The sequence below is a fragment of the Pinus tabuliformis genome, chromosome J (genome assembly GCF_031772625.1).
Source record: "Pinus tabuliformis cultivar Carrire ecotype Pingquan chromosome J, CPIR1, whole genome shotgun sequence".
NCBI classification, from domain to species: domain Eukaryota; kingdom Viridiplantae; phylum Streptophyta; class Pinopsida; order Pinales; family Pinaceae; genus Pinus; species Pinus tabuliformis.
In genome coordinates this window covers 319,170,096-319,242,184 of record NC_142295.1, presented here as the reverse complement: position 1 = coordinate 319,242,184, position 72,089 = coordinate 319,170,096, and the positions used below count along the sequence as shown (strand labels likewise).

General features: G+C 35.3%; 1 pseudogene; it reads left to right on the top strand.

Moving 5' to 3' along the window:
* Nucleotides 1–16,054: 16,054 nt before the first annotated feature.
* On the top strand, nt 16,055–61,943 carry LOC149227032 (protein ENHANCER OF LHP1 1-like; annotated as a pseudogene).
* Nucleotides 61,944–72,089: the final 10,146 nt, after the last annotated feature.

Here is a 72,089-nt window from a genome sequence, read left to right as displayed (position 1 = left end):
TATTTATGAAAATAAAGGGAAATAGGAAAAAAGGGAGATGAAAGGCCACATGTTTGTATGAGGGGAAAATTGAAGAGAAAATAGAGGAAAATGAAGCAATTATAGGTGTTAATGATAAAAAGGCTTCTGAGGATCAGTGCTTAGCTTTTGTCATTTTTTCTTTGGAATTGGTTTCTAAGAGGAGAAGGCAAGAAAGCAAGTAAAGGAAGGATAAGGAAAGAAAGGGAAGGAAAAGAATGAACAAAGGAAAGCAAAGGACAAGCAAGGAAGGTTGGATCAAGCAACTTCAGCAGGAGGGTTTTTAGGTAACAGGTTGCATGGGTGATTTCCTAGATTGTTTGCGAATGCATTGTACATGCATTTGTGTATTTGGTTCTTTGGTTCTTTGGTTGTCATTGACATGCATTTTTCCTAGTGTGGCAATGGATTTCACCTTGCATTTCCATTTCCGGATAGCCATAGTGTGATGGGGTTATTTTCTTTGTTGAGCTTTGGATTGCCATAATATTTTGGAATCAGGTGAGGTGGTCTTAGGAAAATTCCCATAGGGCCTAGGAATCCCTTGACCAGTTTTGGCGGGATTGCGGTAAACCCTTGAGGGTGGAGGTGTTTTAATCTTCGAGAAGCCCTTAATAGGTGGGTGGAGGTAGGCAAATTCCTCAAGGTAATGGTGAAGAAATTCTGAGGCATCCAAGCTTGTTTTGGGCCTAGTGATCCCTTGATTAGTTTTGGTAGGATTGTGGTAAAACTTGAGGGTGGAGGTGGTTTAATATCTGAGAAGCCCTGGTCGTTTATGTGCTTGTTTTGGGCCTAGTGATCCCTCGACCGGTTTTGGCGGGATTGTGGTAAACCCTGAAGGTGGAGGTGGTTTAATCTCCGGGAACCCTAGTTGTTTATGTCTTGTGATCCCACATTCATGCTTGGAATATGGCAGGGGGTTGATTACTTAAAATAAGGATTTGGTTCATCCCAATCTACGGTCAGATAGTACATGGAAGTCCTTCACTTGGTTGGATTTTGCATATGTTAATAAGATCTACTTTTACTATGGTAATCTATGAGCACTTGTACTTGTTATTATGGTGATTTGATGGTTGTTATGTCATGGTTAATATTCTGGTTATATGTCGATTATAAGCATGGATTTGTTATGTGCTCTAGTTATGGTTTATTCATGAATTGATAAGTATTGATGGTTGATGAATGCATGGGGTAACAAGTGTTATTAAAGCTATTAATAGATGCAATTATACCTTCTTGGTGATTCTCAGATAAGTTTCAGACTCTTATGCTCAGATATGCATTCATGACCTACAGATTACATGTTTACCATGTGTTTGACGAAATGAGTGTCATGGTTAGGTCTGGTTAGGTCAGGTCCTTAATCAAGTTTTGTATGAATGGATTTGTCTTGATGTTTTTTTATCATTTTGGAAAGTCTCATTAAGTTGTGGGTAGTGGTATGGAGACCAACTAGAAAAATGTGGCACTGATTCTAGAACTCCATGCTCATAATTGGTAGTTTTGGGCTATAGTCGCACCCTTGTAGCCTTGTGCATATGGTTGTATGGTCAGAACCACACACTTGAAATCATCTGCATGCGATTATGGGCCCAGGTTACTTAAAAATCATTTTAGCTCAAGGTTTGGGCACTTGGAGTGGTGGTCTAGCTCCTGGAAGTCTTGTAGCTCCTGAGGAAGGTTAGTAAAGTTTCAGTTTGTTGACTCTACTTCGTTAACTGGACTTAAGAGGTTGGGTCATATCATAGCAGCCCTCATCTCATGTTTACCCTAACATTCCAGTGAAATGTGGGTAAATGTGGGAGGAGTGTTTTACATGGTGGTATCAGAGCATGGTTCAAATACTTGGACTGTATGGGCTAGATGCATGTCATTATGTATGCATTTTCATGGTCTTAGTTATCATGCATGAGGTCATTGTATGCAGTTAGTGTTATCATGCATGATGTTGACATGTTCATATGATTATGTGTATATATGTATCATGCTAATCTAGATTGATTTTGCAGATGAGATAGCCTCCCCTGAAATTCACTTAGGTATGGCGATTATGCTTATATTTGGTTTTCTAACATGGTATGTTTGAAGGAGATAGAAGATCAAAGATGACTAGAAAAATAGTGGATTACAATTCATGATATTCTCATTATAGATCATGAGCAACCAAGAGATGAGTAATCTCCTTACATAGTAGATATCTTAAGAAGTTTGAAGGAAAAAATCGGAAGTTCCAAGGAAGATAATGACGGGAACATTCAGTCACAAGAAAGACCTTTCAAGGCACAGGAAAAACAAGCAGAGGTTAATTCAGTGATCCTTCAGAGTTTTCCAGACTTGCAGAGATAGGAACAACCACATATTAGTTATGACCAGGAGGAAAGTACTAATGGGGGATACTGTAGAAGGTATCATGGTCGGCACAGGTTTGACAGGGATGACACAATCAAAGATGGTAGGTTCTTGGATACACATGACAAGAGAGACAATGGCTACAAGTTCTATTCTGGTTCTGGTTCAGACAGGTATCATGGTCATCATCACTATCATCCTTATAGGAGGAGTGAGAGGGGATACTTGTCGGATGAGTTCAAGAAAGCCTAGCCACCTACACTTGATGGAGAGTTAAAGAAACTGGAGGATGTAGTGGCATGGTTTCTTGGAATAAAGAATTTATTTGAGTTGCATGACTAAAAAAAGAACATGAAGGCCAAGATAGTTATTTTCAGCCTCAAAGGGAAAGCAAACATCTGGTGGGAAGATGTGAAATGTGTCAGAGACATCGTGATAGAGGAGTTGAGTTGGCATGAATTCAAAAGACTCTTTGGAAAGAATTATTGGTCAGAGGTACTATGATGGTAAGGCCAAGGAGTTATATGAGTCGAAGATGGGATCTATGACAATTGAGGAGTACATGACTAAGTTCTTAGAGTTGTTGAGGTATGTGCCTTATCTTAAGGATGAGAAGACAAAATTTCAGAGATTTATCAATGGACTGCCATTAGCATTCAAGGATCAAATGGAGTATGATGAGCCTCAGTTGTTGGAGGAAGTCATTGAAAAGTTGAAGCATTGTTATGAGCAGTCGAAGCACAAGATTGAGTCTAAGCAAGGTTGGAAAGGGAATGACAAAGCTAAAGGAAAGTGCCCACCGAAGTGAGAAAGACCTCATGATGCAGGTGAGAAGGAAATTTTTACTCCTTAAACCAAGTTTAATGTAGTAGAGAAGGGACATGGACCTCAGCCTAGAGAGAAATCGAATAAAGGTGATGGTAGGGAATAGTTGTTGTTATGTGGAAAATTCTCTTCTGCGGACAAAAGGGAACTCTCTAGATCCAATGGTTTGATCTAGAAACAATAGGAGAAAAAAATATCTATGAATTCCTTAGAGAAATTAGCTTCTGGAATAAAATACCTACCTGGAATCTATAGTAATCCCTTCTCTTCTTCTTGCTTGTAAGCTCAAAATTTAGCTCCAATAATTTTAAATGGAACCTGCACAATGACTAAAACAGGTAAGAGAACTACAATATCCACATAGCATAATCTAATCACTCTAATCAATGGGTCAATTATGAATTGAAATACATATGCATTGAATTAGACACAAGTATAGGAAAGCATAGTACTTTTGTATTAATAGATAAAGGAGAGAGTTACAACCATCTATAGATTCTTGACCTTGTAGATATCTCCCCAATTGTCTTTTCCTTCCTTTTCATAAAGAAAAACTTCAACCTCAACCCTAATGCATCAATGAATGAAACCTTAAGCTCGAAGTAGTAGTATGAGGGCACCAGTAATCTCCAAAAGCCAACCCACACTCTATGGGAGGCAGTAGATTTATAGGGTAAAAGTGGTAGTTTAGGGTTTACCAATCTAGGACTTGGATCCACATATGGAGGAGGATAAGATCTAGGGTAGGAATTTGAGATCTCTATTTAAGGTAAATAGTTAAATCCACCTTAGAATCTTATGGAAGGAGAAGATTCAGAAATAATTTTTATTTTTCCTGCAATTCTAGGATCATCGCACCAACAAAGTAGAGAAACCTACACTGGTCAATGGAGGTGCTTAGTTATGCAACTTACAACCATTGAAGGTGGATTGAAGTGCACGGTGTGATGAGGACAAAAACATAATTTTTTAGCTGATTGACCCAAAAACTCAAACTTTTTAGATAGTGTTCAAGGCTTTGCAAGGGATGATGGAAAAGAGTCAAGGATGTTGATTGATCCAGTTTTGAGGTCATTTTATTGGATGCGAAAAAATGGCCTATGAAAGATTTCCCCCTAAAGTAAAAAGTCAGAAGTATTGGATAAGGATTGAAGTGCTTTACCCTGTGATAAGTCTAGATCAAGAATAGATTGGTTGATATTGTCATATGTTACAATACATATTATCATCATGATATAATTTTTGCGAGAGACATACCCATACTCAACATATAAGCCTAAAAATAAACAAGAATAAAAGGAACTTTTGCCATTGGAACCTGCAAAACAAGATCCACCTAGTAAAGCCACACAAGAAGATGTAGAAATGGAAGCAAATGCATGATGCAATAGAGCCCTAAAATCCAAAATACCCAAGGGACACATAGTTTTACAACATTAATCTTCAAACCCTAGTAGAAGAATAGAAAAGCAAAGATCAAATGACCATTCCAAAGGAGAAAGTCCAAATAATTACTCAAGCCTATCTCAAGCACCGATACCTAACCTTACACCATGTTTAGCACTTAGGTAATATCCCCTCCAAAGATTTTGTTTTTTCTTCTTATGGAGTCAAAAGAAATTCTCCCAAAGACAAACTAAGTCTTCTAAAGGAACTAGAAAGAAGAGGTGGACAATAGAATAGTTAATTATTGGAAGATCTGGGAGATTATTTGGTAAACACATGAAGGGTCTTGCCTATGAATGTAATCTTCACCCCTCTTCTCAATTCTCACCATGAAATTCATATCATGGAACCCAATGGGTCTCGATGGAAAATCAAAGCAAAGCCTCCTTAAAAATAAGTTGCTATAGGAAAATCTAGACATACTACTATTATAGGAAATAACATGTTCCTCAGAATCTCTCAAAAAAATATTAAAATTGATTTGGAAAAAAATGAACACATAGCTCAAGATGCTCATGGAACATCAAGAGGACCATTTATCATATGGAATTGCTTATTAGTCTTTGTACGAGACTGTTTCTCTTTTCCAAAATTTCTAATAGTTATTTTTCAACCGATAGGTTCAACAGAAATAGGTTTCATCTAAAATGTATATGGGCCCAACATCCCCATCAACAAGAATCTCTTTATCTAGAACCTCCATAAAGTCTCCAAGCTTACAAGGGCAAGCTTCTAGATTTTAGGAGGAGACTTCAACTTTATAAAAAATCTCCATGAATAGAAAGGTAGCATCAGAAGACTTGAGGAAGAAAGATCATTGCTTGTTGATTCTATCAATGCTTCCAATGTCATTGATCTTGACACCCGCTATGTTCTCTTAACTTGGAACAACTAATGAGGGGTCCCTTCACAGGTTGCTTCACGAAGCAATCACACATCACTTCTAATCCATTCTCACAAAAATACTGTAACAACCATTTTTCTAATTGTCTTGTAAATGTCCTTATGAATTGTAATTTATGTAATAATATGAAAAATGTAAGATATGGATGAGATGGATTAATGGACATGGACTCAAATATTTCTAAGGAGGAATTTCTTGTGCGGTGTTTTAAACCCAAACACAACCTACTTAATTTATTTACCTACCCAACTCCCTGGAAAATTAAATGATTTGTTGGCATAGATATTGAAGTTGAATGTGGGCATCCTACGACAAAGGACGTGCACATACTATCCTTAATCTTGTGGGATGTGTCCAGGAAGTCAATGCACAAGAGAGACAAGAGAGAGAGACATGAATAAGGTGGAGCAGGGAAGAGGTGGATGGCGATTACTAACAAAAAAAGGAAACATGTTAGTATGGGAGGGGAGAAATTGGGTAGGGGAAGTTGGGCCATTTCTTGAGGAACCCCGATGGAGAAAAGTGAAGATTATGTGTAGAAGTAGGAGGTTTAGAAGGAGCACATTGCGGAAAACATTTTCTTGCAGAATGGGACATTTCTCCCTCTATTCTTGTGATACCCTATCTTCCTACTAGTGTTAATATAACAAAGAGAGCTCGTGGAAATATTAATTCACTTGGGTGCTTGCCATGGGGATGACAACACACCCTATAGAGTGAGATTAGGTTCCTGGAATGAGAGAACCATCCCTAAATCTTGGTTGGGTTTTGTGATTGTTTCCCTTAGAGATAATCCACTATGGTATTTATTGCCTAGGAGTAGTGAATAAACCACCTGAGAAGTGGAATCCTCCTATAGGCTACTTGTTTAACTAATTAATGGTGTGAATACCCTTGAGCACTTACCTCCTCATACTCTGAATTTGGCTTGGGGGTGATTAGCTACAAGAAATATTGTTGCACAACTACCCTATGGTTGGATGGACAGTTGAAGCGCCTCCTCTAGTTGCAATCCATTTGAAAACTAATTAGATAAGTGTTTAATATTGTATATATTTGTAGCAGGGATGACTAATGAGTATTCTTATAATATCTAAGTAAGAATGTTTGGTTTATTATATAGCCATGGTTGAAAAACTATTTGGTGTATTAATGGTGAATATAAGTTGCCTGAGTTGTGTCATTGTAGCCTTATTAATTCATTACAAGAGATACGATGTGTTTATGCCTAGTGGCCTTAAGCCAACTAGAAACTCTCATTATTTTATGCACTTTAAGTCATCTCCCTTTGTTATGAGATTGGGCAACTACCTATTATAACCATTGTTATGTGGTGTCTCTTAAGTGGTCCAACTTATATGTTGTGTGAGTGGACTTGCTCCAATGAAATAAATGTTGATATCTGTAACACCCCACTCCCAATTTACCCACTTTCACCTAATTTCCAGGGTAAATATGAGTTGATAATTACTATGCATGACCCAACTTCCAAGATGAAACTAGGGTGTCCACTTGTCCAAAAATTATTTAAAAAACTCAGAGAAACATTATCACACAACCATCAGATTATATTTCCTTGGTAACCAGTTTCCCTGATTCTAGACCACTTCTTGACCCAAATTTAAATCTCAGGAGCATGCATGAAAACCTATGAGTATGCCCAGAGGCTTCCAACCTCACGCACAACCCATCCTCAGTGAGACTATGGCAGAAATTTCCCAGTTCAAACAATGTGGCCAGGGACTTTGTCCTGAAGATTTATGGCCAATCTTCAGGCCAACTAACCAGAACCATCCAAAACTTTGTCAACAAGACTCTTGAGTCTTCATTCTCTATTTCCAAGATTTGATCTTACTGACGCTTTCCTAGTACACATTATTCATTTTTACAAACATATTGTCATCAAGATGCCTACATGTTTGGATTCATAGCTTTTTCACTATTTCATTATTTTCACAAGACGATCATCAAGAAGGCATGTTTCCCTCTCATACTAGCTGTAATAACTCACAAGTTAGCACATGCATCCATATAAAATATCCATAAGCCTGTCAACCATGCGCAAGATCAATAACAAAATCACTTAATATAACAAGAAATATACCATGCTTGTATCATACACTTAACCAAAATGAAGTCATGAAAAACCAGACACATAATCAACATATTCAACCAAAACTTTTTCTTATAGATCTTTGTTAAGGAATGATGCATAATAGCATATGCATAGTATGAATCAAGTTATAGACTTCCACGTACCACCCAACGATAGATTGGGTTGAAACAATTTTTTTTTTGTTTTCAACCAATTACCCATGTGGCATAATCCAAGCCTTAATGTGGGATTACATGGGATAAACCAAAACATAACCAAATGGGGAGTCCAGAGGAAAATCACCTCCATCTTGAAGCCACAGTGATTTAACCTAAACTGGTCCATAAATCACCAAAACCAATAAGATCTAGGATGCCTAAGAATTTCTTCACCATACCCAAAGGAATTTTCTTGTCTCCACCAACCTGTCAATGGCTCACCTAGTGAAAACCATCTCCACCCTCAACCCTTGGAATTTCCCCGAGACCAACTCAACTAGGATCCAAAATCTATCGGCAATCCAAAGCTCAACCAAATAGGGAACCCACTACATCATGGCTATCCAAGAAATGGCAAAAGGCAAGGTTGTACATGACTGTCAATCTGGGAAAATCTCCATGCCAATGACAAAAAATTGACAATGTATGGACCATACATCCAAAACCAAAAATGTAAATCAAACATCCACATTGTTACCTACAAAATACTCCTACTAGCTACCCTATTTCTTTGTTCTTTTATGCCCTTGCTGACTATTGTTCAAGTCTTCTTCTTGGCTGCCACTTGATATCCTCTTCTAATGCTTTCCTTCCTTGCTTGGTCCTTGCTTCTGTCCAAGTGTTTTTGTGCTCTATATTGTTGCAATGTTCTCTTCTACTATAGTTTTCTCTCTCTCCTTCTTCCTTTCTTTTTCCCAAAGAGAGAATGCTACAATGTTGTCTCTCCAATTTTATTTTTTCTTCATTTTACTTGCATGCATATTCTTTTACTATTTTTATCCTTTTATTTTCTCTTCCTCTTCCCCACTTGCTGAAGTGGAATTTCTTTCATTTTCCTTTATATTTTTTGCACCTTGCCACATGTCCTTGCTAACCTGTAATAATTAATTTGCCATTTTCCTTTTCCTAATGTCAATTTCCGTAGCCAATAAATACTTAACTACAAGTGGATCCCAATGTAATGTTTTTCCCCTCATTCATCTTGGAATACGTGTCCCATGACCTTGGTTTTACTTTTTATTTTATAATGTCCATACTTATTTATTTACATGGAATTTAACTCAGGGTTATTATAGACCTCTCTCCCTTGGGGATACACCATCCTCAGTGTTCTACGACTCTTATGATAGGACAAAAATGTTGAAAACATGACAACATACTGCTTATTAGAGCTTTATAAATACAACTTGATACAATATTTAAACACACACGCACACAGGCACATCTAAGCACATTTGCTTCAACCAAGAAATAAATAAGGATATAATTCCTGCATCTTATCAACTGTCTCCCATGTAACTTCTTTTGGCCCAAAGTGCTTCCATTTCATTTTAACTTGCTCTATTGCTAGGTTCCAAAGCATGATCTTATTTCATAGTAATATGCATTAAGGCTCTGGCTGGAACTCTTCCTCTAGTTTCACTTATAATACAGACCAATCAATCACATGATCAACATCCTGTACATATATTTTAAGTAGAGAAACATGAAAAACATCACAGATTTTCACTGATGGAGGCAAAGCAAGCCTATATGCCACTAGTCCAATCCTTTCAAGGATTTCAAAGGGTCCACAATAGCGAGATGCCAACTTGGCACATGACCCAATATTCAGATAGCTCTTCTTGGGCTTGAGACACAAGGACACATGCTCTCCAACCTAAAACTCCTTGAATACTCTATGTCAATCCACATAGATTTTCTGCCTATCCCGAGCTACCTTCAAATTATTTTTGATAACCTACACCTCTCGCTCCATGTCTCTCAACACATCAGGTCCAATCAACACCCTTCTCACTCAATCACTCTAGGTGATAGGAGTATTACAACTCCTCCCATAGAGAGCTTCAAATGCACTCATCTTTAAGGATTCATGATACCCATTATTATAAGAAAACTCCACCAGTGGCAGATACCCCTCCCACTTCCTTTTTGGATGCATGAAATACATCCTCAACATATCCTCAAGGATTGTGTTAATATTATCTATCTTCCTATCTATCTATGGATTATAAGTTGTACTAAAGGCTAGTTCTGTCCCCAAGCCTACAAACAATTCCTTCCAAAACTTGGAAGTGAACCTGGCATATCTATATGATATAATCCTCTTGGGAACTCCATGCAACCTCACTATCTCCTTAATTAAGATTTGAGCCACTTCATTAGCTAAATTAATAGACTTTACCGCAATCAAGTGAGCTAGCTTACTTAACATGTTAACCAAAACCATGATGGAATCATGTTGCCTTGATGTCCTTGGAAATCTTGTAATGAAGTCCATGGAAATTACCTCCCATTTCCATTTTGGAATTGGAATAATCTACATCAAGCCAGTTAGATACTTGCATTCAAATTTCACTTGTTAACAATCCAAGCACTTAGCAATAAAATCAACCACCTCTTTCTTCAAATTAGGCCAATAGTAGAACTTCTTGATAGTTATCAAAGTCTTCTGGTATACTTAGTGGCATGAATATTACTTGACATGAAACTCTCTCAAAATAACCTTCTTCAATTCACTACCATTAGACACATAGATCTTGCTCCTGAATCTAACCAAGCCATCCGTTGTGAGGTGATAATCCTAATCCTTATCACCCTCACCTTGCTGTTGCAATCTCTCCTTTAGTCATTGGTGCCTCTCATCATCCTGCCCTGCATGTAAGATCTACTCTTTCAAATTTCCCCATAAGAGCTCACAACTGAAATATGGTTCACCTGCACTCTCCTACTGAGTGCATCCACAACCCAGTTGTCCTTGCCTTTGATGTACCTAGTTTCAAAGTCAAACTCATCAAATGTAGCCAAGAATCTAGCTTTCCTTATGTTCAAATTGGGTTGGTCAAACAAGTACCTCAGTCCACTATGTCATTCATCAAAATGAACTTCCTACCAAGGAGATAGCATCTCAACATATTCAATGCATGAATGGTACTTGCCAACTAAAGATCACGAGTCATATAATTATGTGCATGCTCATTCAACTTATGTGATTCATAGAAAAGCACCTTCCCTTCCTGCATCAGGGCTCCACCAAGTCCTTCCTTGCAAGCGTCTTTACAAACCAAAAAATTCTTATCAAGATTTGCAATCCTCAAAATTGGAACATTGGTAAGAAATTTCTTCAGTTGATCGAAGCTAGCTGCACACTTAGCATTCCATTCAAACTTCTTTCCTTTGCTCTACAAATATGTAATATGATAGCTATTCTTGGAGAAGTTCCTCATGAACCTTCTGTAATAACCTGCAAGTCAGATAAATGGTTTGACCTCATTCACATTCCTTGGATTTGGTCACTCCAAGATAGCCTTAATTTTTTTTGGATCCACTATTATCCCCTCCTTGAAACAACATATCCCAAGTAATGAATCTGAGACTGAAAGAAGCTACACTCTCTGAGCTTGGAATATAACTTATTCTATCTCAACAATCTCAAAACAATTGTCAAGTATTCTGCATGCTCTTCCTCATTCCTTGAATATACCAATATATCATCAACAAATACTATCATAAACTTGTCCAGGTAAGGGCACAACCCATTGTTCATCAAACACATGAATGTGGTTGGAGCATTGGTAAGACCAAAAAGATCCACCACAAACTCATAGTGCTCATACCTTGTATGAAATGTTGTCTTATAGATGTCCTCTTCTTTGATGTGTACCTGATGATATTTTGATCTTAGATCAATCTTTGAAAATATCGCAACTCGCTTCAATTGATCAAACAAATCATTAATTTGATGTAATGAATACATGTTCTTGATGGTCACCTTGTTCAACTGTCTGTAATCAATGCATAGTCTGAGAGTATTGCCCTTCTTCTATATAAACAACATTGGTGCTCCCTAATGAGATACGCTTGGACTTATTTATCCCCTATCGAGCATATATTTACGTTGAAACTCCAATTCCACGAACTAAGGAGTGTTCATTTTGTATGATGACTTAGATTTCCGTGTTGTTTTTTGTATTAACTCATCAAATAAATCCACCTCCTTATGATGGGGAAACTCTGGAATCTATGTAGGAAACACATCCTGAAACTCCTATAAGATGGGATACCTCGGTAAGACTTCACCATCCTCATCATCCAACCCTTTGTCACTAGAGATATGTACTACAAACAATAAACATCCTTTTCTATGGCTCCACTTAGCTTCCATGGTTGTAATCATCCTCAATAATGCAGGCTTTTTCTTTCCATGAAAGACTCTTTTCTCCAACCTCATCCAGGCACTCAATGTACTTCTCACAACAATCTACCTAGGCCCTATGAATAAACAACCAATCCATGCCTAAAATAATGTTATATGCACCCACAAGAAGAAAATTTAGGTAGGCATACCATTAAGCTCAAATGTACAATACTTCACCCACTAGTGAACTCTTCTCTTGGTCCCTATGGCCAACTACATCAACCAATATTCTGCATGCAATTCCTTGTCCAAACAACACTGATCCAACAATTCAGGACTAATAAAGCTATAATTTGATCATGGATCAATAAAAATGGAAACAACTTGATCACAAATCTTACCTTCCATCTCGATGATGGATGTCTGGTGGTCTTCCTACATGTTGTGAACTATTGCATAAATCCAGCGAATGCTCTGAGCTACATCACCAATTGTATGTGCCTCCTAAGCACTGTAGACCTGAGGCTTGACACCCTAATATAACGTAAAATCCTTCTTTCCATGGTCTCTACTGCAAATCCAACACCTCCATAGTTCTATGCCACTACCTTTATTTTGTTGCTCACAAGCTGGGACCCATGTCCTTTCTCAGCTACACTGAACTTCTTATGAGGAGCCATATTTCCTTTTTCACTGCATCCTGAGATATTCCTCGCTTCTTGAGCCATTTTCCTTTAATATTTTTGCTACCCTTCCTTTCATGTTGGAACTCAGGTTGCACTTTGACTATTCATAATAATGCTTCAACTTTTTGATGGATTCCTCCAATGATTAAGGCACATCAAACTCAATCCGGTCTTTGAATGACAATGGAAATCCACTTATGAACCTTTGGATATTTTATTTATCATCCTAGAGATAGGGAACATACCTTAATAGCTATAGAAATATAGTTATATATTATTCATCTGTCATGGAACCCATCCTAAGATCATAGATTTCTTTGGTCTTCCAATCATAATACTTGTTATGAACATAAATTATGTAAAAATAAATAAAAATAGATAATAAATAATAATCATAATAATATAAATATAATACTAAATAATAAGTAAATTAACTAATTGTTAGTTAGTTAATAATGAAAATGCATGTCTTAGACACATGTCTATTCATGAAATGGTACTTACATGGCTATATGTACATGACTCTCATTCTCATTTGTACTCATCCTATATCAATTCTTTATATAATATGCAATTTACACTTACTATTCTACGATGGATGTATTTTTCTACGAAGTATTTTAATATTTCCACTGCGTATACGACTTTTGGTAGTTACATTGGTATCATAATTGTTCGATCCTCTAGTCACCCAACCACGCATAGAACTGTGTTTTCCAATCTAGGTCTTTGATCGTCAAATTCATCAACATTCTTGTCGTTGAAGCATTTCACTACAAGAATTTGGAGTTTCTCCATTTCACTATCAAGAATTTTTCCATTCAATAATAACAATAATAAATTAATATATACATGGAGAGAAAATAAAAAAGTCAAAAAACAAAGATTAAAAAAATATAGAAAAAAAATTCAAAAAGAAAAGAAAAAAATATATATATATATACATATAAAGATTAAAAATATATATAATATATATATATATATATATATATAGTCCGATGTAAATTTTGAAGGAGAACATTCATATATATAAAAAGGTTCTACATCACTGATAAAAAGTGCATGATAAAGTTAAGAGGGAATCTTTCCAAATATATTTAAAACTATACGTAAGAGAACGAAGAGTAAATAATATTATCTTGGTTCTTCATCAAGTGGTTTACAAGCATGTAGTTTTAGAAACTCATAGTAATTTTACATGGTATTTTAAAAGTAAAAGAAAAACAAAAGGAATATAAAATCTTTTTATGTGAATGGTAAGTTTTACTTTTTATGTAGAGAATATTAACCAAGGTTTTAGAAACCCATGGTATTTTAAAAGTAAAAGAAAAACAAAAGGAATACAAAATCTCTATGTGAATGGTAAGTTTTACTTTTTACGTGGAGAACATTAATCAAGTCAAAAATACATAAGTGAACATATATTTTATATTATACCCCAAAGAGTTGAACAACCACATTTCACTAAGGTTGTAACTTTTCAAAAAGAAAAATAAAATATTACAAATAAAATATATATAAAGAAAAGTATTATATTATAAAGGGGCATTTAAAGAAAAGTTCAAGTCAAAAAATTATTGAAAATATATATAAGTAAAAGGTGGGTATTATTATAAAAGGTTACATAAGGATAAAATATCAGTTAAGAGTTTACGTTAAAGTGAAGTTGAATTAAAGTTTAAAGAGTTATATGAAATTTAAAAAATAAATACAAAGGACAATAAGATATTTAAAAAAAACCAATTGAAACAATACTTTAAAAAGGAAAAAAAAATGGTAAGTAGAAATATATTAAAACAATACAAAGGAGTTTTGAAATATTAAGGGTAATAGGAAATTCGATTAAAATAGTTTTGAAGAATATATATATATATATATATATATATATATATATATATATATACTAAAAAACACTTTTAAAGGAGGCTTGAAGTACAAAGTCCAACGGAACTTTAAATATATACCTAAAGTCATCTTGGCAAAACAAAAGGGGATCAATCATTGAAAAAAAATGGTGGGGCTCAATTCTAAAATGACGAAGGAATAAATGTTTTCCTATAATGGTCTTTCAATTACAGGTCACAAATTAATTACATTAAAAGGAAGTATCTAAGGAAAAGAAGTTAATGTCGCAATTAGCCCAAGCAATGATAAAAATAATATCAACATCAATTTGGCAAATCAACTATTAATTCTAGAGCTAAGAATTAGTGTAAAGAATAATATTTTTGACCAAAACAAGTATAAAATTAGTGATCTACAAGTGACAATAGGTCATTACGACCACATATCTCATTTTCATATTGTCATACTCGATCGACCCTAGTTTAAGGATTTGGGTACATTCATGTTAAACATAAGGAAACAAGTTTTGACGTTTCTTTATAAAGAGAATGTTTTTACTTCGTGAATGAGCCGCAGTCTCATACGAATGTATTTTCATGAATTAGAATTTAATCCTAAGCTTTATTGTGTTTCTCCAAGCTTACTCTGTTTTTGACGTGAATGAATTCTGTGTATTTTATTAAACCTCTGTATAGGTGCGCGAAATCAAGCTTCACAAAACAACTTCCATCTTCCTCCCCCTCTGCCTCATTTTTCTAACACTTGCTTGGCATAGGATTAGCTCAGTGTCTTAGATATGTATCCATGTTCGAGCTTCCCAGTATTGCCTCTGCAGTATCATGTCTCGGGCTCTATCAGCAGCAGCTCCATTCTCTGGCTCTCTCGCCAGACTTGGTTGCAATCTGTTTGAATAATATAACGTCAGACTTTGTATCAAGCCCCCTTCTGTGCTCGGGCATACAAAGCAAGGAGGACTGGATTCGCAAACTGGGGATTACTCCAGTGGACTCGGCCTGCAGAGGCGACCTCTCAGATCTGGAGGCCTGTTATGAATGTAATGATAGTCAAAAGCTTGATCACAAGATGTTGGCAAACCACAGCAAAAACTTGACAGAAGCGAACTGTTTGAAACGCTACTATTTCACGCTTCTCTATGCCGCCGGAGTAGCTAATGAATTTGGTCCCTAGAGCAGGAGTACTACACATTGTATCTTCTGCTTTCCCTTTGCCCAAACCGCATCGCATGGCCAAGTTTTGGCCTACAGTTTCATTGGCACTGTCGCGGTCCTTCTCTTGATCTATGTTGTCGGGATTTTGTACTGTCTGCAAGGGACGAGAATTAATTGTAACACTGTACTACGCAAGTTATTCATGAGGGGGAACAAAAATATTAGGTAGTCAATCGTGAGACCCAACATCGGGGCCGTGTAGTTCGACATTTAAGAGATCAGGGACGCCAACGATAATTTCAGCGATGCCAACCTCATTGGCCAAGCAGTCTTCGCAACGGTGTACCGAGGAACGCTTATGGATTCTCAGCCGATCGCTGTGAAAAGAATTATAAATTCCACACCGGAAGGAGATTCTGAATTCCTGAACGAAGTGGAGATCATCAATAACATCAGGCACCGGAATCTGGCTGTTTTGAGGGGTTGCTGCGTGGCCAGCAACGAGAGAGAAGAGTATCAACAATTTCTAATATACGATTACATGCCTAATGGAAGTCTGGATGAGCATCTCTTCGGAGAAAAGTCGAAGGCCCGACCTCTGAGCTGGCCGCAGCGCAGGACCATCATCATGGGGATTGCCAAGGGGCTGGCTTATCTGCACAATGGCGTTGAGTGGGTATTTTATCACGGAGACATCAAAGACACCAAAATTCTACTGGATGAGGAAATGAATGCCTGTGTGGCCACTTTTTGGTATTAGGGATGCATGGCTACGAGAACGGTGCATATAGCTTTCGGGTTCTGCTGCTTCAGATCATGACCGACAAAAAATCTATGGACACCTATGCGGAGTTGGCCTCCAGTTATTTTGTACGCCATGATATTCACTGAGTTCTGGAGCCCCAATCGAACAAGGACTCCAGTCATATCAGCGTACATGTGAACCAATGTAATTGGTGTACTATCCGGACAAATGTCATTCTGAGATGAAAAAATAAACCTGTTCAATTTCAAAGAAAAACTGTGTGTCAAAATATTATGAATATTCTAAATTTGATAATGTGAAAAGTATACACGATCCAACAGATGAAATGAAAGATTTCCAAAAAAAAATTCAATTTCAAATCACCTTACCTTTATAAATTCTTAAATTTACAAATGACAAATAAGGAATCAATTTATTCCGTGTTTGAAATATATGAAATGTTATCCCATTACTGTCTTGGCTAGGCTTATGAAATGTATTAAATGTGGCGGTAGAAAATAAGGAAATAAGATTTAAATAAAACCCTTATTTTTGCAGTTCTGTTGCGTGTAGGTTCTTCCACGTGTGGCAACAGTGGACATTCCACTTTCGCTTCGATTCACACTATGCCGAAAATAATCTCCTCCTTGTGACTATGAGGTTTTTCAAAATTCATATTAGTGGGATTCACACAAGCTCTTTCTTGACAGTTTCGGCTGTAGCACCAACCATACCTACAGTGAAGCATCAGATAATCCTCTCCCATCTTGATCTGTTATGGATTCCTTTTAACCAAGCATAGAGGCTACTCTTTTAGATAAAAAGCCTAGATAACTAATTTTCTACTTTAGTGGAGAAGCTAAAGAGGATCATGTCATTACTTCATGTGGATTTTTATCATTTGGCATGGTTGGGTAGACTTCAAGGGAGGAAATCAGAGGGGTCACCCAGAAGAACTAAAATGACAATGAATGTGGAATTCATTTCAGAACCCCATTTTCTTTGGTACTCAATGCATTTATATTTGAAGCTTTGGTTAGATTTCGACACGGTTGGAATTTCTAAATAGATTTATTAGTTAAATTTAACATTTTTATAAAAATTTAAAAAAATCTTGATAATTTTATAAAATTTTACACTAGATTTGACTGGCAAATCACCTGGTGATGAACAATATTCCTGTCAAATTCCATCCCTGAGTTCTACTATACTTTTGAAACCCTAGTTCTATTTTGGTATATATTTTTTAATGTTGCCCATCGATTCAATTTATGCTGATCTAGTTTATCGTTCAAAGCACACATTACGATGACATGAAAATAGCAAATTGACTGTTTCTTCTCGAGGTTTATCTTCTGTTATGGTGTAACAAGAATGTTTTTAAACTCAAGACAAGTGAATAAGCTTTTTTCTTTTACATGTTAAATTGTAATTACTCCTGTATGTTAGAGTTGGCTAAATTTAGAAAGTCACTTCACTGAGTGATGAGTGTTGAGTGTTGAGCATTCAGTCAAGTCGAGTTAAGTGATAGATTACTTTTAGTGTGTGTTTGCACATCAAGATATTTTAGGCGAGTTTCTAGTTGAAAAAGTTAAATACCCTTCAATTAATTCATTGTTAAAATCAAAATTTTATATAATCAATAGAAAAGTCGCTTGTGTGTTTGGGGTGAATTTGTATTTAATTACCTCCACCTTTCCAACGCTAGATTGGATACAATGATTTGTAACTCTCTTATGGATAGTCATAGCAGTGCTGAAGATTGCAGCAACTTCAAGGAGGACATTCTTTTCAAATGTTTCACTCCATAAACTCATGCCCCCGAACATTGTAATCTCATTTTTATCTATGAGATGAGGAGATTGAAAAATTCATATGTTTTATAATTCTCAATAATGGATGGCATCTCGGTTTTCATTACATTGCAATAGTTAGAGTAGTCTTGCACTTCATATTTAAAGAGTACTGTTGATGGATTCAGATCAAATAGGAAAGGTCGACTGAAGCTGTTCCAATTAAATTGAATATTGTATATGTTATCACGTGTGATCTTCTTTACAGGTTCTACACTGCTTCGTGAACGTAGGCATGATTCTCTGAGTTTCCAGCCACTTGCTAATGTAAATTATTTAGAATATGATGAACAATCGTAATGTTCGTCCGTCATTAATAAAAAATTAAACCACATTGTATCAATGTATATCATTTGATAATGAATCATCAATGTGCAGGATTAAGTAAAAACCTTTTATAAACATAAAAACACTTATATTTTTAATCACATAATTTGATAGACATACGTAATCTTTTGTGAGAATTTCCCACGATATAACATTCTTGACCACGGCAGAGGATTGGCGTGTTTTACTTGGGATCGTCTGGGTTGATTATGATACTATTTCAAGTAAGGTTCACGAATCCGTTTAAATTTTCTCTATTTTGAATTTTGAAGCTGCTCAAAGCTTAAGATGGCATCGAGAGTATATTTAACAGTAAAGAAGTTTATATTAAAATTGTATGTAAAGGTGTAAAGTACAACGAAAGAATAGAAGATTTGGAAAGATTATTTTTAAAAACTAAATCACTAAATATAAAAATTCTTATTTATAATAAAATAATATTATATACAAATTAAGATTTAGCTCAATCTAAATTTTAAAAGAATAATGATAAAAACTGTTTATTCCATCTTCTTTAAAATTTATGTAAATTTTGCAATCCAATGATAGAGCCATGGTCCTAATTAGCACCCTTCGGCCCCCTTCGGACCCTCTGGCTCTTTGACCATGATTTATTACCAGTGACTTCCTGTAGATTTGTAGGAGATTCAGTGCCATCGATCTAAAGACTACCATCTCTTTTTCATTACTATCTATTTTATATATTACCATAACTAAAATTTCGCTTATATCTATTTTTATAAATATTTAAAATAATTTATTAATCATATTTTATTTAAAAAATCATTGATTATATAGATATTTATCATTTGAATGTAATCTTTTTTTTTTCTCTATATATATATATTCAATACAAAAAAAGCATAATATTATATCATATGTTCAAATATACAGGATATGTTTTTCATCTGCCGAGCCATTACAACATTCAGGCCATCAGGGTGAACATAACATGCTTCCCCTCCAGAAAATATCAGAGCTAATATACTACAAAAAAGTATAGTCCATCAACACAATGTTGTTCCAAGAAAATAAATAGTAGGCAAAGATATAATCAGTAGTACAAGGTCCAATAAAGAACCCATACCATCTATCCAAGCAAGTGGGCAATCAGCATGTCCATCCATCCATCCAAGAGGGAAGAACTGGTGAAAATAAACTAGTACACCATACAAAAATTTACAAAAAAGGAGGGGAAGAAAGGAAGTTACCCAGGAAATGGAAATTCTCCAACTTCAAATACATTTTGACCCCATGATATTTCCATATGCATATTACCAATATTACCGTGTAGTCCCCTCTTTGATAGTCCATCAACTTCCTTGTTCTGTTCTCTGCCAATGTGGTATATTGTGGAGTTGTTGTGTTGTTTCCATAGAAGATCGATTCTCCCCAGCCAACCGAGTAGCAAGGGATTGTTGATGTTTTCTTTGCCTTTGACCTGATCAATGATGATCTTGGAATCTCCATAAATATGAATGTGAGGAATGCCAAGGAAATTATGGAACCAAAGGAGGCCCCATAAAGCCATTGCTTCTGCCTTGGTATTGGTGCCCCTACCCCCATTCCAGTGAACCCTGTAAGACATATCAGTTGAAATGGCGATCCAAAAACCACAACCACAAGTGTTCCTTTGCGCAACCCCATCAAAGAAACCCATTGGATATTCCATCTGTAGTCTGGTCTACTTGTGTTGTGTGATTCTGGAGCATGTGGCTTGTGTGGTGTGCATGGAAAGATTAGTGATGGTTCTTTCAAAAACCATAGAAAACTCTTTTGTGGAATTCTGGAAAATGTACTTATTTCTCCAATTCGAAATCACCTGGAAAAGGAAGAGTGGGATGGTTCTCCATATAGGTTTATGTGTGCCCCACCATTTCAAAGATTCCACAATGCGGTCATGTTGTATATAAAGAAAACCAATATGAGATGATAGTTTTTTCCATACCTGAACTGTATACTGCCATTGGAGAAATATTTGGTTATTGTTCTCCTCATCCCTTTTCCATATGGAGCAGATGCTAGGTCCACGCCATTGCCTCTTCTGCAAATTTTCCCATATGAGATTTTTCTTGTGGTAGACCAGCCATGTGAAGAGGATGATTTTGTTTGGAATTTTGGTTTTCCAAAAGGCATATAAGACATGATGCTCTCCCTGTCGAACTTCCTTGTTGCATAGAGATAAATATGCATCGGCAATGACGGTGTTCTCTGATTCCACCTTCCCAGTTCATATAAATTTGTCATGTGACCCCGCATGATAAATGCCAAGTTGTTTCATGCCAATGAGCACTTTTCCATACGGGGCACAAGCCCTTCCAATAAGCAATGACTTGGCACTAGAAGTATAAGCCTCGGTCATTTAAGAAGTTTACAAGCCCCACAAAAATATTACAGTTGATGCCAGCACCCAAAATTTGATCAACACCAATGAGGATTCTTTTGCCTGATCCCATCTTGCATGCAAGGTGTTGTATGAAAATTTTAGCAATCTTATGAAAGCTCAGCCAGATGGTCGATCCATGACTAGATACAATGTTACCTTTACAATACCAAAACAAAAAATCTTGATCCTTAAGGTATTTATGTCAGATAAGTACCAGACCCAAGTATACCCCTCCAAAGTGGTTTGATCAATAATGACCATCCAAAACGACGAAGGTCTATGACTCCCTAACCACCCATTCCCTTTGGATAAGAGATGTTGGATAGCTTGACCAAATGATATTTTTTTTGCCCATGACTCTCCCCCAGATTAAATTAGCCATGATACAGTTTAGATTGTTGATAATAGAGACAAAAATATGAAATAGATGTGCCCATTATACCCCCAATTGGGTAAGGACAACTTGGGTAAGGATGACCCAAACCCCTAGAGACAAACACCTAAATTCCCACCCAGAAATACTTTTGAAAAAATGATCTACAAGCCATTTCCAATCAACAATTCTGTAACTACAAAGTTTAATATGATACCCAAGGTATTTCATACCATTTTGCATCTTCTCTACCTCAATGCCAAATGGGTTTTTGATATATGCAATAGTATCCATGTCACATTGTCCATGATACAAAATAGATTTATGAACATTCATATGCAGGCCAGTGGCATTAGAAAATTTTCTGAAAATATGAAAACGACATAACCATGCAAGTCGACATAACATACCCATGATGAGTATATCATTGACGAAGAAACCATGTGATATGCTGATGTTGTTTCCCATCTGTAGAGCCTGGAAATGTTCTTGTGCAACCACTTCTTTTATGTCTAGGCCCAGCCCATCCATCACCAAAATGAAAACCAGAGGTGAGAGGGAGCATCCCAAGCGTAGTCCCCGGCCAGCCCAAAAGAATTGTGTTGGTATACATTTATGATAACAACATAATTGAAATTAATAACACACACCATGATCCATTCGACACATTTGGGTTGTAAACCAATTTTGATAAGAACCAGTCTGAGATAACCCCAATCCAGACATTCATAAGCCTTTTGTAAATCGACTTGCATAATGGCAACATTTAGTTGTTTGGTATGTATTGTATGCATACATTCTTGGGCATTTGCAACAACATCATGTATTTGCCTGTCCTAAAGGAACCCGTATTGTTCTGGAGAAATGTGGCACGATAGAGTGCATCGCATACGACCAGCAATGGTTTTTGAAATGACTTTGTAAATGAGATTGCACAATGATATGGGCCTAAAGTCCGCAAAGCATCTTGCTGGGCAGTGCTTCTGGATGAGTGTAATATATGTGGAGGTGATGTGGTGATGAATATTACCACTGGTCCTCGACTCCTCCACCATGTCTAGTAAGTCATTTTTGAATAGATCAAAGAAGTGGGTGAAAAGCTCCACTATCCATCTGTCTGGTCCGGGACTTTTATCACCTTTGAAGGATTTTAGAACACCAAGTAATTCATCTTCAGTGACCTCTTTGAAAAGTGCATCATTTGAACCCTCATCATACATAGTCGAGTATGGATCAATCCCCCATATGAGGTCTTTAGCAACAATATCCTCATTATGGCCATATGCCAGCTAAAAATGAGCGACAATGGCATTACTAATCTCCTCCTCCGACTAGATGTATTGACCATCAAGATTTTTTATCTTCCATATAGGGTTCATGTTGCACCTGTGATTTGCAAAGCGGTGAAAGAATTTAGTGTTACGGTCCCCTTCCTTGATCCATAGAGCCTAGCTTTTCAAACGCCATGTGGATTCCTCCATAGAGAGGAGTTGTTTCTTCTTTAGCTCGAGGGCATGAATGTAGGACCTAGTTGTTGCAGAAAGACAGTTGGTGGTCATCATAGGGAGTAAAGAATCCATTTCTCGCTGTGTGTTGAAGAGATCCTTTTGCAAGTCCCTATACTTCTGCTTCTACCAAGATTTGACCTCCTTCCAAAGGATATCCAGTTTGTCAAGTATGTTATCCATAGGGGAAGGACCTTTATCATATACACGATTCCAAGTATCCTTCACCAATTTATTAAAATTTGGATCATCAAGCCAAGTCCTATTAAATTTGAAAGGTATGCCCATGCGGATGTCCATTCTCCTCCATTGCAAAGTAATGGGTATGTGGTCAGACAGAAAATTGTTGATAATTTCCGCATGGACATCACCGAGACGGGCCAACAGTTGCTCATGAATTAAAAAACGGTCTAGTCGTTTAGCAACATATGCACACCAGAACGACCATTGTCCCATGTGGGAGCCATTTTAGCAGGGAAAATATCCACAAAGTTATGCATCAAAATCGCATCTCGAATCATCCCGGCCAGGGGGTCAATCTTCCTGGTTCTGCCCCAAACTTCATCCAGACCGATAGTGCAGTTGAGGTCCCCAATGATGATGAGGGAGGCTAGCTCCATAATCCCAGATGTAATCAGCCTGTCCCAAAATACAGGCATATCCTTATATGGTGCATAAATGTTTAGGATATGAACATGTCCACCCAGGCCATGTATGTTCCCCTCCAGTAGAATGCCTGCAAAACAATTGAAGGCTTTAATCTTGACCCACCGAGGGTCCCATAAGGCCACAAGACCACTAGAGAGGCCCACATCAACAGTGATAGCAATATGCCAGTTCGGAATTATCCCTTCTTTTTCAAAGGCGAATAATTTTATGGGATTTTTCACTTATTTTTTGACCCCAAAGCTGGGATTACAGTTTGAAAGTTGAGCTCCTAACACATTTTAGTGTCTAGATCACACAAAAAAAAATCGTGGAATTTGGAAATTGTATTTAAATTGTAATAATGGTACATTTTTCAAAAATATTGAACAACAGGAGGAGCAAAGTGCATGGTTTTTTGAAGAAGGATGATGTATGGATGTAGAGTAGAAAAGAGACTTTGAGAGCTAGGTATTTCGGGGCAGCCCCCAGAGCCCTGATGTTGACGGAGATTATAAAAGTCATGTAAAATCTTTTCCACGTATCCGTGCTCGAAAGGGCCCGTGAGGGCGGAATGTCAACAATGGATAAATCAACTTGACCCGTGAGGGCGGAATGTCAACAATGGATACATCAACCAGAAAGCGATCCACAAGAGAGGTATGCGGGATAAGCCTGCGTACATTCCAGGGATAAGCCTGCGTACATTCCAATATGAATAGAAAAAATGATTAAAAAGAAACCACAATGGTAAATAATTCAACGAAAAACACCCTATTAGAAACTCATATAGTTAATATGTTTGACATAGGATATGAGAAATTGGAAATTCAAACCATTGATATGTCGTCATTGTAACCACTCTTGATTATAAAACTTAGCCCCTATTTACGTAAACTTAATCTTATCTATTTTCGGTTCCACATAAACGTCACCACGGTGTATATATCATTTATTTTGGTTTTAATGTGACGAGTGACAAGAGCAGCACATAGAAACAAAAATGTTTCGGGATTGAATTATACATGATGCATAAGTTGAAACTGATGCCATTTGACCATATAGAATACACAACATAAGTTAAAATCTTGTATCCGGAGTAAATTAACAGACTCTCAAGCACATTACCTCATCAGAACAAAATAAATAGAACCGGTGCCGGACAAACGTGCATGCTCGGACCATCATGGCATTGGCCAGAAAAATGATCATTCGTTGCCATTGAAGGCAGCCCAAATGGTGGCCTCGCTCTCTCAATTATATTCATAAGCCACGTTGAATCAACGTTGGAGTAGCTTGCATGGTCTTCCCATCGTGCCACTCTATAGAAAAAGGACCATTTGTCGCAATTGAAGGCATCTCCAAATGACAGCCCTTCATCGGAAAGACTGGGTTGTCAGATTAACAAGGGTTTATAGTTGTTCAGGGACAAGCCCCGTGAGATTGTTTTCCCACAAAGACAGGATTTCTAGGTGCACCAGAGTTGCAATTGTTTAAGGAATTGTTCCATTTATTTGAAAAGTCAATAGAACATATGCACTTCAACTCGTCAATATTGCGTGGGATATGTCGATAGAACATATGCACTTCAACTCGTCAGTATTGTATGAGATTTGTCTAGAGAGTTAGTTTTCTTTAGATAGAGTTCTGTAATACTCGATAACCTTATCAAACTGGTGGGAATGTTACCCGAGAGATGATTGCTAGACAGATCCAAGTTCATCAACTCCGTCAAGTTACCGAGAAAAGAAGGAATGGATCCACTTGATTATGATAGAGAGATAGGTATCCAATTTAGGTAACATGCCAAATCGTGGAGTAATATCTCCAAAGAAATTGTTCATAGGTTGCAATCTGCACTTATGAAGTTGTGGACTGCACATGTTCCTGAGGTTTCGAACCAAGTTCGGGCATACGTAGAATATGAATCGAACAATTGTGGCTGACATTGGAGGGGGTGAGGGCTTTTCTGATTGGGTCAGTGCATGGGATTATGGGTAGCGATGGCGCGACCTCAATCCACCTATGGAGTTATGATCATAATGCCATGATTGACGCCTTCATGGGCAACCTCAGTTACTCTTACTTGATAGTTGATCCCATGGAATCGCATCGACGTCAATCCCTCTTCGTTATCGTCGCCCACCCACTTCCCTCTTCACTACCGGTCACAAATTGTGATATATGCCAGGTATTCATGGTTTCCACTATTTAGATGTGATTTCTTTCAGGTATTCATGGCTTCCACTATTAATTTAACCTTATTGTTAAGAGTGGGTATGCCAGCCCAATGAGATGTTTTTAATGTTTCCGGAGAGGCTCAAGAAGAAATTCGTCCTTCGGGATGTGCCTCTGCCACCATGGTATGTAGGGAGAATGCACTCAGCACAATGTCGGAAGAAGATCTTGTTGCCATGATGATCTGTCAAGGCAGAAAATCGCAAAGATTGCCTCACCGTGTCATTTCACTTGTGCACGATGCTGAAGTGGTTTCTTGTAACGCACAACCCGAGCCGCTAAATCAGAGTGCCACATGGTAAAACGTGATTCAATGAAAGAGGACAAAAATCAAAGATTTTTATTGGCTAGATCTGCACAACCAAAGGCCATAAAGGAACACCTTCTATGTAATTAAGGAACGCCTTCTGTATAATTAGAGAATTTATTAATTATTACTAATAATTTATTTTAATATTTAGAGACATTTTATAACCTTGCCCTGAGCTATTTAGATTTGATCAACTTTTTCATAATATTAATGACAACGTCTCACTAATGGACTACTTTTTTAAAGAGGTAGCTCAGAAAAATCATGTATGAAGCTTAAAACTATTTTTTGAGACATCCAAGTTTGTTTGGATTTTTTTGTTAAAGAAAATATTTTTGAAATAAACAAAACATTCTTCATTTTTCTATCCAATATTAATATAAATTTAACTTAAAATAAATTTATATATTTAATTAACAATATTAATTAAATACTCTTAATTATTACTGAAAAATTATATATAATATTTTTTATTAATTATATTAATATTTTTTATGTACAGTTAATATTAATATATATGAATAGTTAATATATAAATACTAAGATTTATTATAAATATATATTACTAATCTAACTTAATTATGTCAAACTATATTGAAGGCCAACGATTAATTATGTCAAACTATATTGAAGGCCAACGTGATTGAAAGAACATTTTTATGTTTTTTTGGCATTAAAAATTAGTAAGTTTACAAAAAAAATCAACAAAAATTGGATTATTTTTGTCTTTCAGTGTTAGGTAATCCACTCTTATATAGTTATAAATTTAGAAAAGGTAGGAAACTCAACAAAATCAGTGTTAGATAATCCAGTATTATAAAGTTATAAATTTAGAAAATGCAGGAAACGCTTAGTAAAAGATTAAAAAATCAAAAGTCTAACATGTAGTTGCACAACAAAGCTTCAAATAAATACTATAAGATAAATGAAATTCAATAATTTTAAAAAATAAATAATATATTTTGCTAGTAAAACAATATAATAAATGCAAAAAACTACAGTCAGAAGATTAATTAATACAAAGTTAAAATGATTTACATTAGATTTTCAAAGTAGAAATTCCAATTCTTCAACCCAATTATATTATTTTTTAGTTCGTCCATAATTTTTAGGATCTAGTTTAAATAGGTTTAAAACGGGCTCTTTCTTTCCATTTATGTAATATGTTTTTATTTTCAATTTTTTTAATAAATCCTTTGTATATATTTATCTTAAATAGTTTTAATGGATTTATTTTAAAAAAATAGTATTTTTTTTAATAATTTTATTTTATTAGCAACTCAAGGACTAGTTTTTCTATTATTTTTTTATAAGATATTTTTAATTAAAAAAATTGAATAAAAGTAACAGAAATTATAATAGGAATCAACACTTTTTCAAGTATTTCAAATTATCATTATCTATAATAAATTAACATTTATAATATTTTAATAATATGTTCTTACAATAAATAATGTAAATATATCTTTCATCTATAATGTAAATCATAACTAAAAAATAATTACTTAAATATAAAAAATAATTGAATAAAATAATGAAATTATTTTACTCATTTTTAATTAAACTAGGGTAAATATTTTAAAATAAAAATATTACATTGAAATGGAAAAAATTTGAAAAAAATATAAAAAGCTCATGAAATTTTGATCAATCTCTTTAGATATTTTTAGTTTTTTTCCTAACGTATTCTTTACCTCTTAAATATTTTTACTTTAATTAACCTCAAGCCCTTTTATTTTATGATATTTATCTCTCTTCCAAAATAACATGAAAAGCATCTGACTAAAACAAAATAATAGTAATAAAAAATATAATTATCTCACCAAAACATTAAAATATACAGCTTGAGTGGGCCTAATGGTTAAGAGCATGTGTTTCCTCCTAAGAGGTCACAGGTTCAAAACCAGAGGGGCTAGAGTATATATGCCTTCGTAGAGTTAGCAGTCAAATCACTACATGGGTCCCTTGTCCCACAAACAAAAGGGTCTCATACACTAGCTTGGTTGTGACCTTAAAAATGGATTTTTTTTTTGCTAAAGCAAGATTGTTTTCTTCTCATTCATTAATTCAAAAATTACAAATATATGTTACAAACCACGACACTAAGGCCTACAGGATCAACCAGGCCCCTCCAAGCTTCGAAAACCGGGCCTAGGGCCCACAAAACTATGCAACCACCGACGACCATAGGATCTGAATCTAAAGATCACACGGTTGAGGGGAAAAATCAGGAACTCAACTAGCACACCTTTTATCAAACACAACGGACCCGAAAAGGTTTCAAAACCATCTTAATAGTCCATTCGGGTCCGCCCAGGGAAATAACTCCCGGGCAATTTTACTACCCGAAACCCATGAGAAGCGGGCGAGACCCCACCAAGATCGCGATGAGCTCGGAGGATAACACCGCCAAATAGCTCGATGAACCATGTCCGTAGATCTTCACAAGCAGGATCCGACGATTGAGGAGAATATCGGGTGGAGAAGAAGCACGAGGAAAACCCACCCGATGTGGGTGGTTTTCTCTCTCCTCCCGCTGCCACATGTTGATTGATGAGTGGCATCGGGGGCAAACCTTGAAATACCGCTTAGGGGATCAGGGATGCCCGAAAACCACTAAACTGCTAAAACTCTGTTTTCCTCGAAAAATCATACCGCTCTTTCTCCGCTTCCTTCCGTCCATCTGGAAGACCCAAATGCGTCGACTCTGAGGTCTGTTGTTTATTGAACCCTTATCCTCCATCAACTTAATTTCCAAATTGTTGCTTCTCCTTCATACTGTGATAATGTTCCCTATCTGCGCTTGCCAGAATGTGGCAGTCCTCACGTAGTTTCCCTGTGGGTGCTAACTCCCACCTGCATTTACTGTTATCTTTTTTATAGAGCACCCCCTCATTCGCCAGCCGATCCGCTAATCTGTTGGCATTTCTACGAACATGAACAAAACTTAAGGTTCTCGAAACTCTTAGATGTGATTGAATACGATGATAGACCTGCAAAAGTCTCTAGTGGTTTGAGACTTTTTCTGGTGCTGAGCCATTTACTATTTTTTTAACAGACTTAATTGTTAATTCAGAGTCTGCCTCTATGATTGTGTTATGCATATTAAGATCCATCAATATCTCTAAGCAATGCTCTATGGCTATTAGTTCCGCCATATTGTTGGTAGCATTCCGTAAATGACAATGAAAGATGACTTTTATATTTCCCTTGTCATCTCTTATAACTCCACTGTAACCCGCCGCCCTTGAGTTTCCTTTTGAGGCTCCATCTATATTGAATTTCAAAAAGCCAGGGGGGGTTGTTGCCAGTAAGCCTTCCCCAATGAGGAGTGTGTTGCAATCCTATTTGTGCCCTGGGGTACAAGCTTCTGGAGGCCCAAAAGCAAAAGAATTCTAGCCTCCTCCTGAGAAGGAGGATTCTTGGGAGGTTGCTTTTGAAGGGTATTTACAATTTCTTTAAGCTGTCTTAAGAGCTGAGTTATGATGCTTTGGGTTGAGCCAAATTTATCATTGAAAATTATGTTGTTGCGTTCTTTCCAGACATTCCAGATCAAAAAGCTTAGAATCAGAGTCCAGGCTATGTTGACTGTCTCATTTTCAGATAGGTTTTTCCTCCAATTTTTTAAAGTTTTAAAGATGTCATTTTCATCCCTATCAGTTTGCCTGAAGATTGAGGCAACCCAGTTCCATAAAGTTGAGGTAAATGTGCAGTGGTTGAGAAGGTGATCCATCGTTTCTTCATGAAGACCACATAACTGGCATTTAGATGGTCCAAAAAAACCTTTATTTCTAATATTTTCCCAAGTCAGAATCTTTTTGTGTTGTACCATCCACACAAATAGTTTGATTTTCATCCAATGAGGGTTCTACCATAGATCCTTCCATATTTTGTCAGGGTTTGGAAAGTTATGTCCAGTGGCAATTCCTTTGGCTTCTTTGAGGTTAAAGTTGCCCTTACTGTTTCTTCCCCATCTTAGTTGGTCTGTGGAAGTTGAGATCAAAATTTTTCTCTTTTCCAGGATTGCTGCAAGAGCTTCAGCCTGGGCCTTGAAAGGGGTCTCTTCACTGTAAACTAGTACCTTCCATGTTCTCCATTTACCATTGTTCCTTGTCTAATCCCAATAGTCACTGAACTTTTGTAGCCCTTTATTGACAGTATCTTCTTTGAGAATGTCCAGTCCTTCTCTGCATAGGTTAGGTTCCTGCTGCTAGTTATCCTCCTAAAACCAGGCTAAGTTCCCATTTCTGATCTCCCAGAAACTATGTTTATGAACTAAGGCTCTATTCTCCCAAGCATTGTTCCAAATATGGGAGCCCCTGATGTTTCCTGTCATTCGAATATGGCCCCTTTCCTACCAGTCCTTTGCATATTTCTGTTTCCAGAGCTTGGCCCATGGGTTTCTCATTTCCTTTAGCCATCTCCACCAAAGTTTTGGCCCCAAAACTTTGCTGAGAGTTTTCAGGTCATGGAGAGCCAAACCCCCATGAATTTTTGGTTTGCAAAGTTTGTCCCAGGCTACTAGAGCCCATTTCTTTTTTTCTTCCCCTTTTCCCCAAAGAAAATCTCTTTGAATATTCCTGATTTGTTGTAACACTCCTTTTGGGACAAGAAGAGCCAAAAACATGTAGATTGGAATGGTTTGCAGGACCACTTTAGAGAGAACTAGCCTACCTGCTAAATTCAAAGATCTACTTGTCCATTTACTGACTTTGTCCTTCAGTTTATTAGTCACTGGCTCCCAAACTTCCTTGCTTAGAGGTTTGTCAGTGAGAGGTATTCCGAGATATTTGGAGGGAAGATGGTCTCTCTGAAAGCCGAGAATTCTAGAGAGATTTCTTTGAATAGCAATATTAGCGTTGAAAAAGAAAAATTTTGATTTTGTGAGGCTTACCTCTGTGCCAGCAACCATAGCAAAATCATGCAGAATTTGTTTGAAAGATTTGGCTTCTTTGACCGTGGGTGTGACCTACAGCATGGTGTCATCTTCAAATTGTTGATGAGTCAAAGAGTCTCCATCCTAGGTTAGTTTGAGACCCTGGATTCTTCCTTCCACCTTGGCTGAATTGATCGCCTTGCCTAATCCTTCGATCATAAGGATAAAGATAAAGGGGGAGAGCGGATCTCCTTTTCTGAGACCTCTCGAAGGCCAAAAGGATCTGGATGGAGAGCCATTGAGAAGGATTGAAAAGCTAGCAGAGGTAACCAGAGCCATAACCCATCTTATCCAATTATGGTCGAAGCCATACGCTTTTAGTACTTCCCTGATGTATGACCAGCTTAGCTTATCATAAGCTTTTGCTAGGTCAAGCTGTATGATCATACCTGCTTGCTTATTATTCTTGAGAGAGTGCACCACTTCGTGAGCTTGAATGATGTTATTGAGAATTTGCCTTCCTTCCACATATCCAGTTTGCTCCTCAGACACGAGAGTTGGAAGAAGGGGCTTGAGTCTATTTGCAATTACTTTAGAGATGATTTTGTATACTACATTGCATAAAGCTATGGGCCTGAATCGATCTGGTGTCATAGCTTTTTCCTGCTTAGGAATTAGGGCTATGAAGGAGGCATTTAGCGCTTTTAGAATTGTTTTTGAATTTCTCGAATCCTCCACCACCTCAAGGATGTCATGTTTGACTATTTCCTAGCCTGCCTTGAAGAAGTCTACATTGAAACCATCCAGGCCTAGAGCTTTCCCATTGTGCATCTCTTTGATTACTTCATTGACCTCCTCTTTCATCACTGGCCTATTGAGATTATAATTATCTTCCCTGGTCACCAGTTTTGGAATGTGCTGAGTGAAGCTTTTAATAAATAGAGATTTATCTAAGATGGGCTCCTCTGCAATGTTTTGAAAATGTTGTACCAGAATGGATTCCATATCTTTGTGCGTGCTCAGCTCTTTCCCTTGAGGATCTATGAGTTTTGTAATCCAATTATGAGCCCTATGTTCCATGGTAGATTTGTGAAAAAACCTTGTATTTATTTCTCCTTCTTTAATCCATTGCACTCTTGATTTTTGTCTCCAGAATATTTCTTCTTGCTGACATTTATTGTCCTATTCCTGTTGGCGAGAGTCAGCTTGCATTTTCCTATCCTTAGTGAAGCCTTCCATGATGAGAATTTGGTTAATTTTCTGTAATTTTTGTTCTACTTCTCTTTTGGCTTTAAAAATATTGTCAAACTCATTTTTGTTCCATTCCTTAATTCTGAGCTTGATATGTTTGAGTTTCTGTTGCAGAAGGAACATTTTCGTGCCTTGAATGGGAAAGTCTTCCATCCACCATAATCAATATTGGTGATGAAGTCACAGTGAGTAAGCCAAACATTCTCGAACCTGAAAGGTCTGTTCCTCGAAGTGCCAATAAATGAAGCTTTTAGCTGAACAGGCCAGTGGTCCGATCCTCCAAAGTGAAGGATACAATCATTCAAGTTAAGGCCAGAGAGAAAGAGGTCCTCCGAGATGATGAATCTATCTAGTTTTGAGGCAACTTGGGAAGCTCCTCCCCTCTTATTGTTCCATGTGAAGGTACCATTTACTGTTTCTGTGTCCACCAGCCTCATGTTAATTAGGAAGTTCTGAATGCAATGGAGTCTCTGCCTAGTGTTCTGGTCCCTCCTTTTTTTCTGTGAGAGATCTGATCATGTTGAAGTCTCCTCCCAGAATCCAGGGCATTACCAGGTGTCTCTCTTTCAGTTCCTCTAGTGAAGTGAGAAGCCTGAGCTTGTCTTCAGGTTTTTGAGGACCATAGACATTTGTGATCATATAGATTTCCTCATCACCCAAAGTTTGGATAACCATTGAGAGGTAGTTCCTAGATGCTTCAGCCTCTAAAATTCCAAATTTCTGAGGATTCCAAAGAGTGAGAATCCCACCTACTGTATTATTAGCTTTGACTTCTAGGTTCTCATATTTAATAAGCCATTTGTTGTGTATCTCCCGGATTTTGTCTATTGAACATTTTGTTTCCTGTATAAACACCATATACGGGTTTTCTTCTTTTATTCTATTGCTGAGATTTCTTTGTTTTCTTTTACTTCCTAGACCCCTATTTCCGGGTTGTGAGCTTCATGATGATGGGTTTGTAAATGAGTAACTGGTGAGATCTTTCATCTTGCCTGTGTTGATCATGAGTTTCCCACACTCTGTCAGCAGCTCATTCTGTCTCTTCCTTCCTCTTTTCTTGCCTGGGTTCTTGGTAGAGTGTCCTGATGCATCCTCCATTGATTTGACCCCTTTGTTGTCCTGGCTATCATGGCTCCTTTTGACTCCAGTAGCCTTTGTTTGAGATCTCCAAGGGAAGGGTTGTTGACTATGTCAAACTCCTCTTGTGGTAGAGAATCAATCCCTTTGTTGGTTCCTTGGTAGAGGAACTTTTCTAGATCAAGATTCTCTCTCTCAAGAATCTCCTGTAGTTCATGGTCCTCTGTCCCAACTTCACTTGGGGTCATCTCATGGTCCCTGCCAAGTTCCATATTGTTTGGTAGATTCTCCTTTTGTTCGCTGTTTTCATGTATGATTTCCATGCTGTCCTCTTTTTCCTTCTCTGTGGGATTGATCTCTGGTGCATTGTCCTTTCCATTGTTCTCTCCTTCTTCTTCTAAAATATCGAAACTGTTACGACTTGGTAGCTTGTTCTCACTAGGTTTCTTTTGGTACTTTCTTCCCCCTCCTTTCCCTCTGCCTCCCATCTTGGTGAATCCTTCAGAATCTTTGCCTGTGTTGGTTCTTGGATTATTCTCCATTTTGTTTTGTGGGCAATCTCTAAAGAGGTGCCCATGTTCATGACATTTACGGCATCTGAATGGGACATGTTCATAGTCCACCGCCTGTACCCATTCCTCATCATAGACTTCTAGAACAACTTCATCCGGAAGTGCTCCTGATAGATCCATTTCCACACATATGTGGGCGAAGGAGGTATATTTACCTCACACAGTTGCCTCTGATATTTTTAGAAAATGCCCTAATTTATTGCCTATAGCTTTTAAAGATTCAGGCAACCAATAATCTAGAGGTAAGGAGTATACTCTTATCCATAACGAGACCGATGTGAGCGTTTCTCGTTCTGGGACAAAGTTCATTACCCAAGGTCGCATGTATAGGCCTGCAGCAGCATGGAAGTAGGGTCCTCCTTTGAACACTTTGTCTTTTTCCTCTAAGTTAGTGAAAACCACTGTGAAGAAATGTTTGGACCTTAGATGTAGATTTATTTCTCCCTTTGGTTTCCAGTTGTTTCTTATCCAAGTGTATAGATTCTTCTCTGTAGGCCATATACCCATAAACTTGCATATAACTTCGTAAGTCGCCATGTGATGTCTGTGCACCTGTAGTGCAGGATCGTTCAGGACCACTCGGGGTTTAATGGCTGACTTGGGTGTACAGGGTCCCATTGCAGATTTGTACTCGTTTCTCTAACCATTGTCTCCTGGTCTCTCCTCCTTCCTGATTGCCCAGTGAGTCTCTTCCTGTTCATCGGATTTGTTGCTTTCCGGTTTTTTTGTGTTTGCCTTCTTTTTTCTGCCTCCATAGGTTTCCTGAAACAATTCAAACTTGCCTCCTTGCTTCTGCTTGATACTACATTACTGTAGGAGGGAATGGAACTCTCTCCTCCTTGCCCCTCCATTGTCACCAACTTGCTCCTGTTGCTCTGTGTTCTTAACCCTAACTTCGCCCCTGACAAGGGAATCTCCCACCAGTAGATTCCCTTAAAAATGGATATTATTATTATTTAATAAATATAATTATAATACAAGCGAAGTAAAAAGATAAATTATAATATAAAGAACGTCGGTGAAACACGAAAATATTAAATAATCATTGACGTAATAATTTTAACAATTCCAATCGTCATAAAGTCTTAAGCAAGCATGAACATGGTCTCTTCAACTACATAAGAAACGGAGGTAACGAAGAACTATAGCCTATAAAACAAAACGTATACTACTATTATGAAATTATGGAAAACTTGCAACATCAATGTATAAAGTATAAAATAAAGTGCGATATTAATTATCTTTTGAATATAAATATCGTAAACATAAAGTAAGTAATATTTTTAATTTATAAAGGGTGTATTAATAGTAATATTTTATAAAGAGGAAAAAAAATGTTATTATATATTATTCTAAAATTATAAAATTTAACATATAAAGTTAATAATGATAAAATTTGAATGTTAATCATTAGTTTTAAAAATATCTATTAAAATTAAATAAGAATGATCAATGAGAATGATGCTTTGCAAAACATAAATAACATTAAAGATATTGTTACTTCTAAGTTCAAAGAAAAATTGTGGTGTGAGAAGGATTTAGCGTCTAAAAGAAAATTAAGTTATTATAAGAAGGTCATCAACCCCACCCTTGAAGATCAAAAGTATCTCTCTATTCTAACTAGCTCAAAGAAGAAAATTAATATAGCAAAGATTAGAACGAATTCTCATGAGCTTCATAGTGAAACTGGCCGCTGGGCAGTTCCTAAAACGCCATGGATGGAAAGGATCTGCCATATTTGTGAGAATAGGAGCATCGAGGATGAAAACCACTTCCTCTTAGAGTGCCCTGCATACAACCACATTAGATCTCAATTTCACAACCTTTGTTACAATACTGACCTTCCTAGCCTTTTACAATGCCAAAATTATAGTGAACTCGGGAGGCTTCTCTCCAAGCTTTTTGAACATAGGAATAAAATCTTAAATCAAAATAAATAATTTGTCTTTTTAGGTCCGATAGATCATTATTTGGTCTCAGCGGACGTTAACCACCACCATCATCATCATCATCATAATTAATTTTTGAATTATAAATTTTAATTAATTTCTGAATTATAAATTTTATTCAATATATTCAAATAATTATTTAGTAATTTATAAATAGATTGCATTTTATTAAAAAAAATTATTTTAAATTTTCACTGAATCATGGCTACCTGAATTATATCCTTAAACATTCGTAAAGACTTTAAATTTTAAAAGGGAAAAAATGTCATTTGTTAGCAGTTTTATTTCAGGTTAACATTAAAAACACTAATAACTCACATTAACAAATCCATTTCCTTTTCAGCCATTTTTTAAGATAGATTAGTAAGCTTTTCAGTAATAAAAATAAAAATATAATCCATTTCCTTTTCGGCCATTTTTAAGGTTAGACTAATAAGCTTTTCAATAATAAAAATATAAAGAAATTGTTATTTGTTTATTGATTAATTTTTTTTTATAATATAATAAAAAATTAGTGTATATTTAGAAAAAGGTAATCCATTTAATTATAATTAATCATAAATAAATAATAATAAACAATATATATTATCATTTTTTATTGTAGAGTTCTTTACATTTATAATAAAATATGGTGAAGAAAACATCTGGTTTTCGCTTCAAATTTCCACCTTTACTTTTATTTCGGAAGAAATAGAGATACACAGGAGAAACTAGTGGAGGACCTGTTCTTGCCGCCTCTATTGCGGCCGTTTTGGGATTCAATAAAAGCTTCTTTAGGCAGTTTAGGAGTACAACGATTGGGCACTCATGATCACTTGGTATGGAGCTTAAAAGGATCCTTTCAATCTGCAAATGTGAAGCTCATTTATGCAGATCTTATCTCATCATCAGCAAGAAGCTCTTCTCAGATCTTTCCCTCCTGTTTCTGGAAGGCCTCTTGCCCCCTTAAAATGATCGTTTTCTCCTGGCTACTATATTGGAATAAGATCCTCACATGGGAAGTTCTTCAGAGGAAAAATTGGCAGGGTCCGAGCAGATGTTCCATGTGCTTCAACAATGCGGAATCCAATTTGCACATGTTCTTTCAATGCTCCTCGTCTCTCCAAATCTGGTATGAATTGTCATTACAGTTTGGTTTCCCTCACATGTCTTTCTCTTCTATTCAGGAAGCTTTTATTTGGTGGAGTAGTCAGTCCTCTTCGGTGAGATCGTTGTTCATTATTTCCTGCTGGTTTTTGTGGTTATGGCGAAATGCTCTTATCTTTCAACATTCCAAAGAACCCATTCAGGTTATTATTAAGAAGATTTTGGCCTTCTATGATTCGTATGCTCGGTAGACTGACTTTCAACTCCATGTCTCCTTGTTGGGTTTTTCCGCTATGATGGTATCAGTCTATGTGTTTTATCCATTTGGCTGTTGGTGTAATGATCCCTCTGTTTCCTTCTCCTTTAAGGAGGCTGTCTCCTTCTTCCAAAGTTCTGTAATCTGATGCATTCTTCATTATCTGGGGTCATATGTTCATTTAGCTGGACCTATTAGATGCTTTTAGGATCAAATCTTTGGATTTTGTGGCTTTGGCATATGGCCATCCTCTGCAAATCTATCGGGAGTTATGTTTTAGCTCTCCCTTTTGCCTTCTGTTATGTTATATGTCTTTTTATATCTATATATAAAAATATGGTGGTTTTTTTTCCTCTGAAAAAAAAAACTTTGGTCTCTCCTTTTATCTTTGAAGAAGTGGAGCTGCGGGACACTTAGAGACCAACTTTAGCAACTCTGTGATTTAACACTTTACCTAGCATCCATTAACATTTCAGAAGAAGTTGCAGAATTTAAAGCATTAATTTCAAGAAAATCGCTCTGCTTGTGAGGCGATTCGCAGGTAATTTCGGTGAAATATCTTTGCAGGGGAAATGAATGCTTGTGTGGCCGAGTTTGGTTGGGCGAGGATGATGAGTAAAGTAGTAGGCTTCCATTTCACGAATAGATAGAGGGGAATCTTTATTTCCCGAATATTCAGGAATCTGAAAGACATGGTACCATCATGTCTAAATTAAAATAATAATAATATATTAAAATTTTTAATTTATAAATTAATACATTAATAATTTCGGTATTCAAGTTTCTGTGATCTATAATGAATTAAGCAAAGTCTTTTGATAGAAATTACATGAGAGAATTTTTTTGGCCAAGGCGTTTTGAACCAACAAGTGTGGTTCATCATTAAAAAAAATTCTTTCATGTGATTTCTACCAAAAACTTTGTTTAATACATTAATAATATATTGAAATTTTTAATTTATAAATTAATACATTAATAATATATTAATCAAAATATAGTATTTCATAATCATGATTGATTTGGTTAAATATAGTCAACATGATCATATTCAGTCATGATTAATGATAAGCATTATGTTTAACATGCCTATAATTAACCATATACACATAACTAGAGTCAGCGTAATGACATAGTCAAATATAATTAACATTTGTAGTCAAAATTTCATGTCAATGTTTAAATAGTCAAACATACTTACCATGGGCATCATGGTCTATCTACAGGTGACATACATTGCAAATTCTCTAATGTCACAATGCGACATTATAAAATTAGTCAACCACATTCATTAATGTGCTTGACTATGTTCAACTATGTTTGACATTCAACATTCTTCGACCTCAACCAAACATAAGAAATCTATGAAATGGTACGAAATCTATCCAACGTTGCAATCTTACATTACATTGCAATTTCTCCAACATCGCATTGCGACATTACAAAGTAGTCAACCACATTTACTAATGTCATTGATTATGTTTGATTATGCCTAATAGTCAACACACTTCAATTTTGGTGAAGCATAATGACCTATTAATATTATTGATTAATATTAATAATTAAACATAGTCAACCACATTAGTCAAACATGGTCAAACAAAGTCAACCCTTATAGTCAATGTTTTAATAGTTGACCATGATCAAACTTGGTCAAACCTATGTTTACCATATTTAACAATAGTCAACTTTATTCGCTCATGGTTTTCATTAGTCAATGTAACTCAGCCTTATTCAAATATAATCAACCATGGTTGACTAAATTCAAACATTGTCAACCTTATTCAACTAAGGTCATCCTTGGTCAGTGACAATGAAGATTTTAAAATGTTTAGTAATTATCATATTAATATTAATAATGTTGGCTTTATAATATTGGGTTTTTAATATAGGTTTAATATTAGGATTTATAACGTCAACCATAGTCATACAATCATTAACAAAAGTCATTTATAGTAAGAACATAGATAGCAATGTTTCACTGAAAAAACCCCCGTGTCTCCCATGACATCAGAATGCATGCGACTGAGACCCTCCAGTAGCTCCCACAATGCTTGCAAAGGAGAGTCTGCAGTCCTTTTCAGCAAGTTCTGTGCTAAAGATTGTGAGATTTAAGCCACGTTTTCAGGGCTAGTCTCCAAACCACTGCCCGAAACATGATGAGAAATTCCAAGACAATATATGACACCAAGACAAAGCCTCTAACACAGAACTTGATCAAGTAATTGACCTAACAAACCCTAAACATGATAGACATTTTGTCAAACATGTCACAAATATACATTCTATAGGTGATAACAACATATATGCGCATATGGGTCTCATACTTATCTGAGAGTTGCTAAGAAGCATTGATGCCTTATCACATTAGCTGCATTATACTCTATTAGGTAACATATTCATTGTTCATTCATTTATAAATCAAAACATGATGAGATCCATACATCATGATTGTCATAAAACATGCTTATAACTAAAAAATAACTAGAGATATGTCAATGAAGGAATAACCATTAAAGCAACATAACATCAAGTACCTTTACTCACGATTATACCAAGGGAAGAAGTTTTTATTAACATATTCAAAATGAAACCAGGTCTGGGACTTCCACATACCACCCAACCATAGATTGGTTGAACCAAATTTGTCTTCAGTCAATCACCCCCATGCCATATTCCAAACATGAATGTGGGATCTCATAGAACAAATCCATCAAAACCAAACCAGGGCTTTCAGAGGCAAAACCACCTCAACATTCAACCAATGACTCCACCTCACAGATGGACATCCCTAACTACCACCAGATTAGTCTCTACCCAAGCTTTCTAGGGGTCCAAAGCATTTGTTCCAACCCAACTTCCACGACTAGTAACTCAACCCATGCCTGTTGTCAAGCTTTAGAGAATTTGTCCAACCAAGGCTCTAGGACTAGTAACTTCCCACAGATGTTGTCGGGCTCAAGGGCATTTGTCCAACCAAGGCACTAGGACTAGTAACTCAACCCACCAAGGGCTCCAGAGTGTTTTTCCAACCAAGGCTCCAGGACTAGTAACTTAACCCAAGCCGTTACAGGGTTTCGAGAGCATTTTTCCAACCAAGGCTTTAGGACTAGTAACGCAACCCAAACCATTACAGGTCTTCTAGAGCATTTTTCCAACCAAGGCTCCAGGAACTAATAACTCATCCCACAACCATAAAGACACGAGCACCAATCAAAACAAAAGGAAAGAAACCTAAAACACCATGGCTATTGAGGAAATGGAAAATCTAGGCAAAAGCATTGTCAATCTAGGAAATCCTCCATTCCAATGACATATCATAACCAAGAAACCACGTGCAAGTGCCATGTATGCCAAAACTAGCAAGGAAATCATACATGCAACTCGGTACCTATAAGAAAAATCCATTATAGTTGTTGATCACGATGTCCTCCTTGTGCTTTCCTTCTTTTCCTTTTCCTTCTTGCTCCAAATCCCAAGTATGTCTCAATCCTCCAAGAGTGCTCCAAGGAAAATCTAAGTGTCCAAGAGTATGAGAGAGAAAGAGAGAGAATGGAAGAGAGATCCACCAAAACCTGTCAAAAATGTACCAACTGATCCTCAAAAGCCTTTTTATCAGTGAGGCCTCTATTTTATTCATTTTCCATTATTTTTCCTTCTTTTTACTCCTCACATGCAAACTATGACCTTTCACCTTCCTTTTCTCCCAATTTCCTTTATTTTCATAAATAAAATGCTAATTAGTGTCGCATGCCTTTCCAAAGCCTTTTTCATTTCTGTTGGGTTGTGTTATATTCTTTCAACGACTAGCCCATGTAGTTAACCGGGGGTTTAGAGCCCCCCCCCCCCCCCCCCCCCTTTGTTGGGCTGATTGCATAGCGGGGGGGTCACGAGGGGTTTGAGGGGTGCAGGTAACCCCCCTCTATGGGGTCCGGGGCAGTGCCTCGGAAAATTTTGTTTTTGGACCCTATATTAGGTTGGGTGGACCTACCTATGGTTTTGTGCATGATTTTCGCACATGGTTTTGGACACGATGGTTTTCGGTCTATGGTTTTGGACGCGATGGTTTTCAGTCCATGGTATGGATGCTTCAGCATGTATAAATATGTATTGTAACATTGAAAGGAACATAATGAAAAATCAAGATGGTAGTCTCGGTTTTGGGATCCAGAGGAAAATCTCTGTGTATATGTGTTTTATGTGTTATGCTCTCGCATTGTTTATTTTCTGTGTTTTAGAATTTGTATATAGGTAATATCTGTACGGGGTTAAAACCTCCATTTGGTATCAGAGTTGTTTTGGCTTCAAGGGGATTCCTTTGTTACTGAGGGGTTTCGCTTGGCCCTGTGGTAGACCCTCTTTAGTGGGAGATCTGCGAGATCGATTCTGGTGGTGAAAGAAGATGACAAGAAATGGAAAGATAAAGGTCAAGAAATTTAATGGTCAGAGTTTTGAGTTGTGGAAACTCAAGATGGAGGATCTGTTTGTGGATAAAGATTAGTGGATCGCGGTAAATATGGGTACTAAACCAACAAGAGTGTCCGTTGAAGAATGGAAGAAGTTGGATCAGAGGGCAAAGAGCACAATACGATTGTGTGTCTCAAATTTAGTATCGCTGAATGTATCAGGGGAAGCTAAGGCGAAGGCTTTGTGGAACAAGTTAGGGACTTTGTACGAATCTAAGTCTCTGGTGAATAAACTATTCTTGCGGAAAAAGTTGTATAACCTGAGGATGAAAGATAGAGACTCAGTGACAGAGCATTTGAACGCATTTAATACTGTGGTAAGTCAGTTATTATTTGTTGATATTAAAATTTCAGATGAATATAAGTGCATCAGCTTTTTGTGTTCTCTACTAAATTCGTGGGATATTCTGGTTATTGCAATAGGTAGCAATGCAACTGCCTTGCAGTTTGATGAAATAGTCTCATCCTTGTTGACAGAGGAGATGAGATGGAAAAATATGGAGAGCTAGAATGGTGATGCCTTGTTTGTACGAGGAGGGTCCCAGAACATAAACAAAAATAAGTCATCGAGTGGGAGATCTAAATCTAGAGGGAGATCTAAATCTCCAAGAAAACTTGTAAAGGTGGTGTGCCAGAAATGCGTAAAGGAAGGGCACTACAAAAAGGATTGTAAATTTAAAGCTCTTGACAAAGGAAAGGTATCTGATGATGCTCCTTCTGTAGAGACGAAAACCATTCTGATGAAGGTGAGGATGTGTATTTGGCTTCTTCAAGTACACATGTAGATCATGAGGCATGGTTGATTGACTTAGGTGCATCCTTTCACTTCACTCCCCATAGAGAGTGGTTCTGCGAGTATGAGAAATATGATGATGGTGATATCTTCTTGGGGGATGACAGGAAGGATAGAATCATTAGTCGCGAAAAATTAAAGTTGAATTTGCAAGGTGGAAGGGTTAGAACACTTCTGGGTGTTTTTCATATTCCTGCATTGGACAAAAATCTGATTTCCGTAAGAAAGTTGGATGATGCAGGTGTAAAAACAGTGTTCGAGAAGGATGTCTGCAAAATGGTTCAGGGAGCACTCGTATTGATGCGGGGAGTTTGGATTGGAACTCTGTACAAGCTGCAAGGTAGCGTTGTTATTGATGGGTCCAACAACTCTGTGGTTCTTGAAAGTGGAGTAGAAAATCTAGTGGTCTCTGGAGAGAAGACCATGTTGTGGCATCAAATGCTTGGACATATTGGAGAGAAGGGCTTTCGAATACTTCATGGTAAAAGTATGGTAGAAGGTATGAGTAATAGCTCTTTGGATTTTAATTTCTATGAAAATTGTGTATATGGGAAGCAGAATCGGGTCAGTTTCCCCTCTGGTGGTAAGAGGGCAAAACATATATTAGAACTTATGCACAGTGATGTGTTTGGACCTGTGAAGGTTCTATCACTGGGTAAGTTTGTGTACTATGTATCATTTATAGATGACTTCTCAAGGAATACATGGATATATTTCCTTAAGAAGAAATATGAAGTCTTTGACAGGTTTAAAGAATTTAAAGCTCTGGTGGAAAACTAGATAGAGAAGAAGATAAAGGTGTTGAGGACAGATAACAGTGGAGAGTTTTGCAGCAAGGAATTTGAAAAATTCTGTAAGAGGTGTGGTATAGCACGATAAAAGACTACTCCAACACACCTGAGAAAAATGGAGTTGTAGAAAGAATGAACAAGACATTGATGGAAAGGGCAAGAAGCATGCTCGGTGGTGCCAAGTTAGGACAGGAATTCTGGGCAGAGGCGGTGGAGACAGCATGTTACCTGGTCAACAGATCACCTTAATTAGCATTGGAGGATAAGACTCCACAAGAGGTATGGATTGGTAATAAACCCTCTCTTTCACATTTGAGAGTATTTGGATGTGATGCATATGTACATGTTCCAAAGGATAAAAGAACCAAGTTGGATAGTAAATCTGAAAAGTGCATCTTTATTAGGTATAAGGATGGTTTAAAGGGTTATAAGCTTTGGAACCCAGTAACAAGGAAGGTTGTGTACAACCGAGATGTGGTGTTCAGAGAGGTGAAAGATGTTATTAAACATGAAGCCAACCAAAGGAACCTGAGAAGATAGAGTTTTAGCTTAAGGAGGAAGAATCAGACTCTACAGTAGATGAGGAATCAGAAGATGAAGAGCCATAAACTCCAGGTGTGAGAAGATCAGTGCGAGAAAGAAGGCAATCGGAAAGGTATAGTCCATCTGCTTTCTGTTCAAATTTTTCTTTATCTATTACTGACGATGATCACAGAACTGTGAAGGAAGCAGTAGATTCAGAGGATGGAAAACTCTGGAAAGAGGCCATGGTTGATGAAATGGCATCTTTGCACAAAAATGAAGCTTGGGATCTGGTGGAGTTGCCGACTGGAAGAAAATCCATTGGCAGAAAATGGGTGTTCAAGAAGAAGACAAATGCAGAAGGAAAGGTGGTGAAATACAAAGCTTAGTTGGTAGCAAAAGGTTATTCCCAGGTGCCGGGAATTGATTTTGGTGATATTTTTTCTCATGTTGCCAAGGTAACTTCTATTAGATTACTTTTATCCATCGTTGCTGCTTTTGATTTTTAGGTAGAACATATGGATGTGAAGACAACATTTCTTCATGGGGATCTGGAAGAGGAAATCTATATGAAGAAACATGAAGGATTTTTGGCGGAGGGCAAGAAAGAACTGGTATGCAAGTTAAAGAAGTCTTTGTATGGGTTAAAATAGTCACCAAGGATGTGGTATCAGAAATTTGATACATTTATACGGGTACTTGGCTTCATTAGAAGCAAAGTAGATCACTGTGTGTATTTTAAATTAATTGGTGACCGTGTTATTTATCTAGACTTGTATGTGGATGATCTGTTGTTGGTTGGAAATGACAAAGAAATTACCTAGGATTTGAAGACCCAATTGTCCTCCAAATTTGACATGAAAGATATTGGTGCTGCAAACTATATTTTGGGCATGGAAATTAAAAGAGATGGGGAAAAGATGAAGCTCTGGTTAAACTAGAGGAAGTATGTCGAGACAATACTACAGCGGTTTAATATGCAGGATAGTAAACCGGTGAAGGTTCCTATTCCTGTAGGTGTGAAGTTATCTGCTGAACAGTGTCCCAAGACACAAGAAGAGGAAGAGGACATGTCCTGTGTTCCATATGCAAGTGCAGTCGGTAGCCTGATGTATGCAATGGTCTGTACTAGACTAGACATTGCACATGCAGTGGGAGTATTGAGTAAGTTTATGTCAAAACCAGGGAAGGAGCATTGGACAACAGTGAAGTGAGTTTTCAGGTATTTGTGTGGCACTAGTGATTATGTTTTGTGCTACCAAGGAAGACTAGGATTGGACAGAGTGTTGGATATTCGTGGCTTTGTTGATGCAGACTGGGTTGGAGATCTGGATCAGCGAAGATCTACATGTGGGTATGTGTTTAACCTATTTGGAGGTGCAGTCAGTTGGATGAGTAAGAAAAAATCTGTAGTGGCACTATCAACTGCAAAAGCAGAATACATGGCAGCCACTCATGCAAGCAAGGAAACAGTTTGGTTGCAGAGATTGTGTTCAAGTATGGGGTTAGTACAGGGAGATATAAGGATAGTCTGTGATAGCCAAAGTGAAATTTTCTTGGCAAAGAACCCTGCATATCATTCAAAGACAAAGCACATCAATGTTCAGTATCACTTTGTGAGGGATATGATAGAAGACAATAAGGTGTTGCTGGTAAAGGTGGACACTTTGAAGAATATTGTAGATGCGTTGACAAAATCTGTGAGCTCTGAGAAGTTCTCTTGGTGTAGAGAAACAATGGGCGTTGCAGGGCTAGATAAATGACTAAGCTATCTTGTGGCCTCCTGTGGAAAGAAAACAACAAGTGGGAGAATGTTGAGTTGTGTTATATTCTTTCCAAGTGTAGCCCAAGTAGTTAACCGGGGGGTTAGAGGAGGGGCGGAGCCCCCCCCCCCCCCCCCCCCCCCTCGTTGTGCCGATTGGTAGCGGGGGGGTCACAAGGGGTTTGAGGGGTGCAGGTAACCCCCCTCCATGGGGTCGGGGGCAACGCCCTGGAAAATTTTGTTGTTGGAACCTATATTAGGTTGGGCGGACCTACCTATGGTTTTGTGCATGATTTTCTCACATGGTTTTGGATGCGATGGTTTTCGATCCATGGTTTTGGGTCCATGGTATGGATGCTTCAACATGTATAAACATGTATTGTAACATTGAAAGGAACATAATGATAAATCAAGCTGGTAGTCCCGGTTTTGGGATCCAGAGGAAAATATCTGTATATATGTGTTTTATGTGTTATGCTCTCGCATTGTTTATTTTTTGTGTTTTAGAATTCGTATGTAGGTCATTTCTGTACGGGGTTAAAACCTACAATTTCCTTAGCCATTAATAAACCGAAGTGACACCCCACTATGATGTCTTGCGCACCATTCAACTTGGAATACGTGTCTCATGACCATGGCCTTATATTTTTTTACATGGACTTTTAACCAGGGTTGTTACATTAAACATTGATCCCCCTTTTGCATAATGGGATTTCGATTTTGTTGTGTGTAGAGGATCCTTTGTTAGAATCTAGGGTTTTTAAGGAACAAGATGCAAAATATCTAAAAAAATATATGGATATGGCTTGTGATACTAATAAATATTATATATTATACACAGTTCTTCCCATTTATGGATCTCCTCTCTGTTTTTCAAATTCAGATATAGACAAAATCTAGAAAAAAAGAGAGGAGAAAAATGCCATATCTTTGTCAAAAATTTAAATTGGAAGGAAATAATCTAATGGATTTAGGGCACAGATCTAGTGAAAAAACTAAATAAAAGCATCCAAAATGACTTAGGAATACCACCAACACATCAAGTTTTGCTATATGAAGGAAAAGTGTTATGAGACTCTTTCTAGCAGAAAAAATATTACATGGCAAAAGATTCTACCAAAATAATAAATCTGAGGCTTTGTGAGGGTTCTACATCCTTTATAAACCTTAATACAAATCATAGAATAACTAATGGATCTATATTGTTCAAGGATACACTGAAAGAGAAGATTGTCGCTCCAGTTGATCAACCCCAAAATCTACTAGGACCTTACATTGTTGAGAAAATGGATAAGGAAATAACTATGGATGTAAAAACCCCATAAGTAAAATCACACTTTGTCGATCTATAAACTAAGGCACTGATATGACATTTTAATAGTTTCTAGCCAAGACTAAAAGACTTGTATTAATGGGTGTTCTCTTCTTAGAAAACAAACTACGATCTCTACTTATGCTTTAAAGGTTTCTTCATAGTACAATTCGATACATAGAAAGATATAGAAAATGTTCTAAATGAAGGGCCATGGTTTCAGGGTAGATCTGAGCTTTTTTCTACCCCATGATTCCCAAATTTTGATGTTACAAGCATGGTGGTAATAATGATAATGGTTTGGGTGATGTTTCCAAAACCTCTCTCTTCTATTCTGGAACCAACTAGTCTGGGGGGATAATGAAAACACTTTGGACAAATACCAAAAAATGGACATGGACAAAACAACCAAAGGTATTCCTAAATTTTCCATGATATGTGTAGATATTAACCTTAGCAAAGGTATTCCTGGTCGCCTTCTTATCAAACATGCAAACTTTTACTGGTCACAGGTGTCATATTATGAGAATACGAAATTTAGATGCCAAACTTGTTTTCAATCAAGACACTTGCATAAAACCTACCTATAAGAAATAGAGGCCCCAAAAAAGAAAAAGAGGTAGGACCTTAAGCCAAGGGGATGGCAATTTACTAACACTCTAGGAGATGAAAAAGATGAGCCCGAGGAAAATACTCCACATAGAGAAGAAAAGAATCAACCTGGTGGAAAATTAGATGGTGGAGTGTGGGATCGGTCATGAACAATGGATCTTAGCTAGAAGGTTACTGAATTGATAGGAATCATAGTGCGAGAGTATCAGAAAGAAGAAACACTTATTGAAAAGGAATCCCGGGGGCAAAAAAATATCCCATGTATTAGATAGCTTAGAATCACAGAAAGAGGTCCTAACGAAGGTAGATGTTAATAAAATGGAAATAGTAACAACCACTCCTAATAAAGGAGCTTGGAGAAAAGTGGACAAAAATAAAGGAAAAAGAAGGAAGCTAAATGATTTTTATCACACTCATCCACAAAAAAATTATGTAGTTTTTTTATAAGTTTCTTCTTATTTTGATCAACTGATAGGTTGTCATGATATAATGCTTTCGAGCATTTGCAGAATGTAATTTTGTTCCTTGTTTTCAGGTTGAATAAAATAACGATTTTTTCTCCAGAGAAAAAAATAAAAAATAAATCCATAAGAGACACCTAATAATTATTAATGTGGTTGATATATATCTATCGACATATATCAACTACATTTACTAATGTAATTGTGCATGTCTTTAACATACGCCTATCAATGTATATCAACCACATTTATTAATATGATTCTGCTAGTAATTAAACGTTTCATATACATGTCATTTTCTTCGTGAATTGCGTAGTTGCCATTACGAATAATCACAAGAGATATTAACACTTTTGACTATGAAAACAATTCTGTATATCATTCATTCTAAAACTTAAGGCTTTAACAAGCTTCAAGTATGGGAGAAGTCGTTCCTTTTTCCACAACTTCCTATTAATGCATCCTTGCGGTGCACACTTAATTTAAATTTAGTTTTAAGCATCGCTAAAGTATACAAAATACTTTATTATATATATATATATATATATATATATATATATATATATATATATATATAAAGTTTGATGTAAAATTAAGGTGGAAATTGAAGTATTTTATTTATGACCACATTGATTGTTTTTGTTATTACTATTTTTTAACATGTTAACATAAATATCATTTTATTATTTTTAAATATAACGTTATGGGACATCTCCCTCATATTTGCATGTACAATGCCTCTCGATGCAATATTTTATTATTATTAATTTTAATTTTAATATTGTATAGGGAAAAAAAATGTCAATTATAAAATATTATCGCCAAAATTATGAAAAAGTTTTCATTATATTATCATAAAAAATTATGAAATTATTTTTTATTATATAATTGTATAATAGAGGTGTCTTGTTTCTACACTACTTCCTATTAATTATGACAATAAGCATGTCTATTTTGGAAAAGGGGTTCTACAATTTTAATTTAATTAGGAATAATAATTAGGTGGATGGTAGGGATTTAATATCCATGGAATATTCTAGAATATCTTTAATATTATACACAAATTAAAATTTGAGATTTATTTCCAAACTAATTATACCTTTTTTGTCTTTTTAATTAAATCCATTAATTTTAAAAAATGTCATATAAACGTATATGAAATGAAATGAGTTATGGTTTTTTTGACATATAGTATTGATAAACCATAGTATTGTAACAAAACTTATTTACGAATTAAAAATGTCCATAATAAAATCGATATAAATCTCTACAGAAATATTATTTTTTATCATTTATAATAATAATATCTTAATAAAAAATATAATTTAATTAATTTTTATAATTATTTTAATTTTAACCACTTAAAATATATGATAAATTAAGTGTTTGGATGATTATTAGAGATTGATATTTATTTTTTACTACCTATTTAACTAATATAATAAAACTAATTTTTATCGCAACTAAAACATTTTTCAAGTGAGAATCTCTTTCCAAATTTAATAGGTAAAAAACAAATAAAAACGTGCCACATGTTAAATCGCTTTGCTAAAATTTTCTACATGAAATTTGTTCTCTCTCAAATTCTTCCAGACCGCACTTGGACAATGATAATAGACCCCCAAAAAATACATACTAGCTACCCATGTGCTCTGGACTATGTACAAGACTTTTGTGGGGTTTAAAAAAACAAAATCGATAATATATGTGTGGTGTTTTAAAATTTTAATTTAATTATGAGATAATAAATATTTATTTTTAATATAATATTTTTAAGTAATAATTAACTATAAAAAAATAAGAATTTATTTCAAAAGTATTTGTTTATTTTATTTTATAATCTAACAAATTAAATTTGTATGGGTTATTATAAATTTAACTATTAGATATTAAAGATTTATTTAAAGAATATGTATATAATATTTTTAGTAATAAAAAAAATGATGTATATAAGTCTCATTAAATTTGTATTGGTTATTATAAGTTTAATTATTAGATATTAATGATTTATTTTAAAAATATTTATATAATATTTTAGTAATAATTAACTATAAAAAAAATTGAAATTTATTTCAAAATTATTTGTATATTTTATTTTATAGTTTAATAAAAAATATAATATATATATATTACTCTATAATATAATAAAAAAAATAATGTATATATGTCTCATTAAATATTTATTGCTTATTATTATTATTTTATTATATATTTTTCTTGTTATATGTTTTTTAAATGTATATATATCTAGCTATTATTTCTCATAATAATAATAATAATATTCTTCTTAATTTTCACAATTTAATATGTATTGTATTGTAAAGTAAGATGTATCACAATTAAATAAGTGTCTAATACACATATTATGGATTGATGTTTATTAACATTTGCAATAATTTATTTAATATAACCACATTAATATACTTATAAATCTTGATCCCACACATTTTTTTTATTAATTAATAAAATCTTTCTCTAATATATTCTAACAATGAATTGTTGAAAAATGACATAAAGTGAGATTGAGTGAATGTCCATGTTCTATCTAGAGCTACCTTGATTTGGTCATAAACTAAGTTATATTTGGTAAATAACATTGATTCCAAACTGTTCCAAACCTATTGTGGTTCGGTCCTTGCCCTTAGAAACAAGACCTGCCTCCATTTGGTTTTCGGTTTGGTTATAGTCTGCACTATAATTTGAAGTTCAGAGTGTGGTTGGGATGTTCACTCAACAAATTTATTGCATATCTGATATAGTATTCCTTTCTCGAGACACCGTTTGATATATGAATATTTGTAACATTATTGATGTTGTAACACTTTCTCCCACCACTTTTTACTAGCTCGGGCTATGGGAGGCATTACTGGTTGAATCAATCCAACCTCCAAGCTCTGTTATGAAGATGTACAAAAATCATCTTATTTCAAAGTTTTTGAAATTAAATTCTAATATCACCAACACATTCAATTCGTCGATATTTTTCTAGTGATATAAAATGTATCTCAATCTCATTCTCGAATCAAAAGTCATTAGAGGAAATTTTAGCCTAAAAGAGACATCCTAAGTAAACCTAATAAAATAATTGTTAAAATAATAAAATAAGAGTTATGAAATTTTGAGGGAAAAGAAGAAAACTATTTTTTTTATTGTACATGCTTTTTTTTCTTCTCATTTTTAATCAATGTCGGTCTTCTCGGAGGTATGCACAATGAGTACTCATTGGATGTGGAATTTAATTATGCATCTAATGAGTTCCTATACTTGAAATTTGAGTAAACCTATAAAGAGATAAGCCAAAATTGCAATTAAAAAAAATGGTTTTCTTCTTTTCCCTCCAAAATATTTACATGTATCTCTTTTTAAATTAAAAAGATTTTGATTGGTTTACATATTATGTAGATGAAAATTTCATGGAAACTTTTAGGCTGAAATTTCCTCTAATGTACACTTATTTGAAGTTTTGGCCTATTATGATAGGCCGCATCATCACACTAGTCACGTGACACTCTTATGGTCTCCACATAACTTTGACAGGTCAGCTTGTGAGTCCTGCCAATTGGTTCCACGTCATCTTTGCACTACCACGTGGAACTATGATTTCGACATCATATGGGTCCACATCATTACTGGGAGTGACACTCGCGTGGCCATTACCAAGGCTTCGAAAGACTTTTAACATAAAATATATCACAATGTCCCACCAGGGATGCTCCCTTCATGTTTTGTAGTAATTTCTCATTATATTTGATCCATGGGGAATCCAGTGAAAGCGCATGGTATTGGCTCTTACTCACTTATATTCTTAGATATACGAATCCATCTACACATTCAAGGGGAATTTGACTCGACACCCATCCAATCCTTCATAGGGGTGTGGAAACTTTGTCACCCCTAGACCTTGGATACCCTTCAGGCATATAAATCATCCAATACAACCACATTTGAGCCTTCCTATGTGATGATGGCCTCTACCACCACCAAATCCTGTATACTCAAATATGCTCTACTCTTACAAGTAATCCAGTTTAGTGCCCATCTAGTCTTGCACCTATGTACTTTCCCCCCTCTACCACCAGATTCCTAGATCCACATCGCATCCAAATTGGTATTTCCACTGCACCCATTCCCAAGTTATGTCCACGTGACACTGATATGTCACTTGTACCTAGTATACCCACATGGTGCCATTATGTCATCACAAAAGTAGCCACGTCATCTTTCAACTGCCACATAGCATCTATGCCGGTTTGTTGCCATAAAATCTTATAAGCATTGGAGAGGTAAACCCTACAAGGTGTAAACTAAACCAAGAAGCAATAATGGGATAGTGGCCTGTTCTCACCACAACCAAAACACCCTACTATTTATGGATTTTCACTGACGGGAGGAGTCCCGGTATGAGGGAGATCACTTATGATAGATATTATAGGATTAATGTGTGAAATGATCTCACTAGGATCTCCAATAAAGACATAATTTAGGTTCAAGGCTTCATAAGAAAGCAATTCACTTTCTATAAAGAGACCTAGAAATAATGACACAAGACCTCAGGTTTGATAAATTTGATGACTGATGGAGCAACTCAATGTTAAGGCTGGGAGAAAATGTTTCTTAAAATTTACATTAGCTATGCCAAGGCTCATGAAGCCTTCAAGAAAGTCCTTAAGTTGAGTAACGAATAATTAGGATTTTCCTCATAGGGAGAAAACATAGGGTACGATAATTTATGAATGAAATTGGAGTGGATGTCCACCAAATTGATAGGTTTTGTGGAAAACCCTACCCTCTCAATGTTTAGGCTCTCCAACCATCAAAATACATCTTCCCTAGAATTTCACACTATGCCCTAATTCTCTATCCTAGCCTTGAAAGGACTAAAATTAAGAGAAGAAGAGAATGGATGAAATTGACATATCACCAACCAAATGGACCAGTACCTTGTTTCTTGGGAGTATGGGGTCCTTAATGTGCTAGATCATTAAAGAGCTTCTAAAGAGGCTACAATTTTGATGCCTTGGCAACCAAAATTTTAACAATTATATATGCAATGGAATATGGATTTTTCATGGGAGAGATACCAAGAGTTCACCACTAAGTACATTAATTTACATATTATTTACGAGTAATTCATGCAATAGATCATCTAGATTAACATTCAATATATATTGAACAAATTAGGGTGCACTTGCAATTACTAGAATAGAAAAAATTCCATACATTAGGCTTGTAAGAGATAAAATTTCAACATCTAGTTACACTTAGAAGATAATATGAAAATAATCCATTCCATTCATCCAAATAATAGTTCCAAAGATAGGAAAATTAGATCCAAATGTCAAAGTGCATTAAGATTACTCCAAGGTCCCCACAAGAGAAAAGTGTGAATAACTCAAGAGATCTAAAATTTCAAGTGTGATGATGATCAGTGAACAAATGAAATTGTTTATAATATATACATTTTCTACTAACTCTAATTTTATCCTACAAACCCCAAAAATCATAAAATAATGGGAAAAAACTAGTCAAGGTCCTAAGACAACCTTGTAGCAAATGTGAAAACAAGATAAATCTCCAAAAGGAGGGTCGAAATGTTGATGGCATGCTATCATAGGCCCTTCTAAGGAATGCATTGAGGTCCTATAGTGCCATGACGAGTGTAGAGGGATAATAAAATCATGGTTTAGGGGTTGGCCCCTAAATCTCTCTGTAAATCATCTTGTAGCCATAAATGTAAGTTTGGGGCATGAAACTCGGTAGCATGGGTCTCCAAGTGATGAATAAACTTGAATCTACTGCAATGATGAAGGCATTCAATATGGTGCTATCCCTCCCATGTCTCAAGGCATGAGAGAAACCTCAATTGGGCACTAGATCAATTTTCCACACATGCATATTTCTAATCCAACTAGGGTCATACTGGTCTAGGTGTATGATCCCATGAATAACAAGGAAAATGCGAGAACGTTGTGGGTGTTAAAGGTGCCCATGGTTATGAATGATACTATATAAGTGTCTAGAGTCTCATGGCTCTCAACGCATCACATATGGGTGTCAATATGTCCCTCTAGAGGAATTGGACCCCAGTTAAGTTACCCAGATCTATAAATGGAACAACCTACCAATTACACACAATATTCAATGATTGCACTTTCACCATTAACCACATTAATCATTATTTCATCTAAGTGAGCTAAGATTGAAATAAATGGTAAAAATGACACTTCATATGAAGATTCTCTTCCAAAATTGGGCCCTTAGTCACATAATGGTGCTAGCTCCCTGGGTAGGAGTGTCTAAAAGATGACCCTATTAGGTGTTCTTAACCCTTAAAGGGAAGTTACATGTCCATGTTCCACCCTTCAATCAATAGGTTCCATGTGAATAATGATGGAATGGAGGGGAAAGGGCTCCATGGAAAAGTGTCATAGTCAAAGTAACGAGCTACGATGGAATACCTCATCCTGGGTGTATAGATGTGAGGAGGGAGAAATCGTGGATGCATGATTTACCTCAAAATTTGTATTTACACCACTCTATATTGCCTTTTACTTTTTCTTGATTTTTCCTTGTATTATTTCTTGTATCTCGAGGAATGAGAGCTTTCTTTCTATTATTTATAGTGTTGGAAATGTTGGCATTGATGTAAAATGGGCATGATTACATGTTTGATGTTTAATTCCACAAAGTGTTATGTTGAAAATTCAAGGTTGACTTGAAGAACTCAAAGGTTGATTATTGTTGATTGTTATCTCTTAAAGGTTAATTAAAGTTTTATGTGAAAAGGTTGATCATTTTTGAATGAAAATTGTTAATGGTGATTTTTGGCATACAATAAAAATGAAAATATGGCACAATTTGGCTATTTATTTCCAATTCTAAAATTAAGCTCAAGACAAATACTCCACGAATTGTGTGAAAAGCTCAAAAAATATTCATGAAGGTGATACTAAAGTAAAATTGGTATCATATTCTATGATTGAAATGTGCATTTGATCTATCATTAATCAAAAGGGTAAACATATGATCATATATAGTCAAACCATTTCTAAAGATGAATCTAGTTCAAAGCATATAGATTCTTACATCATTAGGATTTCCTCAAAATCCTTCAACTTTGTCATTACAATCACAAAGAATTGAAATGTTATGCTTTTATTCACTTAATATTGATGCCATATTATTGATATAAGCTACTCATATATACAAGTGATGGATGTCTAAAATATTGAAGTTTCTCTACAATTAAATGAAAAATAACTCATGAGTTCAAAGGCATAATCACAATCCCCATATGAATATCAATTCGGGAATGAAGTGTTGGCCAAATGAAGAGCCACAAACTCATAAAATGAGAGTGTAGGTTTAGAAAATGACCTTGTTTGTGTATGCTAATTAATAACAGGCTACTGTCATAGACTCAAGTATGCATTAGTCAAACTATTCACATAGAGTGTAGATGGAGACAACGACCATGGCCATTGCCCCCTGAAATATAGGGTCAAGGGTTCAAATCTCGGAAAGGATTTATCTCCTACAAAGTTGTATATGTTTTTATGTATATAATAAGCAATGCTCCATCTTAAAAAGGGGAATAAGGATGTTTTGAAACTAAGCCTTGGAACCATCTACAAACAAAAAATTTGTTCCTAACTTTATGTTGGAACATGGAACATAGAAAGATAATTGGTCAATGGTGACCACATTTTCTTGGAAAAGGAATTTGAACATCATAAAATGATGTGAATTTCATCATGGCATCCATCTAACTTTGACCAAGCAGAAGGTTCAATCATAGAAATTCAAAAGGGAAGGATTCAATCCTTACTGAGATAGGTCCCTCTATTGACCATGTTGCGAGTGTTTCAATGGATGAATAAAGACATATTTTAATCTCAAGGAGACAGATGAATCCTCGGTCGGTGATTACTAGTTATTCATTGATAATTATATTCATGTTCTTGCATGGGTTGATAGGACATATATAGATACTTCCACGTTGAAATAAATATGTGTATATATGAATTGAAATATATATACATAGTGCAATGCTGATGAACAAGTATGTTTATGTATAGATGCAAACAATGCACAAAGAATGGTGTATATATGCAAACAATACACATGGATTTCATACATAGAGACCAAAACAGAGATGGTAAATACAAATGACAAGATATTATGCAAACAGAGAAATATACAATGATATGTAGAGAATTTACACTATGTGATACACAATGATACATACAGACAACAATATCAATGAGAATTCCTACTCACAAGATAACTCAATACAAGCTAAGAGCCATCAGTGTAGGGGGAACCATACACAGAGACAACATAATAAATAATAAGATAAATTACAATAAGAGATAAAAAGCAAAACATGATTTAATGATCTAAAAGCCATTATTTTATGGTCCAAGTCTACAATCAATCTCTCTTGGCGTGACAGGGGATAGGGGATTCAAAGGTTTTTATAGATTGACTAAGATATTATACTTCCTTAAACATTTCTTTATTGGATCATGGATGATTAGAGTTATGGAGTTGATTAGAATTTTCAAGGTTATATCCTTTGATAGGATTCATAGGGAATTAAATTCAAAGGCTGATAAATTAGCCAAAATGGAAGTGGATGTACAACTAGGTCAAATACATTATGAAGAGTACATGAAAGGCCTTGAACTTCAAAAATGAATTTAAATACAGATTTACCATCTTATGGATAAGGAGCCGCCTCATATCTACTAGACTAATGCTCAAACTCAAATGAATAACATTGTTTAAGTCCCCGATAATGATTAACTTATGGATTGAAATACTTTTAGCTAATTTTATTCTTTTCCATCAGGCATACCATTCTATTTGATTATTTGAAGAAATATCCAGGCTCCACAAATATGATTTCTCAATTTATCCACCTAAAAAAAGGATTACCTGCTCACACACACTACATGTACTTCATAATCCAATTTTTTATCAATCAAATTAAATTATAATTAAAAAAATTCACAGGTTAATTTATTTTATTGATATAGAATTAATTAATTTATCTACTTCACAACTTAATAATAAAATATACATACATAAAAATAAATAATTATAATTATTAACTAATATTATACTTTGGAACTCAATAAACGTATAATGATTAGTATAAATACCGCCAAATTTAATCTAACTTATAAACAAGGGTTTCGGGCAATGATAGTATTAATTTTGTATCTTCAGACTCATATATTTAGTTAAGCTATGCATTCTTCCTCTACTGCAATTTTTTTATAATGTCCTTGTGCTCTTTTTCAAAATTAATATCACTCTATTACAGGTGAAATTCATGACCCAGAAAGTAGCTCCCTCCATTTGTAGGTCAAAAGTTCTAAACCTTGAAAATAACACAATGCATGTATCATGCAAAAAGAAGCTCCCTCCATCGAAAATTGTAAACCCAGAAAATAATATGAAGCATATGTCACTAATCTAGGAATAGTAGCAGTAGCAAGAGAAGCAAGATCAAGAATGAAGGGAAAAACAACGTCGTTGTAAGATTGCAATCAAAGTCATGATAGGGAAACATCAGTGGGATTGGCATGCTAAGCATCTCATCAATGCAAGGTTCAATAACACCATTCTCATATTTCATATTCATCTTATAATCCCATCACTCTTTGCCATCGCAGGGATGCAATCACAACCCTCGATTAACTTAATGTGAGAAATCTTGCATTTGAATCTGTTAAGGTCTATTCTTATCTAGGTTAGATCCATCTTGCATGTTAGACCTTTTGGAACTAAAGTAGAGAAGTAATGAAAAATTGAATGGTGGTTTGTCTTTTTTAAGGTTTTTTGGAACCAAAGTAGAGATGTAATGAAAAAGTGAATGTTAATTTGTATTTTTAAGGTTTTGTTTTTTGGACTGAACAATTCAGTTATTAGTGACCCTAAGAAAGTTATAAATATGATTTTTTTGTAGACTACCCATTTAGGAGGAGGTGTTTTTTTGGCAGAGCAGGGATGTTTTCTATGGTTTGCATTTGAGTCTAAATAAACTTATCTCCATTTTAGGGGGTGAGTTTCAAAGCAATGTAACACGGTTTACTCTGCCAATCTGGCCTTCAACAAGTCTGGCAAGTCGCTAGTTGTTGTAGGTGATGATGAAGGCATTAAGCCAATTAATACCATAGATAGTTTCATTGCAAGGGTGCTTAAGGTCGACAATGGCCCTATTACTAGTATTTATTGCAACCCAAAAAATGAGTTCTTTGCATCTTTAGACAATGATGGCACTGCCATATATTGGTAACTTTCAACTAGGAAACTTGTACATACATTGAAAAACATTGCAATCAATATGAACTCCAATTCGACGAGTTTAAATAAAATCAGTTGGCATCCTGATGGTGAGATGTTGGCTATCATAGGAAGGAAGAGTGAGGTTTAAATGTATGACATGGATATTCTAGAGAAGACTTTTAGCCTCAAAGGTGGGAATTCAAACACTATTTGTTCTCTGTCCTGGTTGCCTAATAGAAAGTATATTGCCATATCTGGGGTTGATCAGGCGGTCATGGTTTGGGATGCTAATAGGATGTAGGATAATGATAGCCAATGGTTTGACAACCCAATTTTTTCAGTTGCCTGGAAGCCTACTGAAAATGCTTTGGCTATGATTGATGTATTGGGAAAATTTGGGGTATGGGAATCACCTATTGCATCTCATATGAAGTCCCCTACAGATGGTGTAGATTGTTATGAGAAAATGGAAGATGAGAACCCTTTATGGCCTAGATATTAAGAAGAATTGGAAGATAATGTATCTATAAGCCTGAATGTGATAATAAATAAAGAAGATGAAATGGGTAGTATTTCAAGGAACATATGACAGTAGAATCCTTCGGTTAAAGTTGGAAATAGAAAAGAAGAGAGAAATGCTAAGGTTTTTTTAGAACGGTCAAGACTCCTTCAAATTAAAATCAACATTGCAAGAGACATTTCAACCTGGTGCAATGCAATTACAATATGGCAAGTAGACTTTTCTTGCTTATAACATGCTTGGAAGTGTTATCACATTTGAGAATGATGGATTATCTCATATTGAGGTAAAATTATGGCTTCTCCAATTTCTAGTCACTTGTATAAGTAGATTTAAGAGAAAAGTAACATGTAGAAAAAATGGATCATTTTTCCACAAAATCAGTTAAAACAAAAAAGAAAAATTAAGATATTCATTAGGATTACACCCAACCACCTTATATTCCCTAATGGTTGGATCATGTTTTTCACCTAGTCATTTTTACTTCTCAAGTACAATTCTCATTTACGGATTGCAACTTGCAAGTGTCTTATTTAACTAAATAAGAAGAAAATAGTCATCTTCATATTTTTACCCCATCCAACACGTGTAGTTAGATATTTCCCTGAAATCTCAAAAATCTAAATTTCAAAATTAAATAAATAGATCTAGCTCATGTTCTGGAGTTAGGTAACCTAAAATAAAGAGTGATCATTCTAATAAAGTTAGGTGAAGGACCAATCCATCTAGCTAGGGTGATACATTTCATCACATTAATGAATGTAAGTTCTTTTCCTTTGGATGATGCATTTTAGGGAAATGAAGCTTCTTAGTCTATCAGATTGAATTTGGGTTGAAAGATCTTCTCCCAATTCTTAGCTAGATAGAGTGGGTGATTACTAAAAGAGAAAAATAGGTTATACCTTGATCTGGGAAAAAAAATCTTGTCTTTTACTTGTAAAAATTGTTAGGTTATCCCATCCTTTGTCAGGCTTGATATACTAGTTGTATATATGTATTTATTCTGGTGACACCATTGAAAATTATTTTCTGAGTGAGAAGTGTACCAGATGGCATGCATGGGTTAGTTTCTTGCAAAATAAATATCTCTATTATTATCTATGTGATTTACCTCATGATAAAAAAAAATTGATAGGGTGGGCTAAATGAAGATTTGGATGGATTTATAAAACTAGGGTCTTGGGTAGCTTGTGCTAAAATCTCATGACAATCTACCTTGAAAACCTGCCTAATCGATGAGAAGGGGGATCAAATTCTACTATGTGAAGGGATGTAGAATCCTTGGTGAAAATATATAATATAAATAATGCAAAGGAATATGCTTCTATTTTGTTGGTCTGCCACACGCTGATGAACACATTCACATTTGGAAGGAGAGAGACAATATAGATAGCCACCATGAATGATAATGATATTGACTAGATCTCTTATTTGCACCTAAAACACCTATCATCATGATAACTAGGAAAACAAAGGATATTTTTCATAGCAGAGTTGCAATTCTATGGTTATGCAATAGGGATTCATTATTAACTTAATGACCAAAGTGGAGAAAAATCCTAATAGAGGTGAGCCATATATCAAATATAGTTTGTTTCATAGCATAGTTCTATGTCTAAGAAAGATGAACTCACATTGCACAAATGCTTGTAATATTTACTTATTTAGATATTTGTGCCCCATAACGATGTTGATCTTTTAGAGTATAGAAGATGTTCGCTCACTCAAAGTTTTTATTACAGGTTGACTTCCATGACATTGGGAGAGGTTTTCATGTGCCCTCCATGATTGACTATTTTGGTTTCACCATGGCCTACCTCAATGAAAGTGGGAGCATTTTTTGGAGTCCTCAGAAGGGGGATAAGGATCCTAGTACACTTATGTATTGAACTTTATGTAGTTGGGCGAACAATAGTGAGGTGTGTGGCTTTGCTTTACTAAAATCATGAAAGTGGCTAGGCAGCTTGCCACTGGTTAAGTCAATTAATATATTTTATTTTTCAATCCAGTGGTCCAAGCGATTTCCAATTGTAGAGGAGGTTAAAACTATTACTCTTGGCTCGGGGTGGGTTGCAACATTAACAAGTCTCCTTAAGGTTTTCTTAGGGGGTGACTTGGTGTAGATATTGATTGCATTATTGTGTTATATAGGGATATGTTGCATATGTTCACTTCTATTTTGTTATTTGAGATTAAGTTTATAATATTGAGAAGAGACATTCACAAATATGTACCTTATATCTCCATCGAACAGATAATCCTAGTACCCACCATCTAGTCTAGATAATCCCATTTAATCATTAGTGTGAACATGCATTTTCTTTTCATTCTTGCTTTAAAAATATGTTAAACACAAAAGGATTTATCATCCTATGACAAAGGATTTCTTCTTTCCTAATAAAATTGAATTTCAATAATAGGATATTAACTGTCAAATATTAATCTTATCCTCATTGACACCATTGCTCCATGAAGTGATATCATCTCCTTGTCATCTACTAATAATTATTTTTAATCTAAATGATGATCATCAATGCAACATGCCTTAGTTCAAGAACTCTAGGAGCATGACTTACACCAAGAGATGTAGGTTGATGATTAAAGCATGTGTAGTAGAGAAACAAGGCATACAAGACAAATTCTGCCATTGAATTTGAATTGAGATAAGACATCGATCGAACCAAAGCTGAACCTTTGGTTGATTGCAACACATTTTCTAAATGACAGATTGTATCCTCGTTCATCATGCAGGATCACACTACAACTTAGCTTGACCTAGATTTTGTTGTCCTTCTATTTCTTGTAGCTGTGAGGTCCATATTAATTTGATAATTGGTAGGGTATGGTCTATATAATTTATATAGTGTGTTTTGGCATATAAATTTCTTCTTTCTTTGGATGGGCTACTAGTTTCTGCAGTAGGGCATGAAATCCTCCTTCTTGTTGTATCACATGCTTCACCTCCTCTTTTATCTCAAGATTAGGTAGAGATATTATGTAGAAAATTAAAAAAAAATTGTTTGATGTGTTTTTCAATAAATAGTACCTATATGTGAATTCATATTGTACATTGGTTTACAACTTAAATTTGTTAATACTCTGGCTTTGTATCTAGGTGCTCAACTTTACTATGTATGACATTTTTTGAAAAGAATTTCCCTCTCTTTGGTTGGATTCCTTTAAGTCTTGCTTGTCATCTCACATGACTTGGGTACAATGGAGAAGGTTTATTAAGTTCATATTATTATGAGGTATTGAGCTCCTAAATACCTTGATCTTAGGGTCATCTTGTTGTATAAGTAAAATTTCATAAGTCCCACTTTTGGAGCCTAACTAGGTGAGACATGCAGGGAAATTTAAGTGTTCACGAATGGCTACAATGGATGTTGCGTGCCATTTTTAGGTACAAAATTATTCTCGTGTAATATGGGATATTGAGAGAGAGCTTGATCTGTTAGACATTCTTTTAATTTCCAGAATACAATTGACACTCATGTTATGCTTTTGAATTTTATTATGTTCTACTTAGTGTCATACGAGAGAGAAAGTCAGATACTAAAAGTATCTGGATGGTGGGGCTAAACAACACATAGGTTTTTTGTGTTGTGTGAAAATTCCCTAATACCCATCCACAGGTGTGAAATAAAACCATTTTTTATAACTTTGATTTGCATTGAAAATGCATGTATATTTGGCATTGTTAATTTCTCTATTGATATAATATGGTTGCATCTCATGTGGCCCCAAATGACCCATGTTTTGTTGCCGTAAAGAGCCCATTGAGACTTTTTTGTAATATTTAATACTTTAATTCAATAGATCATTTTAAGTCATGGTTTCCTTCATTATATCTGCATGGTGTTTTAGAAATTTGATTCTATAACATTGTTGTGTTCTCTGATAATAATTGCAACCCCTGTAGGGTTGCACCATGATCTTTAGGCATTGACATAAGAATAGAAAAAAATGTACTTTAAACACATATATAAAACTATAATAGCATGTTAAGGAACAATAATTCGACAATGAACAAGAATGAATCTACATAAAATGTGATATTCAATAGATAATAACAAGTTTAACAAAAGCACAATAAATTTCAATAACTGGATAGATCTTGCAACTAATATGACACTAAAAACATTAGGCTTACTCCATGGAAATAAGATCTTCCTTTAATTTTGAAAACAACCTCAGTTAAAGGATAAAAGAGTGGAACAATATGGACATTACACTCACCCAAAGGAATACTCCAAGACCACCTTCAAACAACATTTCCCAAAAGTTCTTCACATATACACAAAAGATTATACTTATACCTAATGTTCCAAGTTTATATTATTTTCTTTTGTAGGTGGGATATTTAAGCTTTCTATATCTTTTTCACTACCCCATTCAAGAACCTTGTGAGTTGTGAAGGGAGTTCAAGTTTGAAATAGCTACTGGAACACAAAGAGGAATCCCTTGGTCCATAGGCTCCCAAAAGGGATCTTTTGAAACAAAGATGTAAGTTTTTGGAGGATGGGCCTTTTATTTTTTTATTGGTCCAATGTAATATGATATACAACATTTAAAATTTAGGTTATTGTGAAGATTTTTGTAATTCCTGCAAGATCATTCCAAATCAAGGCTGGTGAACCTAAACCATTTGAATCATACTTCCTTCCCACATTATTCATCATTGCATATCATAAGCATAATATTTTAATAAGGATGAACTATAAATTATGTTTGCAAGATTCTGAAGAAACTCATTCTAATTTAAGAACCATTTCTTTACATACATAAGGGCATAACATTTTCGCAACTAGACTGAGTTTGTTGCCATCTTATTTTAGAAAAGTCAATAACAATGTGGGTGTAATGCATAATTATCTAACAATGTTTCTCAGTCACAAACAAGGATTCCTTATTGGAACTAAGCCTTGCTGCTCCAATCATACCTCAGCTATGAATTTCAGTGTTGTTTTAAATAAGAAACATACACTTCCGAGAAATTCTTTCTTCTGGTTGACTTTCACTCTTTCCTGAAATTCATTGTGTCTCTCTTGAACACAAATTATGTAATTGTGTATATGTAAATGTGCAAATAGGTAGTATTTAACTTGTCATTACCTCTAGCATGTTCTGATCTCAGAGCAGATGACCTAGAAAATGAATACCTTAGAGGCATCTTACTTCTTCCACAAGATGCTACGACATGTGGTCATGAAAGTAACATGGAAGAGGATAACATTATTTAAATGGAAATTCCACTTCATCGATGCCTTTTATGTCTTATAGAAAATTGTTGCAAGGGCGAGTTTCCATTTGAGATTGTAGAGTATTCAAGATGGTATTATATATTTTTGGTGCATGTATTTATTTTTGTATTTATTTTAATATATGGTAGGACTACTTTTTCATTTTTTCCTTCACCATCATATCATTGAAATCAAAATCCATCTATTAAGAATGAGAATTTGGAACAGATTCAACCTGCACCTTATGAAAGATCTTCATCTCCCAATGTGGAAATAATTCCATCCTTTATGGATTGGGGGACATAGCCTTTATTTCTCCTTTAGTTTCATTTATTAACAATGCTAAATATCTGCATGATACTATTTTTCATGTCTTCAAGCCATTCAGTGCAAATTCACAATTTTATGCCTATAGTTTTGAAGAGATGGTAGTAGCCCTCACAAGATGGTTTCAATTACTTTTGTTTCCTTACCAAGGATGTTGGATTTGGCTACAGGGCATCTTGTTTTGCAAACTAGCTTGGGTGGATTTTGGTTAAAGTCCAAGGTGAAGGTGTAGAGTCTCCTTACAGAGTTCATCCTTTTACGGGTATAAATGCCTTCTCTAGGACTAGACTACGTGACAATATGACATTGTACAATCCTTTTGATGGATTACTCTTTGTTGAGGAAATATCTATGTGGATTGCAAATTCAAAAGATAGTTCAACATAATCAATAGGTGATGTTTGTAAGACAGATATTGCTTTTAAAGTTGGAAATCAAAATGTATTATCAAATGAAGATTCTTGATTTGGGTTTGGAATTTATTTTCTAAAACAATAAATTTATTTTCAATTAATTGTTTTCAATAGGCTATGCTGATAGTTAAAATTGGTATGTAAGGTTTGAGTAAAGGACTGGTTATTGGTTTGAAATATTAGTTATCTAGTACAATGTTACTTTAACATAAACATGTACATGTTATATTTAAAAGTTTGTCTAAAAATAAATAGATTCTCTCAGTTAACTTTGGATGCGGGGGATAACTCGTTTGACCATTTTGCATACTAAACATGGAAATATTGAAGCCTTCTGGCATAAATCCAACTTCCTTTTAGACACTAAATAAAGAATCGTGTATTTGGACAACTAGCTCAACATTCCTTAGTCAGAGCCTGAAGACTAGGCCAAAATGCCTACAAACTATTAAACAATGGCCATACAATTGTTGTTGAGTTCATATTCTCCTCCAAAGACCATGGATCATTTAAAAGACACTGTATTACAACTTTGTAAGCCTCCTGAAATATATATAAATATTCTTCATATGCAAGTTAGAAATATGTTTTCAAAATTGGTGCCAATTCCTGCATCTTTTTGAGTCCAATGTCCAAAGAAAACATTTATATGAATACCAAGAAGACCAATTTCTAAACCTTGGGTCTATAGTCCTTATACTGCATTCTTTGTGACATTCTAAAAAATGGGATCTCTTATCAAGCAACTCAACAATCCAAATTCCAAGGTAAGATTGCCACAATTCTAGCCAAGTGTTGAGAATTGGTGCCAGGGAATTGTGCATTAGCTCCTTTCAATCTCAATAGAATTAATAAAGTAACTTGTGAAGCCAAATGCGTTTTACCCCCCACATTTCCCACCTTTTTTCATATATTGCATCCTTTTTGGAAGTATAGTCCATGATCATTCCAGAACCAGTAGAAGTGTGGGTTTGAAATCTAATTCTTGTTTTCTTTGAGCAACGGTTTTCATCTTTCTCAAGAGTGGTAACATTAAAGGACAAGTGTTTGCATTTTTTAAACTAAAATAGGGATATGAAATTTCATTCTTGGCAGTAGAAATTTTATTTATCAGTTTCAAGGAAATGACTAGTGTATTTAATCTGTGCAGAATGATCTCATTGATGGTTGGGGTATGAATATGAAGCTTGGATATTGTGCACCTACATTTATGGTGGATTTATTTTTGGTTACTTAGCAGATAAATAAGCATACATACACTATAAGGATTTCACCAGAATGCTTCAATCTTTCCTTTATTGTCTTCAATCTAAGATGTGAAATTCATCTATTTCTTTATTGTCTGCAAAGGTTATTGATTTGGGGAGGTATTATTGTGAATTTAGCATTTTTTATAATTTCCATATCTAATATGCATTTTATGATCAATCAAGTGAGGTTGCAGCAATCTGTAGTATGCGGTAGTAGGTGCCCTATTCAAAATTGTTGAGGAATCAAATTCCTTCTGCCATGTACACTTGAATTGCAAGACATTTTCCAAGACCAACCCAGTAAATTTGTCCATAGAATCCGCTGGAAATAGTTCTTGTATTTTCCCCTTCACTGCATATACAACCCATTTATTCACTTCCATTCTAACTTCATTCACTATGTAGCTTGTAGCTCTTGGTTTCCACCAAGTATGTAATTAACCTACAAGAGCATAGTTTTAGCCTAAGGACTTAATAGAGTTTATGGATTTTTAGATCTTGAATTCATTAATCTATCTGAGTGAGAAGACTCCATCCTCTAAACATAAGTTTCCAGATAAATATTAACCCATCATGGGATTTATAATTATTATATGTGAGAATTAACTAATGCTAACTGTTGAGATGGATCTACTTCTCTATGGAAGCATTGTAGTTACTTTCTAGCATAAAACAAATAATCAGAGTAGCCTATGAGGAATGAGGGACTTGTCACAAAATTCATGTTGATTCATTTCTACCAATACATTATCCCACATGAACAACCAATGAAACACTCCTACTTTAGTCAAATTTGCGGCTTGCAATCAAGATTATGTATTCTATGTTGTAGAAAAATCTTGCAAAACTCAAATGTGAAATATTTTCTCAAGCGAAATATTTGCAAGTGTTCAAAGATATATACATAAATCTAAACAACTCTTTGCTATGCTTGAGAAGATTTCCTAGATGGTTGATGTCTATGATGTGCACCACCTTGCCCATGCATAATCAAATGGATATGATATGGATTGGTATAGGATTTTTCAGTTAGAAGTGACAACAAATTATTCTTTAATTAAAAAGTGGTATAGAAAGATTGTTATGCTCCTTCTTCCTAACAAGAACAAATTTTGTGGGAAAATGATGACTAGAGGAGTTGATGATGGCCTTGGATGAAGGGGTAGGGCGATTAGCTATTGATAGGAAATTTATTAAGTCATGGTGACAATCCTCATTAAGGTACAAGACATTTTCAAGAAGCACCATCTACAAAGGTAGTTGTTGATGGTAATTTCTATAACTGTTATTTATAATTTTTTTAATTATTCCTACAATGTAGCCGACAAACTATGTTTGTCAAGAATTTTCTTTATATGCGTTATACATATAAATGGTTTTGTATCTATCGTGATTTCCAATGCAGAAGTCATTATCCTAAACCCTAATTTAATAATCTATGTTTTCCTTGTAGTTTTCTATTTATCTAGATCAAATATTAATGTCATTGGTTATCGATGGCCTGCACACATAATGGGTTATTGGGTGGTGGTTTTGTGTTGTGAATTTTGTTAGAATCTATGCAAAAATTTTGCTCCTGTAAACCATTTAACAATTATTATGAGATGTTGTGATTTTTAAGATTCACTAAAATAACGAAGTTACAGTGCTCAATGGATATATATGTCAAAATGATGACTTACGTTGTATTGGAATGGGTACTAATGTAAAACCATGTCTTGACCACAACCTGTTACATAGTAAATATTTTTGTAATAGTTATTTATAATAAAATATGGTATTTCAAAGTAGCATAAGTCCATCTTCAGGATGTTGTGGGGGCATCATTTACTAGTGATATTGTATGTTGAGTTTTCATTTTAAATTTCCATTAAATTCCAAGAACCATTTCACTCTTAGCAACTTCTAAATGAGTTGGAAGTGATGGTTATTTGGGTTGTTTTCCTACAATATAGTTCCATTCTATTAGAACTTGTATCTATAAGTAGTTTCTAGTGCCACAATTGATTTCTAATTTATGGTTATAATACTCTTTTTCTGCAAAAACAAAAAACATGTGCAGGTTCTAGTGGTGCATGTGTTGAAATTGACAAGGAAATGTCTGAAATACAAATGGATCAAGCTACAAGCCATGTTATTGGTGATGAAACTGAGAAAAATGAAGAGGTTGGAAGTATGCCTTCTTCTAAGATGGTTGGATTGAAACAGTGAGTAGAGGAGTTATGAAATGTTATGTCGACCACCTGAAATGATGACATAAACTTGATTAAATTGGCAACTCCTATAATGGTTTTTTAGACAGAAACATCTTATTTTGATACAAGAGTAATTCCCTTGGAACTATTTGAGGTTAATTTTATTTCCTCATGGGGAAACATGTTTGTGCTAGCATCGATTGCCTATTTTTTCTTAAGGTATGTTATAATATATTTTATTCCTACTATTGAGAGGGAGGATTTCATTTTGCATGCAATTCTAGTATTACCCTTTTGGTTAATTTTTGCATACAATAGCTTAGCTTTAATTTTATGCTTTACCTTTTAGACTCAGCTTTCCAAAGCTTTTTTATCCCTACTACAATATGTCTCTTAGCTTGTTAGAGTGTTGAGTTTTACGTGTCCATTTTGTGCTGACATATGTGGACCTAGGAAGTTCATTATTGTAAGATGGGTGGTAATTTTTGTGCCAATAAGAAACTTGTTAATCTTCACATGTGGTAAATGGCTTAGGAGTGATGGAGTGTGTCAGCTAAAGGATGTAGAGGTGTGGACACGACTTGAGTAGATGAATTATCTTGGATCTCATATTGTGTACAACATCACCTTGGAGCATGGCATGTGTATTCCTGGAGTGGAGTGCTTCACTTATGTAGGCTTCCAAGTGTTTGGAGGCTACTTATAAGGGTTCAGACCCACATTTTATTGTTGGCCTCACTTAGCTCATATATATAGTGGAATGAGAAAGACCTCCTCTTTCATAGAATTCTATTTATTTTTATTTCACTCATGTATAGATGTGACCTTGAAGAGGAGAACACTAGTCTTCTCTCTCTAGGTATTCATTTATTCTCAATTTATCTTTTTGTTGGATTTGCTAGGTTTTCTTGGTTTTTTTGGATCATCTTGGATTGCGGGGTTAGGGTTTATCCATAGGAAGTTTAAGATTAGAATTTGGAGATGAAAACTTAAAGTATATTTGGTGAAAAAAACAAAGAGGATATGATCTCTTGCCTTAAGAGAAGGCTATGTTATCTACATGAACTTCATCTTGAGAATATTAATGAAGTTTTTAGCTATCTAAAACTTGTCTGATTTCCAGATTTAATTTTGAGCTATATATGTTTTCCATGGATTGTTATTTACAACTATATGTGCCTTGATGATTTGAAAAATGTAAAAGTACAATTTGTGTTGTTTCTTGCTGCTACATTTGTTGTTATAAGTTATAACTGCTATAAATTTGACCTTTCAAATCTTGTTTATGTGTGATAAATTTTCTTCTAGGGCTAAAAACTTACCTTGACAGTTTGGCATGTTTTCTCCTGGGTTGTTAAAGAGTGAAAATTTGTATCTTTTCCACTTCTATTTTATATTCTATTTCATAATAGGCTTACGACTAAAATTTGTAGGGTTAAGATATGGGAAATATCTAGGGTAAGTGAAATTTTTATTTTTCATTAAAATCCATTTTGCCAAATGTTTCTACAATCTACTTCAGTAACTTCACTTGAAGCCATTTGGAAAGAGATATCCCAAATGGCATCCTCCTATATTTGAATGCTTACTTGTTAGAGATCCCACATCTAGATGTGAGATTTTCCACATACCATATTATGCTAGAATGGTGTTACTGGAAAGGAACTATACCATGGAGGATGTTATATGAGGTCTAGATGATAACTTATTTGTTTCAATTAATGTTTTTGCACTCTTTGAAAATTTTTGCTATTGTTTCTTGGTATTCTTCTTGTCAAGACACTGGGAACTATACAAGTGGTGTTAATTCAAAGGCACTATATGATGGAGGATGTTTTATGAGGTCTAGATGCTAACTTATTTGTTTCAATTGAGGTTTTTGCACTCTTTGCAAGAATCTTGCTACTTCTTGGTGTTCTTCTTGTCAGGACATTGAGATGCATAATGACCCATCTTGAGGCATTTGAAACAATTCAAATGAATAAATTATTTCTTGCATTGGTTTGAAGAAGATAATTGTTCTTCATTGCCCTTCTTACCTATTTTGAGGCATCCTCTCTTGCTCCTCTCCTCATCTTCCTAATGAAAGCTAGGACTTGCATCTCCTCTCTAACTATAATTGTCTCTAGTTTTATGTCCTTTTGGATGAAATCATTCCAGAGATACTCAATTTGAGGAAGCATCTAACGGGCATAGGTATGTCAAACAAATCAGCTTGAAGAAAGTCCATAATTCCATGGTAACCAAATTTCATCTTCCATGTTCTCCTCGATATGATCTCATCTCAAATATTGATGGTCTTCATTAGGTAAGTAGCCAATTTGTCTATATTGTTGATGCTTGTAGTAGTGAGCTTGAGCAACATCTTTTGATAGATATTCACACTGTGGTATAAAGTAACCAAGGCATCATACATCTCCTTGTTTATCTACTTAACAACCATTTGAGTGATTGGTTGGTACTTCGTTGAATCATTGATGATTCACGTTGCCTTGGAAATCTTTTTATTGTGTTCAAATGATAGATAAATATCCATAGGAGTTGCAATATTTATTTGCATAAAACTCTGAAAGTCAGCCTCCTGTAATAACACTTGCATTTTACATTTCCATGGTTTAAAGTTGGAAACACGTATCGGTTAGTCACAGTCTTTGATACTGAGACTAGTTATTAAAATAATGGTTCAACAAATAGATCATCCACATAAGAAATTAGAACTGCAACCTATCCTACAGGAAGATCACCTATCTTAGACATTAAATTGACTCAATCTCTAAATCTATTTGAGCTTCATGCCCACTAAAATAAATCATCTACCAACTCAAGTTCCAACTTTTTTGTGTCTATCTCAGGGAACAAATCAACTCCAATCATTGGAGCAACTAAGGCATTATGCCTAAGAACCTATCTCAGGAACAAATCAACTTTCATCATTCAGGAAGCATCCCACTGCATACATGGATCTAAAACCTCAAAAAAAATACTCTGATACAATGTGAAAAATTTCGGATCATGGTAATCATATACAATACCCAAAAAGTAAAACACTAATATTTAGGAAATTGACAACTTAACACCTACCAAAATAGTAGAATTTGAATATGTTAATATACAAACATGTCCCTCTAAAAATGGTACAACAAGTAGACAAAACTAAACTCTCAAACTTGCATTTGTATTCTTTGCATTGGGAAAATAATTACATGCTATCGCTTTAAAATCTCACACCACAATTCCGTGGAAGACCTTGTCACCCTTTCTAAGACTAAGATCACTCTAGTTTTTAAAATTATGAATCTCCTTCCTAGGGTAGCTCTAGGGTAGGAGAGGAGAAAACCTAACCTAATTATTTCCTAGAGAAGAGTGCCCAGTTCTGCAAGAGGAAACTTCTAAGGTAGACTGCCTCAAAGAGCTAAGCTCAAATGGAGGTATGCATTCCCCCTAGAAATATATGTCTCACCTAAAGTCTAATATGGAAAACCCAACTGCACACATGTGATCAATTCTATTAGAATAAAAAAGTTAACTCAACTGAAAGTTTCTATGGTATTCTGAAGAAAATAGCTAAGTTCTTATAGAATTATACGATAGTCTAAAATAATAAAATACAATTGTTGTTCTAAGCATAACAACATACTAAAAAACGAAAGAAGAATAAAGTTGGTGCATGCATGCCAAAGAAATCATGCACTACCTATTTCATCCTATATACTCCTCTTAAATCCCCATCCAATTCTACTCTCATGGAATTATTAAGCGAGTTGTATAGAAAATTTCCAACTCTAGTTCAACATCCAACTCTCTCTTTCACTGGGGAGTCAAATACACGAGGAAGTAGATTCTCAGGTTCATCCACCACAAAATTTGATATGGAGGTTCAAATTAGTTTTATCGAGCGTCAAATTTTCTAGTCAAAATGTCTCATCAATTCAGCAATAAAGAATTTTATCGCAACATCAATTTATATTTTGGGTAATGTATCAC